The following is a 72,089-nucleotide window of genomic DNA, read 5'->3' as shown; positions in this document are numbered from 1 at the left end:
AATCCCTTTGTGTTAGAACCCAAATGCTATAGACTGAATTCTATCTCCCTAAAATTTACATGTTGAAGCCCTAACCGTCAATGTGACTGTTTTGGAACAAGGAAGTAATTAAGGTTAAATGAAGTCATAGGGTAAGTCCCTGATCTGATGGGATTAGTGTCCTTATAAGAACAGACATAAAAAAAAGAAAAAAGAGACACCAGAGAGTTCTCTCTCTCTTTCTCTCCCCACCATTAGAGGGCATAGAAATAAGGTGGCCTGTCAATAACCCCCGAAGAGGGCCATCACCAGAATTGAGTCTGCTGGACTTTGATCTTGGACTTCTAAACTCCTGAACTGTGAGAAAATGAATTTCTACTGTTTAAGCCAGCCAGTCTATATTATTTCGCTATGGCAGCTCAAACTGACTAAAACATTAAACTCTGGGTCCTTGATATACAAAACATAAATAGAGCCTATGACATTAAAATCCAACCCACAGGCAGCATAAGCCCACTACTGATGAATTTAAGAGCCTCAGAATAAGATCTTAAAGGGTTAGCCCTTCCACAAGAAGGTTCCTTTCTTGACCCTGAATAAAATTCAAAACAGGATAAAGAAGAACAGAATTTGGGCTCTCAACCCAAGTGCCACCTACCTATCCTTGGCCCTCCACATTTCAGTTAGAATCTCATGCACTAGGGCTCTGAGAACCATGTGAATCTTATCTGTCTTTATATTATAAAGTTTTGGCCTGAAGTTCTAGATAAGAACCAAACAAAGACAGCAAAATTGATTCCATCCACCAGCGCCAAAAAGACATAAAAACCCTGCATAATGATAGAATTCCTGATATTCAAACCCCTCTCTCAGTTGGCCTTGCCATGGGACCTATAGCGTGCTGTGCCCATTGCATCATTTTTGCGACAATAGAATGAATGCACTGTACTTACTGAGATCCACAGGGCCTTGGCTTGTTAAAAACAGCCATTGCTTTACAGACTCCGGTCACCACAGTGGCTTTAGGAGGCTGGATAACTTTATGTGGCATTTGTTCACAAAATCTTGTGGGCAAGTCAAACTTTCTAAGAACTACATAAAGTGTTTTCAATGTACTAGATAATCAAATCCCCCCCCCATTCTGATAATGAATTCTAAAGAAATAATTATAGATTTTTATAATAAAGAAAATTTGATAACAACTCAAATGTCTAACAAAATATAAGGACTATACATACTAATGTGTTAATAGTTATCACAGTATAGTGTATTTTTCTGTTGTCCTAGATTTGCTAAACTTTATGTACTAAACACTTACTAATTGAGCCTGTGCTTTTTGAATAAAGACTGTAAGATGCCTAGAAAAGGAATCATTAAAATTTTGGGTGCATTTTTTTTGGTCACATACTTCTTGTAGCCAAAACGGAGTTCAAACACTCTGCTTCCAATGATTCTGACAAACAGCTTGAAAAGCTCTTTCTTTGGCCTTAGGAAAACAATGGACCGTCTGTGTCTGGCCAGATGTATGGTTACAATTACAATGTCATCTTCTTTTAAAAGAATGGCTACTTAACCCAGATGAAAGGCCATTCACAAGCATGCCCTAAATAAGTGGACACAACTGTTTTGAAGCTGTTTTGGCAATTGATGCTAAATTGTATTCTGTCACATATTTTAGGCTCAGAAATATGTGAGAAAAAGAATATGCAGACCAGCTCCCCCCCAAAGGAAATGGAGGCTTAACAAAATTTCTAATTTTTTAAATTTATTGAGTCACTTGTCAATTATTTATGTAAGACTGAGGAAGAAAGATGACTAATGGTCTACGCATGTGCTCAAGTAACCTTCAACCTAATGAAGAGTACCAAGTACAAATGTAAACAATTGTACCCCAGGTGCTAGAATGGATTATGAAAATAAATACCAAGCGATACAGAAAGCAAAGTGAGAGAGTGACAAATTGTAAATGTAGGACAAACTGTGTATGGCTTTTCCTGTCTTTATTTGTGTCATTGGATAATAATGCAGTGGGCAGAGAGCTGTCTCACTACACAATTCTGGTCAGGATATAGAATACACTATGAATAGTGTTCCCTGCGGTTATGCAGCATGGCAGCCCTAGAAAAGGAAAACATTATGGCCTTCAGAGGATTACAAAGACCGGCAGGTGGCGGCTTCGAATCCAGCACTCCCTAGCCCTATCAGTAGTAATGCTTTTAGTTGCAAAAACCTAAGTTTATGATTTATGAAACAAAAACATCATTATCTCAAATTACATAAACTGAAGACAGACATGATTTCTTCTTGAGAAGCCAATTATCAATGCTCTGATTCTTTTTTGTGTATAGATGATCTGCTTTTTCTTCCTGAGAGCTGAAGAAGGTAACGGAGAAACCACACAGGTAATTTAGAGCTGAGTGTGCCAGGTCGAGAGAATTGGCAAGTGCAGAGTGCTCCAGCTTCAGCTCTGCATACAAACTAACCTGGGCTGCTGGATTTCTTCCTTCCTGTCAACGATCTTCTCAAATGTACTTTCTCACTTCACCTTCCCTGACCTCCATATAGAAAATAATGACCACTCCTCATGCAGCCCTGCCTGTTCTAGCCTCCCTTTACTTTTAATTCCATCACCTTCACTGTATGACATATATTTATTTTTGTATTTGTCTATCTCCTTCCATTAGAATGTAGCCCTTTGAAGGGCAGGGACTTAGTCTCTTTGTTTACTGCTGTATTCCCTATGCCTAGATTGTTCTGCATGTGATAGATGTTCAGTAAATATTTGCTCAGTGAATGAATGAGTGGAGGGCTGGTAGCTAGCAGAAATGCATGGCTACCATACTACTGTCATTATGTACAAGGCATGCATTTTTGGTGCAGTTCTGCTGTACTGAAGTGCAACTTTTCAAACTCCTGCTGTCTGATTCTCTCCCATAATAAGGTAATTGAATCCAGGAAAAACTGCAGTCCTCAGCATGCACTTTTATCTAGGCTTTTTCAACTTCCTCTGTTTCTGCTCAAAGTGGGGAATTAATTTCCCAGGATGCAGCGCACCATTGCAAATCTCTCCCTGTTGCATTTTGGGAGTTGTAGTCTCTGAATGAATACAAAAATATCAGGGTAGTTATACAAAAATTAGCAATTCCAAAGAAAAGGAATAGCTCCTCAGTTTCTTGGTTTGTAAAACAAACAAATAAAAACAATTGCTTTAGCTTGGAACCATGCCCTTGAGAAGAATTTAGTTTTTTTCCATCCTCTTTCAAAGGGGAAGAATTACTTGATTTCCTGAGACAAAGCGTAAGTATTGATTACCTTTCTCAATTAATGGAAATTTCACCCTGGTTCTAATGAAAAATTGCTAACACTTTCAATGTTGGTACATTTTCACTATTTCATCATTTATTTTTCAGTACTCACAGGTATGTTTTCTGAAAAATATGCTAAGCTATGTTATAATTCATTAACCAGATACTTTTTTAGCCCCACTGTCAGAAATTTTCAAGTAGAGGCTAGTAAACATCTGTTAGTGATGCTAAAGAAAAAAAAAAATCTCCATCTAATTCCTAGATTGAATTAGGTAACATGTACATTTTCTTCCAATTTTATATCCTGTTGACAGTAAATACATCTGAAATTGATTCAAAGAAAGCATGTTTTAAGAATTCCTCATATCAGTTAAAAAAAAAAAAAGAAGAAGAAGATAGCAGGAAGGGAAAAATGAAGGGAGAGAAATTGGAGGGGGAGACGAACCATGAGACTATGGACTCTGAGAAACAAACTGAGGGTTCTAGAGGGGTGGGAGTCGGGGGATGGGTTAGCCCGGTGATGGGTATTAAGGAGGGCACGTACTGAATGGAGCGCTGGGTGTTATACGCAAACAATGAATCATGGAACACTACATCAAAAACTAATGATGTAATGTATGGTGATTAACATAACATAATAATAAAAAAAACAAAGAAAGCATGTTTTACAAATATAAAAACATTGTCTTACATTTAATTCTTCCTTAGAGTTCACAAATTACCTGCACAAACAGTTGACAGAAACTGCTAATCGCTCACCCAAATATCAGAACTGTGATTTTGTTGGGGAAGGCAACGTGCCCAGCTTAAAAGGTATGTTATCCAGCCCCCCACACAGTTAGGCTTTTTGCCCTACTCTTGGATGGAGAAACCATACTGGTCATGACTGGGCTCACCCTTGTATAACAGTATGAGGTCTCTTGAGACCTGCTTGCTCTTCTGCCATGTCTGAGCTATCCTGGACAAGTGAAAGTTATTGACTTCTGTGATTCACAGACTGAGAAACTACAGTCTTATGCTCTCCCTGGTACACAAGGTTACCTATGCGCCTCAGTAACATGAGGGACTGGTGGTTGCTGAGGTGGTCTGAGACCCATTCCTTTAGACCCGTCTCATGCACACTTTTCCTGCTCCTGGGTTGACAATTGGAATGCTGAAATTTTAATACCTCTCTGAGCTTTGCAGGTACATTCTGCTCCCAGATCGCTAAACCATCTGAGTTTTTATTAACCTGCAACCTCATGAGTGTCAGTCCACATGTGAGGGGTCAGAGTTCAACCTCTTTTTTGAGATCTACCAATAAATAAGCTCACTTTGCTCTACTTCTAATTTTTTCTCTTCCTTCAATTTTTTCTTAACCTCCCTCTCTGGGTTTGCTAAGGGTGCCAAAGGTGGTAGGTAGAGAAGACAGGGAAAATGATAAGCTTTTTCTTACTCATTCTAAATTTCTTTTCTATACTAAGAACTGCCTTTTTGGTTCACTGCAATATATTTTATCTGTTCTCCAAATAAGTTAGGATATAATATATTGGCTATTTGGAATAAAAGAGTCATAAGATTATATAAATTACTAGAAATGAAAAAATGCATTATAATATCAAAATCCTATCTTATTCCAATTGTATTGGTCAGAGTTCTTAGGTGTAAGCAACAGAAACCATTTCTAGCTGATTTAAGCAGAAAAGGAACTTATTTAAGAAGCTGAAAACCAGGCTTGGGAAAAAAATAAAGATTTTATAACCAGAATCGCAGGCAAAATCATTCCAACTGAAATAACTTTTGTTGGATAATGAATCATTCCAAAATTTAGTGGCAACCATTTGTTTAGCTTACAATTTTGTGGTTCAACAATTTGAATTGGGTTCTTGCATGGGTCTGTGATCAGATGCCAATGAACTAGGTGGCTCTGTATCTGATGTTTGGCTGGATATTGGTGATGCAATAGGTCTATGTGATTCTCATCAACCAGTAGGCTAGCCCAGGCTCAACTACATAGCTGCTCAACAGGGTTCCAGAGAATGAGAAGTATGCCATTCTTTCCACCTTACAAAAGACGGATATAATTTTCACCCACCTTTACTCTTGTGGTGTATCAGATCCCACAATGCAAACTAGAATTTAATATGATGAATTTAAACAATTGGTTTCAATTAATTACGATCATTTTATCCTCCTAGGGTAGAGAAGTGCTGCTCAAATTCATAACTTTAAATGTAATCACTTTTAACTATAAAAGCTATTAACCAATTTTTGTGCAATAATTCTCATGTCCGTTTCTCTGTTCATTTGTTTTAAATTTTAAAGTACTCTGAGTGGCAGGACACCTGGGTGGCTCAATCAGTTAAGTGTTGGAGGCTTGGGTCCTGATCCCAGGGTCTTGGGATCAAGCCCCATGTGGGAGTCCCCGCTCGGGGCAGAGTCTGCTTGTCCCTCTCCTGCTGCTCCTCCCCCCACTCACGCATGTACATGCGTGGGCTCTCTCTCAAATAACCAGATAAATAAATAAAATCTTTTTCAAAAAGTATTCTGTCATTTGAAATAGATATGGCATAAATATATGTTTTTACTTGAAGTTAATAGACAAACTCGAAAAATAATTTCTAATTTTATAGAGTTCCTTTTACTCTTATATAAACTTCACTTGATAAACAAAGTGCTTCTAATTGAATGAATAAGGTATAGTTTGGTAAGTTGCTATGTCTTTGTAATATATTTTGATATAAGAAATTGAGAAAACAAGTGACTGTAATGTCTAATTAACAAATCGTTTTCAAGATAGGCAAAATTCTTTTCATATAAATTTTAGAATCAAATTGTCAAGTTCTTCTAAGAAATATTTTGGAATTTGTATTGGGACTTCCTTAAATTTACAGGTGGTTTCAGAGAGAATCAACAAGTTTGTAATATTGAGTGTCCCGCTCCATAAACATGGATAGCTCTTCATTTATTTAGGCCTTTAATTTTTCTCATTAAAATGTTTTAGCTTTTACTGTAGAGATTTTGCAAAACTTTTGATTAATTCCTATGAGACCTTGATAACTTTTTATTCCATTGTAAATTAATACAGCTATGTCAGTTTCTTCGGGCAAGTTTTTATATGGTGTATTATTTCACTTCTTTCCATTTTCAAATTTTCAAAATCTTCTGCAAATTGGACATAATTAATTTTTAAATCTGATGTATTGGTCCTCATGTTTTAACTAAATAGCAGTCAACCTGAAGGCCTGCAATTGTATCTAAATAATGATATAGTATATACATTATGCATTATGTATCATGTATTTACATCTTCCATTTTCCTATGTTCTTTTTATTTGTTCCACCCCATATACTCTTTTTCACCTGATACATTTTCCTTTCCTCTTTTCTTCCTCCTTCAATACAATGAAAGAACCTTAGAACACAATAGACCTATTTGACTCTTCCCTGGCTTTCATGTTTTTTCCATCCTTATGCTTTCATGAGGGTCTAATCAGTTGTTAGACCTATCTGTATAATGTTTCAATTATATAATTTTTAGAGAGGTCCTCTTCAAGTCTGTATACTTAAATCCCTTGAAAAAAATTAAGTTTGACTTTTATCTCTATAAACAGAATAAGTTTTTTTACCCTAGTGTGTGTCTGGTAAATCCAGTATCTGGAGTTCTTCTGAGTCATTCTATTGCTCCTGCTGATTCTGGCTCATGCAAACTTATCTTATTATATGCCTTGTAATAGTAAATTATTTGATGGTCAATTTTATTTGAAAAAATATCTTTCGGATAGAGTGTGTCACTTTGGGCGATATTATATTCTTCAGAAAGGATTTTATCTCCCGCTTTCAGTTCTCTGTGGACACTGGCAGTAGAGGCTCAATGTTTAAGGCATCTGAGCTGCCTAGGGAGTCCCCAGAGTAATCTTTACATCCTGCTTCCAGAATGCAGCTCTTTGAGGTGTTTGCTCGTAACAGGGATGGGTTATTGCCAACTTTGGCAGTTGCTGAGCTCAGGCTCAGTTCCCTGCCTTGGGAAACCTACCCCAAAGCACAGCTTGCCTCTCTGCTGTTTATGGGGTGTTCCCACTCAAGTCACCCCAATCCTCTTCACAGAAGTGTGAGTTGCCTCCTTCCCCTGGGCAAACACCTCTGGTGTCAACAACTCTAGTTCACCTCTCTGTGGTGTTCACCCTCACTAGTCCAAGATTGGTTATTTTTCACTAACTTGTTGAGTGTTCGATGTTATTAGGAAGATATTTTCCTGTGTTTTGTCTAGCTCTTTTATTTATTCTCAGCAAGTGTTAGTCAAATCCCCTAAATAACCACTACTGGAAGCATCTTTTTTCATTTATATTACTAGTGAATGAAGGTAGGTATCAAATCATAATGGCAGTTAGAGTCTACTGGACACACATTCTAAAATGATCTCACAGATTTATCTAATATTACCAATATTTACAACATGCCAAAATTATATCATTTTCACTAGTTTAAAAATATCTTAAAATTTAAGATACTAACACAAAATGGACAAGGAAAAGCTTTTTTCATATTATTTTAAGAGGCATATAAGAAAAATTTTGAAGGCTAGTGTCTGTTTTCTTTTTTTTTTTATTATGTTATGTTAATCACCATACAATACATCATTAGTTTTTGATGTAGTGTTCCATGATTCATTGCTTGCGTATAACACCCAGTGCTCCATGCAGTACGTGCCCTCCTTAATACCCATCACCAGGCTCACCCACCCCCCCACCCCCTCCCCTCTAGAACCCTCAGTTTGTTTCTCAGAGTCCATAGTCTCTCATGGTTCATCTTCCCCTCCGATTTCCCCCCCTTCATTTTCCCCTTCCTGCTATCTTCTTTTTTTTTTTTTAAACATATAATGTATTATTTGTTTCAGGGGTACAGGTCTGTGATTCATCAGTCTTACACAATTCACAGCACTCACCATAGCACATACATAGACACTAGTGTCTGTTTTCTAAGTATTTGATTTCACATAACTTCAGTTAGTATAGTATAAACTTGTTTAGAACAATAGAACTGACCTCGTTTATCTCTACACCTTTAGTATCTGGTATAGTACCTTGTATAGAATAGTCCCTCAATAAATATTTCTTGAATTATTAAATTTTTATTTTTTTCCCAAATTTTAAAATTGTATTGTGTATGATGTCAATGAGTAACTCACCAGCAATGGAAAACAACATTATTTTCATTAACTCTAGTCATTTTCTTTTCTAATCAATACAACACTTGGTTTCAGTATTCAAATGACATTAAGACCAAGGTTCCATCTGCTTTTTCTGAAATATTGGTTATTTTACTCTAATTTGCATGCCATTTTAAGTAACCTTGAAAAAACTCAGCACAGATTGAACAAATGAAAGATATTTGTATAATGTGGCTTTTGCCATTTTATGACATTTTAAGGTTTAAAATTTCCTCTGAAAGTATTTACAAAGGCAAATAGATATCTGAAATGTAAATATAATATTAAAATTTTCTCTATTGGATTTTATGGCATATTAGGGAATATTTTTAATTTCTGCCAAATATTTTGTGAAAAATAAACTATAGACTATTCTGTGTGTGTTATTTCTGTGTACCTGAAGTCATGTCATAAATTCGCAGGGCTCCATGAATTCACATCCATAGATGTAACATTAAAGAGTCAAGACCAGATATTGCAGTGGGGGAGAAGGTTGTTTACGAACTCTGCTCTGAGAGTGATTGGTGAGAAATGGTATATGCAGAAAAAGTCAGGGTCTATCCTGGAGACAGTAAGATCAACCACTTGGGCTCAGAGTAAACTCAGAGACTAAAATTGGAAATTAGTGAGAATTAGGAGAGATGGGGTGAAGGGAAATTCTGAAGGCTGTTTATATCAGGTGTCAACACAGTTTTCTATAAAGAAAGTGAGAGTAAATATTTTACATTTTGCGAGCTACATAATCTTTGTGCCAGCTACTTGACTCTGCCATTCTGCCACTGTAGTGTCAAAACAGGCATAGACAGCATGGAAAGGATGTGTGTGGTTGTGTTTCAGTAACATTTTTATAAAAGCAGGCTGGGTTTGACCTGTGAGCTGGTGACTCACCAACCCCTGCTGAAGAGGGGTTCCAGGACCCCAGGAGCTAACTTTTTGCTAGAAGGGTTCAGTCTACTTTCAATGGCCGAAGAGAGAATCAAAAGCCTTGCTTTTTCTGTGGCATCTTGGCTCCATTTGCTGCCAGACCCTGGTCCTCCATAATCCAATGGAAGTTAGTCCAAGGCTGCTGAGATTCTCTCAGTGACTTGGAACCCTGCAGAGTCTGCAGCATTGCCCATTTGGAACATTCATTGGTCTCAAAGCACAGCACCATGCCAGGGCCAAGTCCAGAGGGGCTTTCCAAACTTAGTTACATATCCCTCCAGAACTAGCTCTTCCTTAGCAACTCTTGGGTCCTATTATTTTAGATTTGGGTCATGAAACCAGAGATATTTTCCCTTCTCATGGGTTCCTCTTAGGAATCTTTATGACTCCTCCTACCTGAAGACCTCTTGTTTAGAGACACCACAGATCACCTTGAGAGTTGCCCTTATTTTTTTATTTTTTATTTTTTTTGCCCTTCATTTTTAAATTGGGGTCAGAGTCTGGTTCCTTTTCTTCCACCAAGACCTTAGCTTTTTATAAAGCTGATTCATCTATCAACATACCAAAGAAAATAGAAAAGTAGTCCCCTGGCAAAAGAAGTTGTATGATACCCTTCTCTAAGGACAGTGGGTTCTATTCAATTTACATTTGCCTATGTCAACCCTTCTCAAAGCAGAGATCTGCTCCAAGGTGACTTCTTTCTTTGCCTATAGAATGAATGTGCAGTTTGTCTTTATAAAAAGAAAATTTAGCCCTGTCTAAAAGAAGCTCTTATTCAGGTGTGAGGTCATTTTTTTGGGATGTAAGCAGCTCTTTCTGGAAGAGCTAGATTTTCTAAATTGAATAGAAGCTAAATTATCTAAAACGCAAATTAGACCAACACTACATATCTTGATTCTTTTAAATTGCCAGTGCACCACTTATCTTTATTCTGGCATCATCTCACATAGGCTGGCCCATCACACAATCTGCACAGTTCACCAACCAAAATCTGTCAACCTCAGTTAACCCCAGTGAGCTCCGTGCATGAACAAGATGTGTATGCCTGCAAGTAGTGAAGCTCCAGAACCAGTGCTTAGAAGGGGTTCATGGACACTTTTGTCATCACCCCTTTTTGCAGATTGTGGGTGGCAGCAAAAAATACAGTGGTAGACAACTTGCGTTGAGCTTTAATTTATAGTCTGTTGGGATACATTTCAGGATGATGGCATGGTAGGACTGTGGCTTGAAATCAATTAGATACCGCCTATTAACACCTCATACTTTATTTCCAGAGAAAAACTCTTACAATATCATTAGTATCAATCTTATAGAGTGTGTATTAACACAGTAGTTTTTGGTTTATAAGTGACAGGAACTCAAAGAAAAGTAACTTGGGCAAAAGTGGCTTGGAAAGAGGTGATTACTGACTCATGTAACTGAATCCCAGAGAAGCTTGTGTTGCAGCTGGCTTTGTGATAATTGAATCAAGAACTCAAAGCTCTCTTTTATATATTCTTCTCCCTTAACATCAGCTTTATTCTCTTCTACTACTATAAGACTTTGTTCATTTGGCAGAGGAAACAGGACCATGGGCAGCTTGGGACTTAAACTGGCAAGCCTTGCTACCTAAAGAGAGGGAAGGGCACACTTCCCTCTCCCTCTAATTAGGAAGCCCCTGCGAGGGTACTTTGATAGGTTCCTGTTGGTTTTATGACCATCTCTGGGCAAATCTCTATTGCCAGAAGGTAGGATATCATATATGATAGGTCTCACTTCAGTCATGTGCTCACTCTATGACCAATATGCTGAGTTCTGAGATAGTAAATGTCCCCATGCCTTGGGACCACATATTGGCTTGTATTTGGAGAAGAGGTCCTACCTCAGAAGAAAGGATGGATGTAAACCAAAACACTAGATGTTTCCAATGCCTGGAATCTATAAAAGATAAACAATTGATGAAATAATAGTTTACTAAATTATAAACCAGTGACATATAATTCAATGTAAAGGGTGAACCAAAGAATTCTAGCATTTAACTGGGCACCATTTCAATGGGCACCATCTCCACATTTGCAAAGATCTGTCATTTGTGACTCCATACCTATGTGAAATCAACTTTGTATTAATTTTGTACATCAAAATAAGGTCCAGCCTTAATATACCTATTTTTCAAATACCAATGAACAAATCTTTATCAAAGGTATAACAGAAGGGGTAAAAATTATTTTAAGTGTATAATTTTCATGTAGTTTATATATTACTGTGAAATTAAATTGTAATTCTATTTGTTTTATTTTAAAGTTATGTAATATCTTAATTTTAAGAACTCTTCTTGTTTTCGCTCTTTTCACAACTGTTTCCAGAACATACTGAAAGAACAAAAGTGGTGTGAGTGGCAGCAATGGTTAAGAACCACTGATTTATAGCACCTTACATTTCCTTCCATGTCTCTCAATAATTCCTTCTTAAAATCTTTTGGACTCTTGTGCTAATTTTTCTCATAATTTGTTATAAAACATAAGCACGGTGACTATAGTTAATAATACTGTATGGGATATTTGAAATATTGCACATTTGAAAGTTGCTAAGAGAGTAGATCTTAAAAGTACTTATCACGGGCGCCTGGGTGGCTCAGTTGGTTAAGCGACTGCCTTCGGCTCAGGTCATGATCCTGGAGTCCCGGGATCGAGTCCCGCATCGGGCTCCCTGCTTGGCAGGGAGTCTGCTTCTCCCTCTGACCCTCCTCCTTCTCATGCTCTGTGTCTCTCATTCTCTCTCTCTCTCAAATAAATAAATAAAATCTTTAAAAAAAAAATATTAAAAAAAAAAAAAAGTACTTATCACAAGAAAAAGAAATTTTAACTATGTATAGGGATGACTGTTAATTAGACTTATTATGGTGACTGTTTTGCAATACATACAAATATTGAATCATTACGTTGTATACCCAGAACTAATTGAATGTTAAACGTCAATTATACATCAATAAAAAAAAACATCATGGGTATGATCATGACATTCAAATTAAGAGGGAACATGGAGAAATTTTAGTTTAGTATGACAAATACAATATAATTCCCAGTCCACAGAGGAGTTCAACAGCCAAGGAGACCAGGATAGGTGAAAAGATATATGTAAGAGGCACCTAAATGCACAGGTGCTCAGAGGAAAAAGAGAACAGCTCACATTTGGATTCTAGAAAACATCTGGGGCTTTTAGAGACTGGAGATAAGGCTGGAAAACTTCACAGGGGAAGTGAGTCTTCAGTAGACTTTAAGATAATTTGAGATGCAGTATTTAAGAGAGTGCATGGTTAGCCACACACTAGGAAGAGAAGAGACAAAGATGCAGAGCTGCTTTAATGGAGCACAATTTTCTGCAGCTCCAGAGAGAGGATCAAAATTCTCATGTTGGACTAATTATTATAAAAACTCTATGCAATCAATGGGTAATTGCAGAAGGATCAAGAGAACTGGAGTCGCTTTGGACTAATTAAAATAGGTTCTTATTTGTGTGTCAGACGCCTTTCACACTTCTTGTGAAAATTGCCAATGTGCTCGAAGTGTTGAGAGAGAGAAGAGAAAGAAGAAAGAGAGTGCTAATCCCAGTAGGATCATAAATCATGAAACGCTAGGGCGCCTGGGTGGCTCAGTTGGTTAAGCCACTGCCTTCAGCTCAGGTCATGATCCTGGAGTCCCGGGATCAAGTCCCGCATCGGGCTCCCTGCTCAGCGGGGAGCCTGCTTCGCCCTCTGACCCTCCCCCCTCTCATGCTCTCTCTCTCTATCTCATTCTCTCTCTCAAATAAATAAATAAAATCTTTGAAAAAAAAAAATCATGAAACGCTAAATTAATCAAAGTATTTACTCAGAATCTTTATTGTTCCAGGGTTATACCAACCAGTGTAGGGGAGAATAGAAATTATAGAATTTAGTTATTCAATAAGTATTCACTGAACTCGGGGCGCCTGGGTGGCTCAGTCGTTAAGCGTCTGCCTTTGGCTCGGGTCATGATCCCAGGGTCCTGGGATCGAGCCCCGCATCGGGCTCCCTGCTCCGCGGGAAGCCTGCTTCTCCCTCTCCCACTCCCCCTGCTTGTGTTCCCTCTCTCGCTGTGTCTCTCTCTGTCAAATAAATAAATAAAACCTTTAAAAAAAAATAAAGTATTCACTGAACTCTTGAAATGTACGGAATACGATGCTAGGGGTTGTGTGTAAGGTCTATACAGGGGACAATGGGAAATGAGAAAGAAAGATTGGTGGAGGCCAGACCAAGGACCCTTAAATGCCAGGTAAGAGACTGGAGAACCATGGACTATTTTTTAGCAAATAAGTGACATGATCAGAATTGTGTTTTGGGGGAATTATCTTGCTGCAAAATTAAAGAACTGATCATAAAATGAAGTAATGAAGCCAGGGAAATTGACCCAGAGGCTATTGTAACATCATAGCGATAATGAACACTGGAACAAAATGGTGAGAGCAGAAATGTAACGGAAGGGATGGATAGCAGAGAAATGACATGTGTCATTCCCCCAATCCACTCCTACAGGTGGAAATACAAGGTTCAAATATACTAAATAAAACAAAATAATCAAGGTCATAATCAAGTGTTACATCGTGCAGTGCAAAATAAGGTCTACTGCTGTTCAGACGGAGGTCACTGGAAGCATGGAGTAGCATCAATAAAACTCAGAAATGTGAGGTGTGCGTGTGTTCCGGGATAGGTGAAGAGCATATGAGTGGGCTCAGAGGCAGAATGAGCATGATCCAAGTATGGCTCAAACAAGCGCATCACAGGAGAGGACACAGTCTGCAGAGAGGAAAATGAGGCTGTTTAACAGAGACAAGGGGTGTCCAGTGGAGCCCTTATTTAGAGGCGTGTTGTAGGGCAAAAAGAGCTTGGAGGACACAGCAAACTTTTGTAGGAAACCAGGTATTAATTGATGCCAGTGGAAATAGAGGAGACACAAATACGAAAGAACAAAATTTCACTGGAAATTCAAAAGGATTTGGAGACTAAATATAAGGGATGAAAGGCACGAATAAATCCAAGAGGATAGTGAGCGAGATTTTTAGACCAAGTGGTTGGGTCCATCTTACACTTTAATTAGTTGTTGCTTGTTACTTACTGGTAAGATAGTAGAGAACCATTTGCCCAGTGTGACACTGAAAGAAAAGGAAGCATCAATTTATATTCATGTATTTCTCAACCTTTTCACACACAAAATAGTGTATTCATACAGCACACTAAGGTAAAGTAAAAGAAAATTAAGGGCAGCTATATAAAACTTGGTGGGAAAAATTAATTATATTTTTACAGTATGTAAGCATGAAGACAGATCAAATGAGAAACTCGAGCTTACTGTCATAAATATGATTTTGTGGAATGGCTATATACAATTAAAAATTTTGATCTCTCTGACTTTGTGATAACTATCATTGAAAAATCTCTTCGTACAGTAGCTAATAAAAATCTAAAATCATTGCTTTACAATCATTGAAAATAGAACAACCCTTGAAATGACACTGAAAGAATCCAACAGCTCTGCTTTCATTGACCAAAGTTGTGTTTAAATTTCTTGTGATAATTGCATGATTTCAAATCCAATTAAAATTTTTATATCAAATGTCTCAAAACAAAAATTTTGCTCTTATTTCCAAAATGTGCATGTGTTTTTAGGGCATTCGCACCCCCATAAAAGAGACATTGGTCACCACAGACAAAATTAACAGATATAAGACAGAGAGGTATTAGTCACTGCTTTTATTTTATTTTTATTTTTTTAAAGATTTTATTTATTTCAGAAAGAGAAAGAGCAAGCACACAAGCATGAGCAGGGGGAGGGGCAGAGGGAGAAGCAGGCTCCTGCTGAGCAGAGAGCTCGATCCCTGGACCCTGGGATCATGACCTGAGCAGAAGTCAGACGCTTAACCGACTGAGCCACCCAGGTGCCCCGTAGTCACTGCTTTTATCTGTATCCATGAGGAAGCTGCTGGGTCTCCCCACTCTCTCACCACCCCCAACAGACCTGGGGTTGTGCCCAGTGCCCCTTGGGCAGTAACATGCTCTGCGGCTGATTGTCTGGGGGGTATGTCCAGTGGGTTTCCAGGTGGTGGGGCTCCTTCCTGGCTCTGTTCAGTGCACTGGGGTGGAGAAGCTGTTTCTGATGCTCCTCCTCTGTTCCTTTGGCTCTCAGCCCTTTGGGCTTGCTGTCATATGATGCTCTACCCAAAGCAGAATGCTTGCAAACAGAAGCAACCTGCCCTGAAGGTCCCGCACAGACCCTGCCACACTTCTGAACAGGTAAATATTTTGTGGGGCAACTGTAACCCATTCTCAACACATTAGTATATCAATGTACACCCACAGCAAAGCTCAGCAATGCAACTTTTTGTTTGGTTCCTTCTGTCACTGTATGGGATTTCTTAGGATAGCCGCTACTCTCAGAGCAAAGGCATGTTCCTGTAGAATGGGGCTCACTAGAACTGTGTAAGCCACATTTTACCATGCCCTCATGGGAAATCACAGGGGACCATCGTGGGCAAAAGTCACTGACAGTAGGAAAATGTAAAACTCAATTAAAAAGTACCTCCTGCCAGAGAATACTGTTAGGTGTCAGATTTTTTTTAAAAGGTCTTAAGTTAATCCTTTAGTGAATAAATGTCTTTGTATTCATTAGGGGTTTTTGGTTGCAGCCACCGAAGTGGACTCTGGCTAAATTTATGAGAGAAAGGGAGAGGGGAAGAGGGAGAGAGAGACAGAGACAGAGAGAGACAGAGACAAGAATTTATTTGAAAGGATATGGGAATTTGCAAAGGAACAAAAGAAAGAAGAAAACCAGACTTCTAAAAGGAAAGGAATAGGTCAGTTCTGAGAATTGAAAGACCAACATTAATTGCTGTTCTCTCTGCACCTGCCATGGATCAAAACCAAGAGTTTTCCATCTCCGTATCACTCCCTTCAAAATTCAAATTCCTGAGGAACTGATTACATTCGTTTGGCCCAGTTGGCCTAGAGAGGACTGAACACCTTCACTATAGCTTTGAAGGCAAGAGTAGACAGTTCATCATGAAAATTCAAGACACTGTCACAAGAAGGAACAATGGATCTTGGACCAACAAAAACAACAGACGTTCATTTTACCATTCTAACTCCATTTTTAGGTGAAGAAACTGAGTCCCTGAGGTAAAATGTTCTCCTCAGTCCATGATGAGACCAGAATTAGAACATCACTTTCCCATCTGCCAGGACTTTCCTCACTTTACTACTTTTTCTCCTTCACACATTCAGTCCTTTTAAACCTCTCTCTTTTAGGAAAATGAAATAAAATCTTACATTGCCTCCCCAAACTGCTGTGAAGTGGGCTGATGTCTGAGAAATACATTACTAAATTAAATACACTTTTTTTCAACCTTAAAGATAAATGCCAGACAAATACCCCAAGGATGCATGGTTGCCAAAAAACTGAGGAAGAGTTTGTATTTGGCTGTGAGCACCCAAAACCAACGCATAGGAAAACGACTTCTTTCTTATCTCAGGAGTCTGACAGTTTTAATGATCATGTCAAATGCATTTTCAGTCATGTTTTTTCCAGGTTATTTGTGCTGTGAAGTACTCTGTCTTGGGAAATGTCAGAGTGCTGTGCTTTCAGTGGGTGCTGTTTTTCATTTGAATGCACTGGAACAGGATTTCCACTGAAAAATATTCAAGTTCTGCGAGGCACATTAAATTGTTTTTAATGCCGCTATTATTATGAGAAGCTGCTACCAGCAAACCTGAAGCAACATTCAACATATAAGTTCTGCCCTTGGCGCAAACGCGGACGTACATGGTGAGTGTGGGGTGGAGCATTTTTAGTTCAGGAATGTCCTTTAGTAGCCTCAGTGCTGGAAGTGGCTCAGAGGTCAACCCTTCCCGAAGCCTTCCTTGGCCACCACACTTGAGAAGTTTCTCCATAGTAATTACAACTGCATCCTAATTGTTTCCTTAGTAGCGCACATCACAAGAGGTAATTATATGTTTGTTACGAGAGGCAGTGTGTGTAGTAGCCCCTAAGATCATAGAGCTTGGAGGGGTGCCTGGGTGGTTCAGTTGGTTGGGTATCCGATTCTTGATCTCAGCTCTGGTCTTGATCTCAGGGTCGTGAGTTCAAACCCTGTGTTGGGCTCCACACTGGACACGGAGCTTGCAAAAAAAAAAAAAAAAAATCACAGAGCTTGGAGTAATCTACTGGGTTCAAAATCTCAGCTAATTGCAGTTGTTGCCCTTACGTACAATAACTAACCTTTCTGAGTCCCAGGTCCTATAACTGAAAAATGTGACACAGTACTATGCAGTTCTTAAAGATGTTGTAAGATTGAAATGAGGTTAACTGGTGCAAAGCATTTCTAAAAGTGACTCATCTGCAGTGAGTATCATGTAAGTGCTTTCTATTGTTATGATTAATTTATTGTCGTGCGTCTCTCCCCTTCCACCTGCATTAGACTCTGATTTCTGTGAGGGCAGGAACCATATCTCTTATTTTATCCAATGGGTATCCAGTAAGAAAAGTGCCTCCCACATAGTAGGGGGTCAATCAATATTTGTAGGTCAAAAGGATGGATAGATGAATGGATGGACCAATCTGATAATGTCCCAAGTGCTTTCACATATATTGTCACATTCGAGCTCCCAAGTGGGGCTGTCATATGGCACCAATACGTCTTTCATTTTATGTATTAAGAAACTGAAATGTTGGGGCACCTGGGTGGCTCAATCGGTTAAGTGTCTGCTTTGGCTCAGGTCATGATACCAGGGTCCTGGGATCCAGCCCGTTTGAGGCTCCCTGCTTAGCAGGAAGCCTGCTTCTCCCTCTCCCTCTGCTCGTCCACCACCCCGCTCGTGCTCTCTCTCTCAAATAAATAAATAAAATCTTAAAAAAAAAAAAGAAAGAAACTGAAATGTGGAGTAACTTGCTTGAAAGCAGATTTCAAATATAAATCCTGGGCTTGAGCTCTGGTCTCTGACTCCAAATCTCATTCTCTTCTGGTTCAGTCTTTTATTTCTTCTTAATGTTTTCCACCTCTGAATCCCATCTACAAGATTATTCTATAAAAGAGGGAAATAATTTGCCCTGTTCATTGCGTTGTTTTGAACATCAAAAGTTAAAATAGGTAAAATACATCACACTGTTACCCCAATGTAAAATTATTATTGTGTTTAGTATTTGGGGGATTGCAAAAGGTAGCTGGATTGTTTTGTGAAATGACTTTAGAAGGAAAAGAAAATATTTTAAAACAGGTGAGAGAGAAGAAAAGAGACTCTGGTAAAGGGAGGGATAAAGGATTTAAGTAGGAATTGGCTTTGAATTTGAAGCATTTCCTGATCCCGGACCATGTGGTCAGGTCACGCTGGTCAGGCCACCTAGAGAGAAAAGGAAAGTACCTTTCTAATGTTTCAATAATTTCTTGAATTATTGAGGTGTGGTCAGCATGCATCTCTGACATTTTATCACAGGTTTTCAGCTCTTGCCTAATGACATTAGGGAGCTACAGTTTTAGGCTTCTGTTTCACCTCCCCTTCATATAGAAAAATTGAGTTTCCTGGATGATAAATTCAGAAATCTTCTTATTTTTTACCGCTACCGCAACAGAATCACAAATTCTGTTGAGCTACTAAGAGAGTTGAAAAAAGGAAACACCCACAAAAGAACTTTGGTAGTAATGAGAAGTATAATTGCTGATTAATAGCATGATGATTGATAAACAGAATCGACTAACAATTATTAAACAGTTAGTATGTGGAAGAAACTACGTTACATGGTTTTATATGCATTGCTTATTTCTTTCTACCCATACCCCCACCCACCTCCATCATTTAATTGATTCATTCATTTCTTCAACAAATATTTACTGAATGCCTATATGCCAGGCACAATTTCAGTTACTAGATAAGACTTACTGACCTTTTAGAGCTTATATTCTAATGGGACATAAAGTCAATAAAAGTCAATGAAAAATTGACCAATAAATACTGGATAAACTATCAGATAGTGACAAATTCTATGAAGAAGAACAAAATAATATGTAAGGATAAAGAGTAATGGAGGCCTGAGGTGATTAATGCTATTTAGGTGGAGTGAGTGGTCCTGAAGAGTTTAAATTTGGGCAAAGGTATGAATTAAGTAAGAGGTTAAGCCCTACAATGTTGACAGAAGCGCATTCCCGGAGAAAGAAACAATAAGTGCAAAGTCCCTGAGGCTGTGCAAAGCTAGACTGGGATTTCCAGATCATTAAGGCATACAGCAATAAATCAGGCAGAGCCCTGGGGTAGGGCTTTAAAGAAGATATGGGGAGGTTGGATTTTCTCTGAGTGTGATGGAGAGCTCTTGGAGGGTTTGGACAGAGGAGTGACACAATTGGATTTACTTTTCAGAAGACCATTCTGGCTCCTCCCGCATAAGAAATAGTTTGTAGGTTATAGGGCTAACACGAGTAGAAGCTGGTAGAACAGTCAGGAGGCTATTGTGCTTGTCCAGGAAAGAGACAGTGGTTGATGTGGAGGGTGAGGGATGGGGGCAAGTAGTCAGCTTTGGAAGGTAACATAGTTCTCTTCTGATTACTTCCACTCTCTGGGTGAAATGAGTTGATGTCATTAGCTGAGAATGACAAGATTCGAAGAAAAAAAAAAAAAAAGTGTGAGTTGGTCCCCAGAGAGTGAGAAAGTGAACAGACTCTGGAAAAATACTAGGATTGTGGGGTAGTGGGGCCTGTTTGAAGTTCATGGTCATCAGTCGAATGTGAGACACCACCACATGGTTGTGTGTTTTTCTCTACACACCTTCAGTTGTTCTGGCGAGGGTAGAGAATCTGGTTTAATTGGGGCCGCGATTTCGCTTGCTAGGAGTGGTGCATAGGGAGGTGGAAATGAAGGTTTGTACAGCTGGGCTCTGGAACCCAAGAAAATGAGGGCATAAGGTTGTACTGCCTGTGAAATGTGGACATTGGTGGATCAGATTGTGTCCCTGCTGCCAAAGATCTACTGGCGTGTGCTGTGGACTGAATTTCTGTGTCCCCTCAAAATTCTTAGACTGAACCCCTAACCCCCAATGTGATGGTATTTGGAGGCCGGGGCATTTGAGAGTTCATTGTTTAGATGAGGTCATGAGGGAATTGGAATTGGAGTCAGATGCTTGAAATGGAGACCTTGAAGAGATTGGGGCACGTGATCATGGAAGTGGGTTATCTTTATTAGTATAATACAGTGTGTACAGTGTTTTATATTTGCTGGATGTTTTTTTCCTTTGTATCACTTGACTCTTCTCGGTTGTCAGAATAATCACCAAGTTGAGACCAGCCAAGCTCACTGTCAACAAGGTGAAGGAAGAAGAGGTGCCTCCGATTACAGTGAAGACTGTGATGTTGGCTTTGTTCTGGAGGTGTGATGAGGCGGCTAGAACACGCCCTGGCCTTTGGGCTCAGTGAGGAAGCCCACACATCTGCCTCCCTTGGTGCAGGGAACCCTCACCATTCCCAGGCAGGTGATGGTGTTTATCAGCAGGAAGGTGTTGTAGGGAGCCAGGGAGTCTCCTAGAGGCCCTCATTCCTGGAGAGCTGCCAGCTCTCAATAAGTTCCCACCACGGCCTACTTTTCAGTATGGGATCCAAGTTTCAATTTCATGCAGGTAGAGGTCGGTGTGCATGCTGTGGGTCAGTGCGCAGGAGCTGGGCTTCTGCTCTCCAGCAATCCTTAAGTAAGAGCCTGGAGCGGCCCAGGAGGCTTTCCAGGGGGGCGTGGGTGTCTTAGCTCCTCAGCCTCGCTGCTGCAATATCCAGGGGTGCGTCCCCCCTTTTCCGATTCTTGACGTCAAGCTCAGACAGCGCGGAGCCCGGCAAGGGCGGTGGAGAGCCGAGGGAGGGTGGCAGGGAGGGGAAGCCATTGCAGCAACAGCTTGTAGGAGGGAGCTGGACGTCTCTCGGTGGAGCAAAACCGGGAGCGGGGGCCAGAGGAGGGGGGGGGAAGGGGACCTGCCCGTTTAGAGAGCCGCCGGGTTGCTGCAAAGAGGGGCGGGGAGAGGCGGGGGCGCTGCATGCAACGCGCTGGCTCCAGCGGCGCCCGCGGGGAATGTGACATCAGCGGCGCCGGGCGCTTGCGGCTGGAGAAGGCAGCTCGCCTCGGCTGCGCGGTGCACACCTCGCCCGGGGAAGGACGCGGACTCGGGCAGGCGGCCGGGATGTCGGCGAAGGAGAGGCCAAAGGGCAAAGTGATCAAGGACAGCGTGACCCTCTTGCCCTGCTTTTATTTCGTGGAGGTGAGTTGGTCCAGCTCCTTGGCATAATGCAGATCTTGCGGGCAGCTCCGGAGCGAATTCGGGTCCTGGACGGTGCTGGAGGCGCGGAGACTGTGCCGGGGCGCGCGCCGCTGCCCTAAATGCCCGACCCTCCCCCTTCCCCTAGGTTTCTCCGGAGCTCCCCCGAGTGTGCCTGTGAGTGTCTGCCAGCCAGGGGTGATTATCACTGGTGGTGTCGCTGCTGGGTGGCCTGCAGGGAAGAGATACCTGTGTGAGTGAGTGTGGGGCTAGTTCCCTGGCCCTCCTGCTCTGCCGGTGTGCACAGCGTCCGTGGCCCACTGGGGCCATGATGCCAATATTTCGGGATTTGTGTTTTCAGTCCACGAGTACGTATCTAGAACTCTGTGAGCTTTTGGTAAGAATTCAACTGCATACAGCCATGCTCAGGTTGTATGAGGTCTGGGGATGTTTATAGAGCACTAGAATTACTGACTGCTTTATTAAAACACACACACACACACACACACACAAGCGTTCCCCTATTATAATTACTATGGTGCTCATATCTGCTTCTAAAATTGGGTCTGCAGCTCTAGGCATCAATCTATTGGCCCTTTTCCATGGCTAACAAAAATTGTACATACCTGTATAATTACGTATGTATATATGTATGTATAATATTTTAAAAATATGTGACACAATCTGCTTTTGCATGATTTCTACATGTACATTTATTTTGTGCTGAGCAGTATTAAGGATAAGCAATTAACATGCAGATGTAATCATAATGAACCTCTAACTTACCAAAATGCAGTATTTAAGAAAGGAACAATTTATGGGAGGGTTATAAAGATTGACAGGTACAGTGATTCCATGCACCGTGGTCCATTGCATTAGGAAGACATTTTTGGGGCAAGAGGTTTATTAAGTCAGAGGTAGAAAAGAGATACAATGGATAGGGTTAGAGAAATTAAATGGTTTTAGTCATAAAATTATGTTCTGTAATTAAAACCTGGATTGCAATAGAGAATATTAGAGTGTTGCTGAATTATAAATATCTTTCATTGGCCGTCTTTTCAGCCAAATATGGAGGTTTAGCACTTCCAAGTACAGATAGTAGATTCTGTATTTGATGAGGGTGAGGCTTATCTATATTGAGGGATAGCCATTGCCTTGAAACTTGGGGGGAAGGGACATTGTCAGATGGTTCTTGTAGAGGACAGTATATTTGCAAATTTCTCTTAGGTGTCCCAAATTCTAAAAATGGTTTCAGTTTTAAGAAAGATGTATGTGACTTGCATAAGTCTCAGAAAAATGATGGGTGACTCCTTTATCCATGACCCGTAGGAAAAGAAAGAAAAAAAAAAAAAAAAAAGAGGTATCCTGTTTATTTAAAGTAATTAATTGATTCATTTATTTTTGCCCTTTCTCTCTCACAAGGGATTTTGAGGTCATGGTTTAGATAATTTTGTTGAAAGATAATAGTTTCTCCAGAAAAAATGTGGACAGCAGAAGATTCCATGATGAAAAGGGAAAATAAATAGAAAGAAAATGGGATACCTGACTTTAAGCTAAATCATGTCAGGCCACTTGTCGCATTGCTAAGCCACTGTGGTTTTATACTAAAGCACTTTCATCCATGTACGGACCCCTTATGTGTTCTAGGAGAAATCAGTTCATTTCTGGGTTCCACCTCCAGGATGGAGCACACCTGAGGTCAGCTAGAAGCTGACCACATATGGATTGCAGCTGTATGGCTTCAAGGAAAACACTTTTATGAAAGAGGATGCAAACCAGAGAATTAAGTATATGCCTTTGAAGAGTCTGTGTGTGCACTTTTGAAGTACCTTTCACAGGGGTACATACATATCACTTAATCTAAAATTTTATAAGCAAAAATGCCTCATAATGCATTTGAAATGTGTCTCTAGGAACAAACATCTCACAAATGTCACTTCTTTTCCATGAGTGGAAATAGCCCCAAATCATTACATTCCCTTTGACCCATTCAAATAACCCTCTACAAATTCCTTAGCAGGGCAAGCTATAGAATAATTACTTGAAGACTATGCATGGAGTTTGAATGAGCATTAATAACATTATATCCTGGGGGTAACAGATTTCAAAGTGAGAGCCACAAAAATTGGATTGCAAATTACCTCCTTGAAACTTCAACGCATGATGAACCACTAAAGAACCTCTAGAAAATTGGAGAAGACATTAGTACACCAATTATTTAAGGGGTTGACAGGATGCACTACCAAGCTTCTTCGGAATGACTCATTTAGAAGCCAGTGAGAATGAGCTTTGTATCTCCTTTGGAGGATGAATAAATAGCAGGAATTAACATGTCAGTAAAATGCTCTAGAATAATGACACTTTGTTTTACACATAGTTTCCCAAGACCTTAGTAATTAAAATGGAAAAGTGAAACATGAGCGAATCTTCCATCACAGACCGGCCCAAAGCACGTATCTCAAGCCTTTCTCTGTTACCTCAGACAATAACTTAAGCCCCTACCTCCTCCCCAAATTCTAGAGGTGGTTCGGGTTCCAGAGCATTCCTGAAATGGACCTATTTTAATGGACAGGAAAGGAGAGAGTAACCAACGGAGTGCTATTTACAGTTTGTATGGTAATAATGACAACCATTTAGGAAGCACTTAATAGATACTAGGAATAAAGCAAGCTAAATGCTTTACCTGCACCATCTCATTCCGTTTTCAAAGGTTCTCATTAAGAAAAACGCCATTATTATCTATGTTTCAGAGAAGAAGAAACAGAAACTCATGGAAATTGAACAACTTGCCTGGGGTTTACAAAGCCGGGTCAGAGGTAGAGCCAGGGGTTGATTCAGAGCATGTGCTCCTAACCACTGCACCAACTGTCTCTCTCCGCACACTGAAAGAGTATTCACAGGGGCAAAGTTACTGCCTGTGGTCTCCCACTGGTAAACATAGGAATATATAGTTTCAAAGAAAGGCACATCGACAAAGATGACAGTTTTTTCCATAGTTTTCTTCCTCAGCTGAGTTCCCCCTCCACAGGATCCCTCTAGACATAAAGCGTTGGTGGACAGTGTCCACTCCCCATACTGATTCACTAGTTAGCTGCTAGGGTCCCCTCAACAAGTCCCCATGACCAGGTACAGAGAAAGAGTGGAGACCCTGGCAGTCCATGTGCAGAAGGTAAGAGGGTGGAGATTACATCCTTGTGGCCACTGGGTTAAGTGGTTCAGCCCCTAAAATCAAGTATTCTTGTCCCAACTCACCACCAAACTCAATGTTAAGCAAACATTAAATTAATGGATAGAATTCATTTTTCTTACATCTTTAGTTTATGCTGCCAGTTGTCTGCTGACGAAGGGGTTTATGCTTGACAGTAACTAAATATATTAATATTACATGGTGATTTGAAAAACACATGATGATTTCCAGCGGGGTACCTCGCTTTATGAACAAGTTTGTTAATTTGGTTTGGCATTGTTCAACTTGAAAGAAACTCTCAAACAAGCATATCCAAGGCCTTATCAGGTTGAACAGAAAAGCAGGTTAAAAAGGAATGTTCCACTGAAGAAAAGGTTTCGTTTGCCTTTAAAGTTCCAAAGCACTCTCCAACTGATGGTCGTATCACTTACGGTGGCGATTGCAGCCGGCAGCACACCTAGAATTAGTAAAAGGTCTTTCAAGCTTAATCATCCAACATTACATGTGATAAGGCTGATTGTCTGTGTGCCTAATGCATTTCTTTTATACAAGGCATCATAATGGTTGTGCCCCTGCTCAGACTCACCATTTTGTTCTCATTAGTCATCCTATTCAAAGATACGAGTTCACATCAATTCAGTAGGTAATATAAACAAATGACAAATACCTTTTAAGCCAAAAAGGTATATATTTTTAATAAATAAATGGGAAAGAGCTTTTTTCATTTAAATGTTCTGTTTTATGACTTACACTTTTATTACTAGTCTAATGTTCTTTTTATGGAGGTCGAAGAGCTGTGTTTGACCAATATGCCAGGATATTTTTATAGGATCACAGAGACAGATCGTTTGAAATTCTTGTTTTTCTACACACACACACACACACACACACACACCTGCACACATAGGCAAGCACAAACCCAGGTTGAGTGAGAATATCGTCTCTATCCATTAAGCATCAAATAGCGGTATCTGAAACATTGCAGATTCAGAATATTTTAAACACAGCAAACTTGAAATTATACAGAAAGTTTTCACCAGTTTGAATGTTGTACTTAACAATGGCTATATTTCAGGATTTTGTTAAGGCAGGTTAATTACTGTAGGGTTGGTAACCAGACAGTGTGTTTGAGAGTAAAAGCCCTTGTTTCTCGGTTGCTGTCCTACCTGGAGAATTTCCAAAAGCCTTTATTTGAACACAGATACCCTGGTTAGGTGTCTGAACACCACGCCCAGACATTCTGGTGTCCTGATAAAACGTTAATCTGAATTTTGTTTTCTTCCCACTGGAAAGTGTCCACAGATTCTTAATTGTGGCAAACCTTAATTCACACAATTTCTGTTCTAGCTCATGATCTGTGTGAAAATTATATAACTCATTTGATCTTCTCACTGGGAAATATAGCTAGCTTATTTCCTTCCACATAAACTTTGGCACCAGTAAGAAGTACAAAATCACATTTCTGCATTGCACATACCAAAATAGTACCCGAAGGCTTTTCCCTTTTCTGGATGGCATGGCGAAATAGTCTGCTCAAAGTAGTCCTGCAAATCTGCCAACAGAGATGAGCTGACAAATTTTCCTCCTCTTTTAGAGTCACAGTGCACAAAGTCCTCTGATGAAAAACCAGAAGAAAATAAAGAATAGATTCCTAAGTTTTAGAGAGACTAAATGAGGACATTTCCACAAATACCAAGTATTGGTAAATATGCAGAACCTGCTACTAGGGAATTCTGTGCTGTTCTAGGTACCATCACCATCCAACTGTGTGTCCATGGCCAGGTCACTCATAATGTTCTGTGGTCTACTTTTCTCTAACAGAAAAAAAAAAAAAAAAAACACAACCCCAAAACATTTGGCTTCTACCAACCTCAGAGGAGATTAACAACAACAACAACAATAATGATAAATAGAAGAATCAATTTCAGTTCTTTATGTGACAGACCCTATCCATACATTATCTTTAATCCTGAGAACTACCCTAGAACTAGTATTAATATTGTGATGAGGTAGTACCAAGAAAAGATTATTATCCTTATGTTTTAAATCAGCAAACTGGAGCTCAGAGAGCTAAATGTTTGTGCGGACACACGGCAATGAAGTGAAGCAGCCAGGATCCGAATGCTGGTGCATCTCACTCTCACATTGCCATCACACTGCTCCCCATCACTCATGCTCTACTAAATGTAACAAAGCAGTGTGATGGGGATACCCACCTCTGCCATTCCCAGGCTAGCTTCATGGTGTCTGAAGGCAGGTCCTGGAAAGATGTCTGGTCAGGGCTCCTTCTGAGTTGTGGAATAAAGTTTTTCTCTTTTATTCGGCTACTGAATTTGGCTCCATTAGTGCTATCTCCTACTCACAGGAAGAGATTTAATCGTGACCCGAAGGTGTAGATGACATGGTATCTGTTCGCCTAAAAAGGCGGGAAGGCACAGGGCACCCATGAGTCTCCTGTGGAGACCAAAAGAGCAGCTAGGGATGGCGTGAGGAGGAGTTGGAACTGAAATAAAGCTTAGAAAAGGAGAATATGCAGGTCTGTGGAAGAAAGAATCCCAAAGAGACAACAGAAACAGAGAGAGGCCAGGCCATGGGGGGATTAGGAGAAGATGCGTGAGAAAATAGAAGGTAGGCGTGAAATGCGTGTGAGGGAATGGGGTTCCAGTCTGTGAACAAGCCATGGAGTTTCCTTTAGGCATTTGGCTTGTCTAAGCTCGCTTGTTAAATACAAAGCATTGAAGGCACAATTGTCAATGTTTATGTAAGGAATGTATTACAGATATTACGCACAGCAGATTTCCTACCAGCATACGTATACAGCCCAGGCTATGTTTCAGGCAAACTCTCTTTTTAAAAAAAGTGAGGAAATATTGTATTACAGAATTAAGTCTAATAAAATCATGCACTCCAAGAACGTCTGGTTTGGTTCCTCTATCACAGGTGAAGAAATTGTGCCTTGAAAAGGTTAACTGAGTTACCTAAAGACACACTCTGGTTAATATCAGATCGGGAATAGAACCGCCTCCTGTTCTAGTGCTCAGTCCTAATTATTACTATTTCTAGAATTCCTCATATTAGAAAATTTCCCCCTGGATTATAACACTAAAAATACAGGTCATTCTAATTGTACATTTGAGCAAATTGTGCTAGTTGTTTGAAAGTTACATCTCAAGACGTAGGGTGCACATTTCATGACATTGCATTACGTTAGTCAACATGTTAAAGCAATTGTGAATGGATCTTCTGCTTCTCCAAATTGTTAGGCTCTTTGAAAAACATGGTTGCTAAAGATTGTAAATTTGGAAGTGATATTTTTCTTTCTCATTGTCTAATTGCCCACTTATAATTTCACAATTGCTTCCTTTGACATGAGGTCTCTGACAGGAAAAGAAAGAGAAAACATTGAAGGAATAAGAATATAATTTACATTATCAGTAACAAAATAACTGAATTTTCTATTATAATGTAATGTAATTTTTCACATCATTGTCTTTTTTGATCCTTTAAATACAACTGAGCAGTAGATACTAACTCTGTTCTACAAATGAAGTAACTAAGACTCAAAGAGGTCCAAGTATATGCCTAAAACCCAAGTAGTACTATACTCCTATGTTGAGCACAAGAAAAAAAAGAAAGAAGTTTGTATTTAGACTGTGAAATGTCTATTTATGAGCATCTTAGCTTCTATGGTTTCCTCTAGAATTAATTAGCTGAGAAATGTAATTCCAATAATTTCCTCATGGTCAAGTGGATTTTGGAATATGGAAGCCAAGGACAGAAATGTTAATTTTGACACAATTAATGTGGAGGTGTTTTTCAGTAATTAGACACTGAATCAATTGCCCTGTAGTTCCATTATTCTTTGGTTGTTTTCAAATCACAGAACATTTATGTTAACTCAACATAAAGGAAGATAATTGCTTCCTTATTTGCTATAACAAGATGGCTTCTGTATATTTTTCTAGAACTGGCCTTAGACCATTGAGGTATAAATTAAAGAGAGGGAGAAATATAGGTAATTAAAATCAATGTATTTAGAGGAAAAGGTAAATGAGGTATCAGTTTGTTTAGCAGACTGTTGTTTGGGAGTGGGAACCATGAAACTATGTGTGAATGTGTTGTTTACAATTTAATGTCCTCACCAAAAGCCTGGGCTATGTAATTGTCTTAGTGGTAAAACTGCTATTTTATAAAGTCTTAATCATGCTTCAGAAACCAGGCCCACGTGGACAGAGCCCAAAAGAGACCAATCTTATATTAAGTAGTCTCCAGAAAAGGGGTGCTAAAATGAAGTACCCAGGTATAATCTGTTTGTACCTTCATGACAGTTCATTCATTCACTGAATAAATATTTATTGATGGCTTATTATGTGCCTTTTAGTTAAATTAGTGGAAATAATATGGAACCATTACTGGCATTCTTCCTAGGCCATAGTAGAGTTTCAATAAATTTTCACTGAATGGATGGAATAAAACAGCACTAATAGGCACATAAATTTGTCCTTAACTTTCTTTTTTTCAGCTAATGGAGACGTTTTTATTTATAAAGTAAGTGCTGATGAATGTCCCATCAAATATGTTGTTCTGTCTCATGAATTATTGAACAATGGAAGATTAAATCAATCTCCAAGGTCTATATGAGTCCTCAGTTCTTATACTCATTTTATGATCTAAGGCATACCTATGGAGTTTTTGAGATTTGAGACTTCAAATCGGTGTCATTTAAACAAAGAACTAATTGTTTTAATTTTCATAGATAATACTTTTAGTTACATAAGGCACACATTCTAGCAAACTCTGGGCAAGTAACTCACTTTCTCCAAGTCTCAATTTCCACATTTGTAAAAAAGGTGCAAAAACTGTGGGCACACTTGTTTTTGTGACTCTTTGTGTACAAATTATATAATGTGGCTAGCAATTTCTAATGGAAACTGAGTGCTTAGTAAATGAGTTTTCTCTTTCCCATTTGCCAACACCCACCCACCCACCCCTCATCTTGTCTAAAGTTAACTTTTTATGTGCCTTCAGGCTTTACTAGATTCCCCAGAAAGGAGTTTGTTTTCCTGATTTTTTTTTTTTGTATCACACATTTTGGTATGTTTTATAATGTGCATATAGTGATAAAGTAATCCGTTTCAATATATAAGTACATATAAACCAAAGCTTATTGGACTACATGCTCATTTTTTATTGATAGAAGCACACACACCACACACACACACACACACAACACACTCACAAAATGGAAACCACATTTACTGAACATCTTCTATATACCTTATACGAACTCAGCAGCAGTTATCCAGTGCAAATTACATATCTTCTCATGTTTCATTTCAGCCATCTATGAAATTAAAAAAAAAATTATGTTCTACAAGAAAAGATGAATCAAAGGGTAATCTAATCTTCTGGAATAAGTGACTTCACTTAGGCTATTAAGGTGAAATTCATTGGAATTTTTTTTTTTGAGACAGTTGGATACACCCCAAAGAATTAACAAATTTTTTGCCTCCTGTGTGATGATCTGGAGATGCTTGTATTGTAGCAACTGAGATCTGGGTGATTAAAACACAGCTCCCAACTGTAAAGGTTTGGGTTTAGATCATGAGTCTTCTCCATGGGAAAACATAAAAAGATGGGCAATAATCTGTTGCAGACTGTATACTAGAAAGAAATGAACTTTTGAAACTTTTCTACCCTGGGTTTCTACTTCCACTTGAATGTTATACATACATGAAGAAATTTATTCAATGATGCTAGATTCTTTGATATTTAAGTTTCATGCATATATAGTTATTTCATGGACAATATTGGTTCTAGTGACTTTTAGATAATTAGACCAGGAGATAATTAAGATAATTAATTTTTTTCATTTTTTTACAACTCCAACCTCTAGAGCGATAGAAATAGCAGGGAAAAGATAATAGGCTCTCATAAATTTGTGTTGCATTAAAGTCACATTGGTCAAGAAATCTGTCAGTTAATGGAGATAGGGAGATAGAGACAGTACTGAGCCTCAGCTTTAGTTGTAGCCTTGGCCTCAGTCTTCTCTGCCTGATTCCAAAGGCTAGTGGTCCTTTTAGTCCAGTTCAGAAACAAGGGAAGAAATCGCTAAGACTTCATCACCCAGATAAGTGTTCCAACATGTCCAAGAAGGGCCAAGTGCAGCACCTCCCAGAAGATGCTTGCTCTCTGGGGCTATAAAATAATTTTACAGACTGTTCATTCCAAAACTCCCAGCCCACCTGTCCCTTCCTCCATCACTACTCTTGCATTTTAAGATTGCAGAGGTCAACACAACAGAGGAGAGGAGAGATGGGTAATACGAGATGACCGCAAGAAGCACAAATACCTCAGTGAGCTGTGTTTCAGTCTCACATCCTCTCCTGTGTTGTTTCTTCATTTTCCAGGCCATATTAAAAACCATAATGAGGACAACAACTTCTAATCTAGACAGAGGCAGTTAAGCATAACAAAGGGGCAGACACTGAGCTTGGGCAGTGAGGCAGGGACCTCCCCTTCTTCAACAGCAAAATAGGGCTGCTTAGCTACACAGACCAGATGGTTGGGTTGCCAAAATCAGAGGCTGCTCAAATCTTGGCATATGTGCAGAGGCTAACCAAATCTCTGATGGATGGTTACTTCTTGAAATGGGTAGAGAGGTTGCTTAAAAATGTCATCAGCCACAACACTGCTTAATGGTCCCTCCAGCTCAGAGACATCCATCCTACTGGGCCACCTTCCAAAGATATGTGCATGGCACCAGGTAAAACTCTAATTAAAGTCTGCCGAATGGCGCATGCACGCGCGCGCGCGCACACAAACACACACACACACACACATGATCTCATTTACTCTTTTGACTTTTGGTTCAAACTACTTACTTTCCCAGGTTTTTGTGTTGGTCAAGCAATCCAGCAGTAATTAGATTTATTCATTTAAAACTTGAGTAATAAAATGTGCCTCTTTGCCAGATGTACTTGTATGCCACGTTACATTGTATTTGGTGTGTATATTTATTCATCTGACTTTTTGATGCATGTCAAAATGAAACACATGATACAATTATACTTAATTTAATCACAGCCTTAGAATGTTGGAAAGTAAAAGTTATTAATGTCCTGTCCCACATTAATATTCCACCTTCAGTATTCCTTTTATATTCATTGATGTCTTTCACAGATACATTCAAGTAAATAAAATCCTTAGCAGCCTTGGAAAATCTTTAATCTTGAAGGTGGGCTCATAATATGCATTTAAGTATGCATCTAAGTACGTAGGAGACAAGCTTGAAGGAGAGAGTGGTTCTTGAGACATTGTTAAGTTCTTATCTAAAAAAATAGATTAAAAATCCCTTTGTTGGATAATTGATAGGTCAAATAAAATATATCAGCCACAAAGTATACACTCAATAAATGTTATGATTTAAATCAATTAATTATTACATAATAAAAAATATAAACTTTTATAGTGCTTACATAAAATAGTTTAATGATAAATTTGGTACCTGAATTTAGTGAACAACTCAAAAATTTTTCAAAAGATTGATCTCTAATTCAATAATTTCTGTGTTTATAACATAAAATTATATGTCACTTTAGATCTCAAAATCATAATTTTGGTTTTGTTATTCTATATTTCAAAATTTTAGTAATTTTCAGTTACATTTCATTTCCCTGACATTGCCTGACAGTATTTATTTATTTTTCTTTTACTTCTATGTTGTTTCATATTAGGATATATGTATTGGACCCCAAAGGTACTATGTATTTCCTTTGTAAGACCATTCAGGTGAAAATATATATGTTTTCTCTACATGAATAAAATAATCCAAGTAATAGTGAAAATAATCCAACTAATAGTAAAATCCATTTAATCTAAGTATATTAAAATTTTAAATTTTTAGGAGATATCAGAAATACATGCATAATACCAATCATAGCAGCAATTGTAGGGAGGCATCCATGGTATATAAAGATAAAATGTACTTTATATTAGTTTACTTCTGCTATTTCTCAATGTCTTTGTGAAGGCAAAGGTCAGAGGTGGAAGTTTTAGCAAAAGGCAGTAAGTATAATGATCACGAACGTGAACTCAGGCGTTGGGCTTCTTAGAGTTTATAATCGAGCTACCCAGCTGTATAATCTTGCACAGATCATGTCATATGTCTATGCCTCAGTTCTCTCATCTGTGGGGATAATAATAGTACCTAATAATAGCAAGAGGTTTTGCAAAGATTGCATGAGTTCAGAAATGTAAACTTCTTTAAATGGCACCTGGAAAATATTAGCAGCATTAAATTGCTACTTGTACCCATATTTTTAAAAGTCGGGTATATGTTCTAAGGGAAAAGAAATTACAACTCTAGAAAGATTTAAAAGCAATTACTTTTAACAATTGAGGTACAGGTCCCCAGCCTCAGGTCTTAGTGTCTAATTTGGTTTAAAGAACAAAATGCTTTCCAAGACAATGCATATACCTCATTGTCTAATTATGTAAGAGGAGCAAATCTTCAAAACCTGAGGTTAAAACTGGTGATTACAAAGCTTACTACCCCAAGCCTAATGCTGGGTCAATATTCAGATAATAAAGGACATGTATTATTATTTTAAACTTTACTGTTTGATCATTGAATGATTCTAATTAATGTTTTTAGAGCTATGAAGGTGTACTTTATATTTGGATATAAAGACATAGAACAGAGCTTTCTCATTAAACCTAACATATATGTTAGGTCTGGTTGCTCATCCCTATTAACTACCATTGCTATTTGAGGGACTTAGTTTGAGTTTCTTGTGTTCTTCAATGCTTAAAAAAAATCGTTATTCGAATTCTAGAAATTTACAATAGGAGCATGTTCTGTGAGAGAAGTAGGCAAGGATCTTTTAACATGGGTATTTTTCTTTTATCATATTAACCACACGGCAAGAATTGTGTAAACCACTTAACATCTCTGCTAGAGCCATCCATCCATGTATGTATTTATTCAACACTGAGGCTACTGAGTATGTCCTTCTCTATACTAGGCCCTGGGGACAGAGAAGTGAGTAAGACCATTTCTCTGTTCTCAAGGGTCGTATCACTGGGTAAAAGAGAAAAGTGGAGGAACAACTGCCATCCCATATGACAATCCCTATGACAGAGGCATTCCTCGGTCTGTCTCTGTGCAGTTAGAGAAAGCAGTGCAGAGGAAACAATGAGAACAGGAAAGCATCTGGAGCTTTAAAGGTGCCCAATCCCTGGTATTTTATACTAGAAGTTATTTATGAGGGAAAACAAAAGTGAAGATAAGAGCAGAAAACATCCAAGATATAATTAAGGGTTCTTAAGATATTACCAAAAAACCATTAAAATTCCATTGGAGAAACCGCGCGGGGAAGAGCTTTAAGACCTTGGACTATCAGATGATCAAGAGTGTGATTTGAAAGTGCCTAGCACTTTTCACTCTTGGTGCCGCTGTTGAAACCCCATTGCACACATGGCCATCTCTCGCCTCTGTCCTTATGCGGCATTTCCACGGAAGGCTGGGGTTCTTCTTTCCTGAAAAGCACCGGACTAATGCCAGATGGTGGCATGTGCCAGAGCGGCAGCAGGGTGGAATGAGGCTCGTGCTTCTGGGAGTTGAACGGATACAGCTCCCCACTCTGGCTTGGTACTTAGAAGCCAGGCAAGCTGTTTAACGTATCTGGAGCAGGGTGTTTTCTCAAAATTTATCTTACAGTTCCCAAAGAGGTCATGATGCTTACATAAAAACCCAATAAAAGCGCTTTTCTTTTTAGATATGAATTGCTGCTCGATAAATTCTACTTTCTTTTGTTTTTATTTTTGTTTATTTTATTTATTTATTTATTTATTTATTTATTTGACAGAGAGAGAGGGAACACAAGCAGGGGGGAGTGGGAGAGGGAGAAGCAGGCTTCCCACGGAGCAGGGAACCCTACGGGGGGATCGATCCCAGGACCCTTGGACCATGACCTGAGCCAAAGGCAGACGCTTAACAACTGAGCCACCCAGGCGCCCCAATAAATTCTACTTTCAGTAACTGAAAGTTAACTGAGCTGTAGAAAAGATAGGTAGTAGATTTGAGCACAAGAAGCAATTTTCATGGAGCACCTGGGTGGCTCAGTTGTTAAGCGTCTGCCTTTGGCTCAGGTCATGATCCCGGAGTCCCAGGATCGAGCCCCACATCGAGCTCTCTGCTCGGCGGGGAGCCTGCTTCTCCCTCTGCCTGCCGCTCCCCCTGCTTGTACTCTCCGTCTGTCAAATAAATAAATAATTTTTTTTTTTTTAAAAAGAACCAATGTTCATGTTTGGGAGCTAAAGAGGTAGAGAAACTTTAAGAGTGAAAAAGTGGGTGACTTTTTTTAAATGGCACACATTTCCGGCAACACCCTCTTTCCCTGTGGCAATCAGCCTTTGTAACAATGTTGAGGGGACAGTAGGTTGAGAGCCATGAGCAAAGAAGTTGACAGCATGTTTCCTGAACTTAGGCACCTGGGTAGGAATCTGGGTGCTCCCACTCATCAGCTTTGTGACCCCTGGACAATTTATGTAACCGACATCTGCCTCAGTTTTCTCATCTGTAAATTGGGAATACCAGTAGATACTTTATAAGGTATGGACTGAATGCAGCAATCTGTTATAGAACTTAACACAGTATCTGGCACCCACATCCCCAAAACATATGCTATGGGATTGTTAAGAAATCGTTCATGTTTTCTGTTTATTTAATAGTAATGTCCTATTTTCTTTTGATTGAATTTGGTGAACATTTACTGAACACCTGAAACATTCAGAGCACTGTGTGAAATACACAGGTCTCAATTTTAAGTACTTAATCTTAAGACTAAGGTTGATAATATGCAAAAAACTATCGTCCAAAGCAAACAGGTCCTACAATAAAATATATATGGAGTACAGGAGTCAGAGTCTTCTGTTCTGAATGAAAAGCATGGAGAAGTTTTCAGGGAGAAAAAATCATGTCATCTTGACCTTTATGAGGACAATTTTTATGGGACACAAATGTGAAAATGTAATGTCAAACAGAGACTAGAACATGTCTTTTGAGACGTAAGTGTAATGGCTGTTTGTGAGTTGGGACAGTGGAAAGTAGGTATGGAACAAAATTAAACAGCAGACTAGGCTATAATATAAAAGGTCATGAGTGTCATTCTAAAAAATTGGCACTTTATTCAGTTATTGGTGGGACATTCTTAAAGAAAACTCAGCCTAGAAGTAATGTGGAGGATGAAATGAATCACGCAGAGGACAGAGGTGGAAGACCTAATACATTATAGAGGGTAGTGACCGTGTAAAAGAAATGAGTGGAATGTCTCTGAAATCATGCCAGCACATGGAGAATTCTAGAACTACATGGCAATGTAAGCAGCCCCCCATTTCACTGAGAACAGACGAGGCCCAGAAAGGTTAAGCGACTTGCCCCAAATTCTAGAAGCTAGTGGAATAAAGGAAGGGAGAAAGTGGCTTCTCCTGGCTCTGAGGCTGACATTAGTTTCCTTCTATCACACTGTCCCGTTTGAATTTGTATCTCTGCATGCCATTTAAACCACAGCCAGTTTATTTGTGAAAACTAATTTAGATACCTAGACCTTGAATGGTCTTACATACAGACTCATTCTTGACCTTTTCCTTCCCTTAACAACACTACACATGTCAGTGCGTTTTTTATAACCCGTATTTTTGAGATTCATTGTAGTTCATCTAAATATGCTGCAATTAAGATAGTGTTATAAACTATAAAGCCCTATACTATATTATAGTATATATTTTTAGTTATTATAATTGCCAATATTTTAAGGAAACATTACTAGAAATATCATTAAATATTGCACTGTAGGAAGTGGAAAATTCTATCATCGCTGTGTTCACCTATGACAACCTCCTTTGTGGCACAAGTTTTAGTAAAATTACTTTTTTTTTTTTTAAAGATTTTATTTATTTATTTGACAGAGAGAGACACAGCGAGAGAGGGAACACAAGCAGGGGGAGTGGGAGAGGGAGAAGCAGGCTTCCCGCGGAGCAGGGAGCCCGATGTGGGACTCGATCCCAGGACCCTGGGATCATGACCTGAGCCGAAGGCAGACTCTTAACGACTGAGCCACCCAGGCGCCCCAGTAAAATTACTTTGATCTGCTAATATTTCTTCCAGTTTCAACTTGATTTCAATATATTGTATTAATGTTTTAAATTTCACATTTTATATGATTTGGGGATACTTTATCAGAATTGGTTCCCAGCCTCCCATTTAAACTTTGTTATTCACAAAAAAAATTAAATTAAATTAAATTTGTTATTACATTTAAAAATGTTTCTTTTCTTATAGATTACCTCTTGCATATGAGTGGTAAGAATCTACACAATTACATTCTTTGACTTCTTGTGCCATTATTTGTAGTAAAAGCAAAGTAATTTCGTTCTGAAATTTCTTGTGCAAGCGTTCAAAAGCCAGTGTGATGTTGTTTAAATCATCCTGTATCAATCATGTGCAGCTTTTCACTAGCAGCCTTGGTCCAGATTGGCATCTTACTCTTCTGACAGCTACATTTTGATACCTAAGAGGCATCTCAACTTTCCTATTTCCAGAACAGAACCTTAGATTTCTCCTACTCAAGCTTCTCCCAACCTTCCCTCTTCCAATAAATGATGTCTCTGACCTGATTGCTCGAGCCGCGGATCCTCGAAATCAGCCTTGATTCTTTTTCCTTCAGGGACCAGACTATCAATAAGTCCTGTCATTTCTGTCTCCAAAATCGCATCTGGATCTGGCAACTTCTCTACATCTCCAGTACTGCACCTGTGATCGTCTTGCTGCCATGGATGCCGCACATCCACTAGTATGGAAGCTCCTTGGATGCGGAGAGTTTTCTGTTGTTGACCAGGGTCTTCCTCACTCACAGAGAAGTGTCAGGTGCACACTACGTAGTAGTCAGTAAGTTTTTGCTGAGTTTTGAAGAGCCTTCTAAATTTTCACTCTGCTTCTACTTTTGACTCCCCACAATTCATCCGCAACCCAACAGCCAGAGTGATGTCTGTAAAATATATTTCAAGTCATATTATACCCCTGCTTAAATTCTCCAAAGCGTTTCCAAACGTACTTTGCATAAAATATTAACTCCGGCCACAGCCTTCAATTCTCTGCAAAGCTTGGCCCCAAATCCACCTTTCTGACTTCTTCTGTCACTTCTCCCTTTTGAGTCTGCCTTTTACCTGGTTTTTAGATGGTTAGTTCTTTCTTGCCCCGTGAAGTTTTTGCTTGAATGACACCTACTTAGGTAGGCCTTTCCTGATCTAAAAGAACAATCCAGGCGCTCAGTTACCACACCTTCTCTTTTATCTTCTTTAGAGTCTATGTTCTTTCTCATATTATAATTTTTAAATTGTTATCTGCCTTCCTCAGCGAGAACGAAATCTTCATGAGAACAAGGACTTTGGTTTATTCCATCTGTATTCCCAGGCCTAACGCTAGCAGGCTCTCAGGAGATATTTGTTGAATAAATAAATAAAGGAGTATTAATATTATATACATTAAATGGCTCTTTGCGACTATGTTCCCACCAGTTTAAGAGGATTTCATAAGACTCTACATTCATGATGGCCATGAAAAAGGAAAAGAATGGAACTGACCTGTATTACTCTAGGCCAAGAGCAAAGTAGACGCTCCCAAATGAGAAGGAAAGCTTGTTCTCATTATCAACATGCTAAAAGCAAGTAAGTTATCTGACCTAGATAAAATGTCATGATAGATTCCATAAAATGTTTTGCAAAAATTGATACATACCGTCGATTTGTTTTTTTTAAATAGGCCTCAAAAAATCAATATTATCTAGCAAATGTAATCTTTTGAATCGCATTTCTTTTGTTTGCCTTGTCCTCTAAAACTGTTGTAATCGTCTCTTAAAGATTGCTTCTGTTATTTTTACTCACAAGTTCCTTAGCAGATGGTAATTATAAGAATCAATCTCTTTTTTTAAAAAAGAAAAAAAATTTTCCTAATCTTCAGGTAATTTCCCTCCTCTGTATCGTTGCATAAAAATAGCAAGTTCATACTTTTTTCTTGGCTACAAAATAACTAGAGAATAAATTTCCTAATGCCTGCCTATATGGATCTTTTAAAATCTCTTTTAAAATCTCATTTTAAATGCAATCGAAAGATGTCTGTGCGATTTTATTTTGTATATATATCAATTCTATATTTGTACCCAAATTAGTACATACCATCTGTTAAAATTCTTCCATTTGTTGATGAGTATTTCAAAAGATGAAAGATACCTCTGAGGATAAGTGTGTTAGAAGGAAGCATTGTAATTTAATTTATTATGTTATCTGGTAGTAAAATACAATATAGGACAACAATGTATAAAATTACTTTTTCCTCAAATATTATAAATATTTTGTTCAAATCACTATTTCTTTTTTTTTTAAGATATTTATTTATTGGGGCGCCTGGGTGGCTCAGATGGTTAGGCGTCTGCTTTCGGCTCGGGTCATGATCCCGGGGTCCTGGGATCGAGCCCCACATCGGGCTTCTGGCTCAGCGGGGAGCCTGCTTCTCCCTCTCCCTCTGCCTCTTTCCCTGCTCATGCTTTCTCTCTCTCTCTCTGTATCTCTGTGTCTCAAATGAATAAATAATAAAAAAAAAATCTTAAAAAAAAAAAGATATTTATTTATTTGTCAGAGAGAGAGAGAGAGAGAGCACAAGCAGGGGGAGCAGTGGGAGAGAGAAAAGCAGGCTCCCCGCCGAGCAAGGAGCTGGATTCAGGACTTGATCCCAGGACCCTAGGATCATGACCCGAGCCAAAGGCAGATGCTTAACCGAATGATCCACCCAGGCATCCCCAAATCACTATTTCTTAAAAACAAACTGAAGTAGAATGCAAAGGATAAAAGATTTTTAAAAAATCCAGAGAAACCAACACCAAAAGGAAGAAAAATATGGCCATTATTTTGAAAACAGATGAGGGTCTTAAAACATGTTTCTATAGAACTGTAAAAGCTATTAATACATGGGTAGAAAGCTGGGAAGATCTTGAAAGCAGGCTGATGTCTGAAATGATTAAGGTGCATAACATTACTGAAGGGAATTATTTTCACTCAAAAAATTAATTTATTATATTCATATATATGCATATATTTTGGAAGTCATTCTGATGTATAATATTAGTGGAAGTGTAGAAATGAGTAAGATTAGGCCCCCACTTCAAGGAGATTTTCATTTGGGAAGCAGAGCAAAGGCTCCAGCTAACTTATAGCAGATAACTATAATAAAGAACAGCATATAAAAATTTCCTAAAAAGAGGGGCCCAGGGGTGGCTCAGTCTGTTAAGCGTCTGCCTTCAGCTCAGGTCATGATCTCAGGGTCCTGGGATCGAGCCCTGCGTCGTTGGGCTCCCTGCTCAGCAGGGAGCTTGCTTCTCCCTCCCCCTCTGCACATCCCCACTTGGTTGTACTCTATCTTTCTCTCACTTGCACATGCTCTCTCTCTCAAATAAAAAAAAAAAAAATTCCTAAAAAGAAGTACTAGGGAATTAAGAGTGAGGAAATTACTCTCAAAAAGGATTACCATATAAAGAATTATGAAAAAGGGGACATTTGACAAGTATAGTATTATTAATAGTTACAACAACAACAATAATAATAATAATACTAACATTTATAAGCTATTCTTCATTGTAGGTATTGTTGGAAATTACTTGCAATAGTTCATTTCATCCTTTCAACTGCCTGTGATGATAGCTACGTACTGTCAATGTACCTATTTCATAGATAAGAAGACAAGATTTAAGGAAAACATTTCCAAGGTCACACTGGTGGTAGTGAGTGGAAGAGCTGATATTAGGACCTCCCTTGAAAACTATATGACCCCACTGGTTTGACTACAGTATGTTGAATTCAGAGTGTCCCTCCCTGTTTACACATACACATGTACCTACATGTAAACACATAGACACACGTACAATATAGGAATAGAACTTTCATTTCACAGCTGCATCTTCATTGGTACAGTTAAGCAGATTCTAAAGTAATCATCCACAAAATTCAATGGCAAATAATGTCTTTACTAAGGAAGATTTGTTTAATTTTCAGATTGGTCATGTTGATTAAATTTTGTTCACCTTTCTGCAGAAGACATCAAACTCACTTTACTGGAGCATTAGTATCTTAAACTGAGATGATCCAATGTCATTTCCGTGGGTATCAAGGGTCTCGGATATGACTCCCATTTACAAAATATCTTTCTAAGACCTAAAATATGAACTAAAGGCATGGGAAAGAGGAAAGAAGATGGGTCATCAAATCTGGTTTAAAAGTGAAATACTTACCAAAAACTAATGATGTAATGTATGGTGATTAACGTAACATAATAAAAAAAAGTGAAATACTTAACATTCACATTAATGGAGGGAAAACTTTTACTGACTTTATGGAGACAGTACTTTTAAGATAATGTCTATTTATGCTAAAGTGATACATTATTTTTATCTAAAGATTTGCAAATAGAAACCCTTAGTTAAACAGAACTTTAAGCTAAACAGCACCCCCCCATTAATTGATGCTAGTTGTATTTCATTACCCTAAAACTCTAATCCCATTTTTGAAGGAAAAAAAAAAGGCATAGAATAGTGGTTAATAAATAAGACTTTGGAGCTACAATTCATGGGCTCAAAATCTACCTCTGCCACTTACTAGAGGAGACTGGGCTTATCCACCTGCAAAACAAGGATAATAATAGCACCTATGTTATATCATAATAAAAAGTCTTAAGTTAAATGAGTTAAAAATGAATTAATAAAATTATTTAAGGTTTCTAAGATAGAAAACTGATGGCACATAATAAGGGCTATATGCATTATTTGTTAAATTAAAAGTAAAATATATTTAAGTGGATTTGAGTGAAAAATCTCAAACACGCACATGCAGCATGAAGTGGTGCTTTACTGGTTGAGACCGAAAGCTCCTAGTTGTGTATTACAGGAGAGAGGGGTGGTGGGGAGAAATGATCAGATATTTGGAGTGATCAAATGATCATGGGTTCTAATAAGAGAAATGTGAGTGTTTTGATGTACTTTTTGTTCTATTGAAAAACATCAATCTGAAAAACAGGAGGACAATGCCAGATTAATCTCTATACATAATTAGTTTTTCTAATAAACCTAATTCTCACCTCATTATAAAAAGACCCTTGGGGGGGCACCTGGGTGGCTCAGTTGGTTAAGCAACTGCCTTCGGCTCAGGTCATGATCCTGGAGTCCCGGGATCGAGTCCCACATCGGGCTCCCAGCTCGGCAGGAAGCCTGCTTCTCCCTTTCCCACTCCCCCTGCTTGTGTTCCCTCTCTCGCTGTCTCTCTCTCTGTCAAATGGATAAATAAAATCTTTAAAAAAAAAAAAAAAAAAGGCCCTTGGGAAAAGAAGGCATAATGCTGTTTTGTAAATTTATTTTTTTAACTGAACAACCAGATATCACGGATGGTCAATAATGTCTTCATCAAAAATCTGCTCTGTTTAGTCAACTAAATCTTGTATCCTCTAAAAGTAACAAAGCCTTAAGCTAAACAATTCTTAATATATGTGTGATTTAATCTGAATTTTCAAATTCTGAAAGGTCTACCATCAATGTACATGCAGTATTTTCTCTTAAGTTGAGAGCAAGTGTCTCATTATCTTATGATCCTTGCTGGCCAAGCCCATGTCCTGTTCAACCATATTATAGCTAGCATCCACATGGTACCTGACATATTGTAGGTTGAGTGAATAAATAATTGAATCCATAATACAAAGTCTCAAAGGTAAATGTGTAATTTAGGTTTAACCAGACAAACTAAAGGACGTCCAGTGAAATTACAATTTCAGATAAACCATAAATAATTTTTAGCATAAGTATCCTCCAAATAACTGCATGGGACATACTTATACTAATAATTGCTCATTGCTTATCTGAAATTATAATCTCACTGGGTGACCTGTATTTTCATTGCTAAATCTGATAACTCTAGTCTAGTTATTAACTTATTCAATTAGTCATTTATCAACAAGTATTTATTGCAGTATTAAATTATTAAAAGATGTACTACATGCCCACCATGTGCCAGGAACAATTCTATGCCCTGACTCAGCAATAAATAAATATTAGTGGCAGACTCTCACTTCATGGAGCATGTATTTCAGTGGGAGACGGAGAGAGGGTGATGAAAAATAAACAGGTGAAGTATTAAACTGACAAGGTAATTTTGGTTAATGATCGATGCCATGAAGAAAATCAAGCAAGATGATAAGGGCAGAGAGGGAAGGATGGATCAAGGGCTACCTTTGTGTGTGTGTGTGTGAGGGGAAAAAAAGCCTTTATTGATAAATAGTTTACAATGAACTAAATAGAGTAACGGTTTATTGGGGAATAAAAGCTCTGGCAGGATCTCCATGTCTCCACCCCAGCTCTAGCTTTCAGCCTCTGCCTTCCTACTGGCCAGTTTGGATGATGAGGCATTGGTGGGCATGCCCAGCCTCCTCGAGCCCTTGGGGGCCTCTGTCTTCCTGACCAGGGGTTCACGCACCATCTTAGACTCGCCACCCCTAAGAGGAACAGCGGCCTTGGCTTTGGGCCTCTCCTTGGCCACATGGTCAACGACTTCTTTAGGGCAACTGTCTTCTTTGTTTTGGCTGGAAAAGCAGCACCATTCTTGCCCTTGGGGACCGTGGATTTTGAACTCTGACTCCCAGCTTTTGTTTTCCTGTGGGCCTCACCATCTTGTCTAGTCCTTCTGCCTTTGACCTTTGACTTCCCACTAGGCCCGGTGGCACTGGGAAGGGCCCGTGTTGCCTTGTCTGGCTGTTGGGAGACCTGATGACAGGAAGTCATCATTAAATGACGAAAAGAAGCCAGTTTATACAAAGAGCCAGAGGAGGAGCACAAAAAGAAGAAGAAACGGCAAATGCAAAGGACACTAAGAAATGAATGTGACTGTTTAGGAAAAGTGTGAAAACCAATTAGATTATAGTGGGCAGGAGGCTGGGGAGTTGTATAAACACTGTACAAGAAGATGTAAGAAACTGAAACAAGAGCCAGTTCATGCAGAAATTTATACTCCATGATGTGACATTTGGATATTATTCAGGTAGAATGGAAAGCACTATAGTGGTTAAGATAGGGAGGGATATGATCAAAAATATTTTCCAAAGACCCCTTGGTTTGCTGGGTGGAAAAAGGATAGGTGGGGTGGGGAGAGAAGACTTGAAAATACAACACCAGTTAGGAGGTGATCTGAGAGCAAAGGTGAGGGACAAGACATGGGCTCATAGCAGGCTGGTGACAGAGGTAGGTGAATTAGATGTTCTGAAAGCAGAAACCATAGCATTTATGAAAGGTTTTAAGTCTGAGATTGGAAGAGAGTGGTGAGGGAAGGGGAAATAGCCATTTGTTTCCTCTTAAAGATGCACTGGTCCTATGTGTGAGCCGTGCACCATAATGAATTGCTCTTCTATGTCCTTCCTTCCCAGTTGCCTATATTGGCATCGTCGGTGGTTAGCCTGTATTTCCTTGAACTCACGGATGTCTTCAAACCTGTGCACTCTGGATTCAGCTGCTATGACCGGAGTCTTAGCATGCCGTATATTGAGCCAACCCAGGAGGCAATTCCATTCCTCATGTTGCTGAGCTTGGCTTTTGCTGGACCTGCAATTACGGTAAGAATTAACCCCAAATTATGTTTGCCAGTCCCCAAAAAACTAAGAATGACCACAAGTGCGTAACAAATGGGTTAAAAACAAACAAAAAGTGAACTCGCCATCTTGGAACAGAAAGATCATGTCTTTGAGATATTTTGAAAATGTCATGTGACTTAATAGTTGAAAATTACTGGCATTAAAAGTTAAGATTGTATAATTGCAAAATTGATGGGTCTCTAATGTTCAGTTTTACAAATCATTCTAAAAAAATGTTTGTAACTGCATAATTCCCCTTGAATAGCTAATATGACATTTCTGATATACTTCCTAATTAATGTGTTGATATGGTATCTGAAGTCTGGAAAGCTGGAAGGGAAAAACAAATTAATTATATAGCCAAGAACTTTCTTCTCAAAAAGCATGTTGATATCATTTACAGTTTCATTTTGTACTGGATTAGCACTTTTTATTGATTATGAGCACTGAGCACCAACAATTATAAGGTAAAAAGGGCACAACTCACATTCCTGGCACGTTGGTTCACGCATGCGTGCACACACAAAAATAAAATAGATGCAAAACAGGCATTTGTATTTTTAAATATATACTATAAAGAAATGCCCTAACCTACTGGAGTTGAATTTAAAACATAGTTATTTTTAGTTTGCTAACTTACACATTATGAATAAACACATTTTCATTAATCCATTAATAGTAAGACTGGACAAGCCTTTCCACCATCTCTTCTGCACCCAGAATCCCACATAAGGGACAAGAAACATATTTCAAGTTTAATAATATTTATTTCTACCAGTAGGAGCTCTTAGTTCACTTTCATCATGCTCATGAATGTCAGAGGGAGTGGTTATTAAATGAAAAGCTGTATTTGAATGGAGCTTTTACAAGATTCCCTAATGAATCAGGCAATTCTGGTTCAGCACATCAGCAATTTTAGAAAAGTCTATACATAAGCCTTCCAAAGTTTATACTTTTATGTAGCTATGAATTTGTTTTTTCAAAATTTCCCCTGCATTAAATAATTACAGCGTATGTTTACACTCTAAATAAATTATACAAAACATTTTCAGGAGGTAAAATAGAACTTAATATTCCATACAACTTTATCATACTTAAAAGGTCTCAAAATCCTTTGTAAATTAATGAGTTATTTGAACTCCAGTTAACTCCAGGGTGATTGGAACTATTAATGATGTGCTTGGAAATAGCTGAGACTCCAATAAAAGATATTTAAAGTGCAGTGTTGCTCAGAATAACAGCATTTTCCTGTCATTTCTCTAATGACTTATTAAAAAACCCATATCATCAGTCATTTGACAAGAGCAAAAAGAATGTATGCTTTAAACTGTTACACCAGAAAGCATTTCTCCTAGTTGGGGTGTAACCCCCAAATTGATTGTAATAGAATACTTGCAATAAAATAAATAAAATTCTGTACAAATGTTCACGTTGAACATGTGTTATTTAACACAAGACTATGTTTGATATTTAATCATTTAAATAATTGGTTTTTTATATGTCCAGAAGCCTTTCTTCCCTAGGGTATTTTATTAAGTTGTTAGGAAAGCAAGTCTAATTGTGGCACTTGTTGCTGACACCGTTTACCTCACATCAATCCCTTTGCTGACACAGTTACACATCCTGGGGACAATGACCTTGGTCTCATCGCTGTGTTCCGGCATCTGTGAATCTTTCATTTCCTTAATAAATTCTCAATATGCCAGTTAGGGATGTTTCCGGGGCTTCCAGGCCAAAGCTTGCTTTCTTGAGCCTTGAGAAATGACAGGGCAAATCTGCCATGGCTACCTCTCACCAAGTTGGACCTCGGGAGCTCAGTGCCAGTTCCTCCTACAAAGGGCCCACGAAATCTCGGGGTCTCCACAGGGCCCCCATAGTGGCTGCATGCCTCTTAATAGAACAAGAGGCAAACTAGGGAAATATTTATATTCTGGGGTCCCTAAGTTCCTCCATATCACTTAGAGTTCCACAATACTCCAGGAAGTCAGTGGTTCTTCTCTTCCACAATGGGTTCGTAGCTCTGGATAACCAACTCAGTGGTAAAACAAATCTTGCTCACATCAAATACTGCTTTCACACCTTTCTCTCCAAACATATATCATACTTCTTCTAGATTTCTTTCCAATTTCATTTTCTCCCCTATCTTTAAGGACTTCTCCCAAAACATTCATTTTCTCAACATTGGTCTTATGGGGTCTATAGTCTTCTTGTTCCAGATCCATAATTCTGTCTCTAATTTTACTACATAGTTACTACTCTAATCTCCTTCTCCTCTGTTCCTGAAGGTGAAAAATAACAAGTAGACTCTAATTGCCAACTTTCAAGGTTGCTGTTTTCTTTTTATCTATATGGTAGCATAAACCTGTTACAAAATGGGGTGGTGACGGAGGGGAAACAAGAGGAATCCTTCCTTTGGAAAGGGTTTTTAAAGCCCAGTTCTGATGGACATTAACGAGGGCACTTGATGTAATGAGCACTGGGTGTTATATGCAACTGACGAATCACTAAATTCTACCCCTGAAACTAATGATATACTGTATGTTAAGTAAATTATATTTAAATAAAAATTTAAAAAAAAATAAAGGCCACTTCTGTGAGGAGAAGCACTGTATTCACCCACTCATCTGAGAGAAGAGCAAGTAAAACAAAAGGCCTCATGTCAGCAATATTTTTTAAAAGAATCTTTACATGAACAAAAGAAGATCAACTGATTTTTGATACAGGCCTTTAAATATAAATCACTTAGTGTTTGCTTTTCAGATTTTTAAAAATGCTTTGAGAGACATTTTAAAAATATAATCCGTCTTCGTGATGTTGTACCAGAAACTGTAAAAATTCCTTTCATGTCTGTGAAATACATTTTCTTATCTCTGAAATTGCCCTTAAATTGGAAAATTTCATCCTTAATACTCACTTTTCCTTTACTTTAAAGTAATAATGAAACAAGCATTTTGTTCAGTCCTTTGGAGATTGTGTCTCAGGGAAAACAACACAGGATATCATAAATCTTCATGGAATCTATATGAACAGAAATAATGTATACTTTCTCTTTGCTGGGAGTAAACTTTTATTACATTTTATTAAAGAATAAGTATATCTAACTTTATAGGAGGATTCTATTGGAATTTGATTATAGTTCCTAGACAGTAACCTTATCTTTAGGACAATCAAAATGTACAACATTAAATGTATTAGGGTTTCCAAAAGACATTCACTGCAAATTTAAACACTGAAGATACTATGATAAATATTATACTTTTTGTCATTCTCTTTTGCTGTTTTCAAAACAAACACTTTTTTTAAGATTTTATTTATTTATTTGAAAGAGTGAGAGAGAGAGCAAAAGAGAGCATGAGCTGAGGGGAGGGGCAGATGGAGGGGAGGGGTAGACTCCCACTGATCAGGGAGCCCGATGCAGAGCTCCATTCTAGGACTCCAGGATCATGACTTGAGCCAAAGGCAGACACTTAATGGACTGAGTCATCCAGGCGCCCCAACAAAGACTTTTTGATTGTGACTTCTCCCTGTGGTGGCTATTCCTAGGGCAGTGCCCATATGATTAATAAAAGGAAATATATTTGTCACTGTGTCTCCCCTGAACGCGAGCCACTTCAGAATCTCTTCCAAAAACCTGCCCATGATATTCAACAAGCAAAAAAAAAAAAAATTCTTTTTTGGCCTGTATACAGATTAAACAGAATATTGTGAAAAGATCCTTTTCAGAAATTGTTTTCTATTTACAAATGACAAAAGCAACAAATAATTTTATTGTCAAAGCCTAAACTCTGAAACCGTATTTTAGCACACCCAGCATGCCATTCAGAATGAGGAAACGAGCAGGCACATTTAGAAATACCTCAGGAAACATCTCCCCTCCCCCTGAGGAGAATTCCATCTTTGGACAAAATTGAACCACTTTGAAAATTCATGCAGTGACATGTAGATCAAGGTTAAATGAATAGAAGTGTGAGGAGAAAATTGATGTGTTTCTTAGAGAGGACAGTTGGGTGATGTCAAAATAATGACAAGAAACCTCTATCTATAATCAAGCCAAATAGTATTAAAGCACTCTCTTGACATATGAGTTTTGAGCATATTAAAAAACTAAAATAAAACTCCTGAAATCTCAAGGTCATTTGAGATCATGACTATTGTGTTGTATGATAAGACACATTTCCCTAATGGCACTACACAAATAAATTCTTATAGAATTTAGCATTCATGGACAAAATGTGAATCATTACATATATAATTGAAAAGAGGAGAAAAAATTATTCACAGAATTATTTTTGAGGAAGTGAAGATGAAATCAATATCTTTAACCATACAGCAGTGCATTTCAAGGATGAGTGGTTAATTTTCTTGAAATGATGAATTTGAGATAACCATTATCTTATTCTATGTGGGTGGTATATCATGTCACATCTATCTATGCAGAATATAGGACCTATTGTGTTTCTGTGTCTAGCTTAAAGTGATAATGTAGGATGATATTTTTCAAGAAGTATAAATAATTAACTCACTGTTCAATGATTTGGAAAAAAAAAACCCACCTTTTGATGATTTCTATACAATTGATCTTCAGGATATTTATCATATATGCCACACGATTTTCACACATGTGTGGTTATTGGTAGAATTCCATTAAGAAAATTATTTTTTTATACAAATTAAGATTCTTTATAATTATACACATACCATAATACCTACAGAATTAAATATAGCAGATTGAACACTCAAAACAGAAGGTCGTAGGCTTACTGTCATTAGTTTAAAAAAAAAAAACTATAATTTTAAATACTTCATAAAACAAATGTTAAGCTAGTGAGAACTGGGAAGTTTCCCTTGGGAAATTTGTTTGAGCCCCTTATCATGACCATGACCTTTAAAGCGGCATCATCACTTGTATCTAAGAAACTGCCAGTATCTCCTGTAATTTGACTCTTCTCAGCTCCACACATTTCTAGAAGTCAATGTCGCATTTCACAATAATCTCTTAAACATGATAATCTTAAATATTTGAAATTTTTTTGCATAAATAAAACTCATAATTTCAAATCCTGCTTCTCTTGTACAGCATAACTAACGGCCTGAATGCCCAGGGTAATTAGCCAATAAGCATCCCACAGTGAAGGTAACAAATGCAAATCCCACAATGCCAACCATTGTGCTAGACAGTGAGAATAAAAGGTAAATAAGAAATGGCTCTTCCCTCAGGGGGTTATAGTCTAGTGAGGGACAAACAAATGAGCAATTGAAGTGTCTTTTAACCAAGCTATGCTAAAAAGGAAGGATGAGGTGCTAAGGAAGCCACAAAGAAGGAGACATAATTCAATTTAGGGTGATGTAGAGTGTTTCAAAGAAAACTTCTTGAAGGAAATGATGCCTAAATGTATTGGGTCCATTTCTTGATGTCCTATGTCTTAGAATCCTACAGCAAATACACTTTTCTTTATCTTAACATCTTCATCTAACATGTTAATCCTTCTGATACTACAGTATGGCTCTCTGTCCATTGTAAACCCTTTTTTTTTTTTTTTGAGAGAGAGAGAGAGAGAGAAGGCGTGGGGTGAGGAGGGTCAGAGAGAGAGGGAGAATCTCCATGCCTAGCGCAGAGCCCCACGTGGAGCCCAGTCTCACGATCCTGAAATCATGACCTGAGCCAAAATCAAGAGTCAGACACTCAACCGAATGAGCCACCTAGACCCCTGTAAATACACTTTCTAATCTTATACGTAAGAAATAGTACCCAGCATTCTTCAACAAAATCGCTACCAGCCACATGTGGCTCTTTCTGTGTTAAGTCTAAATTGATTTAAATTTTAAATACTTAATTAAATACAGTGAAATGAAATAAAAAATTCAGCTCCTCAGTTGTAGTAGCTAAACTTCAAGGCTCAATAGCCACATGTGGGTAGTGGTGACCCTATTGGGCAGGATGGGAAATATTTTTATCATCATAGAAATTTTTATTGGACAGCTTGGCTTTAGATCACACCTTTCTAACCTCATGCATACTCTCCATGGATTGAACTTTCTGTTCAATTCCGAATTGGTTTATTGGGATAATATGCTAGTAAAATTTTCTAATCCTAGCTCTGGTGCTTTCTTTATTCCTCCCCAACCCCCCAGCCATCTTGTTTTTGTGCTTTAAGAGATGAAATGCCAAGACTCTAAGAGTTAGGGCAGAATCAGTCACCGCGCAATTAATCAATAAGGCATCATCCTTGGATGTTATTGAGCAAAGGTCCAAAGACTGAGTGCTGCAACAGCAAGAAAATGTCAGGACGATATCACACCCTTGACCAGTACATAGGCACACAGAAGATTCAACTAGTGCTCTCCACAGTGCTCTGATTGCTTCTTCTCACTGCTCCCTCAACTACTCAAAAGAAATTGCTCACATCTCTAACGCTTTTAAGAAAAATATATCTTTATCTTGTTGAATTGATGATGTGTTAAGAGATAACTTAGAATTCATTTGTACCCATCGAGTCCATTCTGAACAGCATCCTGTCTTTGCAGATTATGGTAGGGGAAGGAATTCTCTACTGTTGCCTGTCCAAAAGAAGAAATGGGGTTGGACTGGAGCCCAACATTAATGCTGGAGGCTGCAATTTCAACTCCTTCCTTAGAAGAGCCGTCAGATTCGTTGGTGGGTGTGGGGAACCACAAAGAAAGGAAATGTTTTTTTTTTTCAAAATAGAAATGTTATATTTAATTACAGATATTAAGTCTTTAAAGCTATAATTTAGATGTATAATTTTGGGTACATGATGAGTTTTACATTATACAAAAAAACTATTAAAACACTAAGACTGGAGCTTTGTATCTGTAATGTGTTATTTACAGTTATAGTCCTTGTTTTGAGAGCTAACATGCCATGCATTTCAGTATATTTTTGTCTTAGCTGTGGTGGAAGCATAAATTTACTTTAAAATGGTTTCTCCGGATGTGTGTTCATTTTTTAAAATGGAGAATAAATGTCAGCAGGCCATTATGAATGGATAACTCTTCAGAAATTAGTTTAGCCACATCAATGATTCCATTTCAGTTCTCCTGGAGTGTTTTCATCCAGAAGTTACTGCACATGGAAATGTCACCATAGAGAACTGAATCATGGCTTTTTCCTTGGTTCTGTCTTCTAACTTTACCTCCTATTTTTTATCTAAACCCTCATCTCTTCTTATTAGCCTGGGACCATCTTAATGTTTGAGTCACAGGCCTCTTTGTTTTTTTAACCGAGCTGAGAAGTCAAAACACAGTATACCACACCAGTATGAATGTTTTACATTCATTCCCAGTAAATCAGTAAAATTACTTCACCTGTAACCTCTCAGCTCTAAAGAATAGGTAATTTTATCTAATATCTAGACAATAATTAAATACAACCTTCTCTCCCACTAGAGGAAAAGTCTGGTCTAAATCATGCCCTAGACTCTGCTCCACTAATCAAGGTACTTGGAGATAGTAAGCCAAGAATAGGCCCCTTAGTGGGGTCACAAATTGAAGCAAAGAAAGAAATCTTCAGGACATATAACAGATCTGAGAGAAAAATTTCGCTAATGTAACAAATGCTTTGGACAAAGGGGCATATAACCTCTGTGAAAAGCTTTGTGCCTGTGAGGATGGTCCATCCTACCCTAGAGAACAGTGTCCCAGAGTCAGCAACCCCATCCTCTGAGGGACTGGAGATTCTCATTTTCCAAAGGTAAAAATGGATGGGCTTCCCCACTGAAGCATACTCTTCTCCAAGACCTTGCATGCTGCTAGGAATTAGAATGTAGAAAGAAAGGTCCTATGTCTTGAATCCCAGGTGATCAGGTGGAGAAGGAATTGGGAGAATCGTTGCTAGGTGGGGATAAGCAGAAAAGGAAAGTGGAAAGCAGGGTAACAGGCAGGCCGGCGACCATGGTCTGGAGGAGTTTATTGAAGAATTATCCAGCTGCCTCTTGTATTGATTTCTATGAGCACATCATGAATCAAAATCCAGACTATCAAGTCAGAGTGAATCCAGGGTGTCGAGACAATGTAGAGGAAGCTGGCGAGTTCAGATCATGTGTATGTGAGCAGAGCTAGATTCCCACGCAAGGGACTTGGAGCAGGAATGGAGTTCCAGTGAACAAGTCTGAATCAGTTTGTGAGTTTCTGGTTTGAGGCTGGCCCCAGAAGACAAAAGAAAGAATTTGGACAGGGAAATACAAGAACATCATCTCTGAATTCCAAATATGCAGGAAGTCTCCCACAGCCCTGTACCCAAGATATGATTATTATTTCCTTGACAGGGCCCGCCTGCCTTCTTCTCTGTTTTAATTAGCATTCCCTGTATGACTACAGCTTGTGGGGAGTTGGAACCAGTTCCGTAGAGCTTGGCAACTGTGGCTGGAGTTAAGGAGTACTGGGGAGAGGGAACCCTGGAAGCTCAAACATGCTAAGCAATTTTAAATTATTTTGAATTTTGCTTCATTGCGCATATTTAATCCTCCTCAAATCACACAGTTGGTCATCTTCACATGTCTCAGGTGTCTGACAAGTGACCTATGGTAATAATATTAAGAATGGGTCCTATTTAACCAAACTGACAAAAAATACCCCAAATGACTACCTTGGATATACTCGTTGCCCTTATTTTGGAATTAAGTATCTGGTTTAAAGGTTTAGGAATTTTCTATCCTTATTTTCTCTAAATAAACTCAGAGAAAACAATCACGACAGATTTGCAGGTCATCACATTAACGTGTAATAAACATGGTTGATGATGGCACAATGTCGACATTAAGAACTAACTTGATAACAATTTCTTTCCCTTTGCGTATAGGTGTTCATGTGTTTGGACTGTGCTCCACAGCTCTCATTACAGATATCATACAGCTCTCCACAGGGTATCAGGCACCATACTTTCTGACCGTGTGCAAGCCAAACTACACCTCTCTGAATGTGTCTTGCAAAGAAAATTCCTACATTGTAGAAGATATTTGCTCAGGATCTGACCTTACGGTTATCAACAGTGGCAGGTCAGAAATTGAGATTTTAAACCTTCCCCTGTCAGTGTTTTCATTGTTCATGAATAGCATGGGGTATCATTTTAGACATACATTTTTTGGTCGTAATGATTTTGGTTTTATTTTTCTTTTCTTTATTTTCAATCCAGTGATTTCTTTAGTGGTTACACCATAGAAACTCTTTGGTGGCTCATTCCAAATCCTTCTGTCTCACAAATTTCAGCCTCACATTCTTGCCACTAATCTTCATATCACCAAATCCTATTCATGTTTTGCGATCTACCTTAGACCTCATTATGGTTTTAGGTTATCACAATTGGTTCGATTTAGGAAGTTTATAAATAATCATGAATTACAGTCAATATGTGTCCTGTATTGCTTAAGTGGAAGATTAAATATTTATATTTACATCTCCATTGTATGTTGTATTTTTAAAAAATCATGTGAATCTTCCTTTTGGTAGAGTTTTATACGTGCATCTTCTTTGTATAAACCCAGTAGATCAGTATAGCTTCTAACCTTGCATTTTAGAAAATAAAAGACAGAAAAACTCAAGAAAATACCAATACATTAAGTTTTTTTCAATCAATAAAGTAAAAATGAAATTTTTTGGTAAGAGATAATGTTTTGGAAATTCAAAAGAAATAAATTATAAAGGACAAAGGGCAATAAGTGATTGCTATAAGAATTGCATTTATCATCCAGTGAATTCTCAAGATCAATTTAAGAGTTGAAAATACGTTAATAAGTGCCCTTGAAGAAGCAGAACCTGATATTATGTAATTATACACATTCAAGTTCTCATGGTCCATTCAATAATTTTGATGCTACATTTAAGACCTATGTCCTCTATTCTTTCTCAATCTTTTTACATATCTTGTCTGTGTTAAATGGTAATCCTTTTTATTGGGTGCCAAATAATCAGGAGGACATTAATATAACTGAATTTTATCTTTTTAAGTTTTTTTATCCATTAAAAGAAATCTCTATTTTTCTTCCTTCACCTGTCCTTTTCAGTGTTTCTCCCATGTCCTGTGTTCCACCTCTCTCCCAGCTTTCTTCTTAAATTATTTAACTAAATAAGATGCTCTGTGATTCTCAAGACGATAATTACATTAAAGTGGAATATACAGAGAAACATTTTGTTAAAATTGGACTTCTTATGTTTTCTAAAGTGTAAAAATTACATTGAGACTCATGCTGTGAGAAAATAATTTTGTCTTTTCAAGTTTTATATAAATGCAACCATATATTTAGGAGCATAGGAAAAGTTTCAAGGCTTTAAAATCCTAGGTTTTATGGACTTTGACTTTAAGCTGACATAATTTGAATACCAAAGAACAATTACAATGTTTTCCAATCCACTTCTATTTTCAACCATCATTCCAATGGTGTAACAAAGTGATCCCCTCCAAAGCCAGCACTTTCTATTGGAAAGCTCATTACTACTATTCTTTAATTCTAATAGTGATTAGCAGTATTTATTTTATCACTCCAGATCTTTCCCCAGAAAACTAAAGAGAAATTAAAGTTATCACTTATTACCTCGAGGCTTTTAAGTTGAACATTTTAACCACCCAGCGTTCTTGAGATGATTGTTAGCAGTGGATCTGAAATAGAAGGCATCATTTGACTGTCTTCTTTTGGCAGAAAATCATTTCCTTCTCAACATGCGACCCTGGCTGCCTTCGCGGCTGTGTACGTTTCGGTAAGTCTCTGACTCTTTTTCATCAGTCTGTGTCCTAGAAAACGAGTGTCATCTCCAAGTGACTAATTAGATGATATAGCCGTGTAATAACAGAACAGTGAACTTGAGCACAGCAGTCCTTCAACACAATTGCATCAAAAGCAGAAATTCGATCATACTGTACACAACAGTACAGTAAAAGAAATTTTCTACACAGTCAGAATATTTATTCAGCCTGGTATCCCTTCAGTGTAATATATCTCATGGCAAGGTCTTGTGAACTATGTGAACGTTATAAATTCTCAAACTGAAAGAATTGCGTTAAGCACACACATACACACACACACACATATGTGCTTTACTTTCAGCATTTATGTAACAGTGAGTTCAAAGTCAGTGTAAACTTGATGAGTGATATACAGTGAATCCTCATAGTATCTGATTAATACAATAGTCTATCAGGTCTTATGTGAGAAAAGCTGACAGCAATTATGTGACAAGTAACATGGAAACTGAATAGTTATCTGGCCAATTCTACTGCTTCAATTTATCTTTCAAGATTTCATGTAATTAAATGAGATCTTTTTTTTATTTGATGAGTTTTGCTATGTACTTCTTCTTTTTCAGGTATAGAATATAGCCATAGCAGGGGGAATGGAGCATTAAAGTTGATGTCAAGTGTACGAATTAGACTTTGAGTCTAACTTTTTATATGATTATAATTGAATAGTAAAATGACCTTTCTAACATACTTACCAGATTGCTTTCACTTTTCAGATGTACTTCAATTCCACATTAACAGATTCCTCTAAGCTTCTCAAACCTCTCTTGGTCTTCACCTTTATCATCTGTGGGATCATCTGTGGGCTCACGCGGATAACTCAGTATAAGAACCACCCAGTTGATGTCTACTGTGGCTTTTTAATAGGAGGAGGAATTGCTCTGTACTTGGTAAATAATTTACTATTCTCATTTGATAAACCACAGTTTAAATGGAAAATGTGCATAGAACATTTTTGCACTGTAATAATTTACTTGCAATGTAGCTTATATTCGTGAGAAAATCTCTGAGTGCATCTCCATCCTAAGCCAAAACACATTTCCCACTTTTAGCAAAATAATATTTTAAACCCTTACCATGGACCAGCAACTGCAACTTTAAGATTATTGCATTTTATCCTCATACACACACACACACACACACACACACACCAGAAAGAGTCGGGGACTATTTTTGCTAGTATAATTTTACAGATGAGGAAAGTGAGTATTAGTGAAAGTAAGGTTCATGACAGTAAAGGTTTGGTGGAAGTTTATAGAATATGCCCAGCAACACAAATGTAGCACCTGGATATATTAGCACCAACTAATACTGAATTCTTTAACAGTACTCTATTTTCAAGCCCAGTCTTCCTTCAGTGAATATATTCTCCGCAGAAGGAAATTGAGATTGTCCATTTCATGCATTCATTCATTCACTCATTCAATATCTGATCTGTGCCAGGTACTAGACTGAGCATCCATACAGTGAGAAATAAGACCCAGCCTTAAAGAGTTTTCAGTGTAAAGACTAATAAGAATATAGATAGTTGCAGGATGTTAAATGGTATATTAGGGTGTGAACAAAATGCTTTGGGAATAGCACACTGAAGAAGGAAGTTAGAGAAGGCTTCACAGAAGTGATGTGGTTTTTAAGAAATCAGAAATTTTTTTCTTAGGGTAAGGAAAGGAGGAAGGACATCCAAGCAAAGAAATCGCACAGGCACAAAAATGGATGTATGAAAGAGCAAGTATAAGTGGAAGGTGAGGGAACAGAAGGAATGAGAGGTAACGGCCAGGTTTCTAGCTTGGAAGGCAGGGCAGATGGTGACTTCATTAGCAGACCAGGAACAGGATGGAGGAAGCAAGTTGGTGGAGGAAAAGGGTTTGATGAGCTCAATTTAAGGATCAATAGGCAGTTGAAGAGTTGCATCTGGAGCTCAAAAGGGCAATCTGTAGTGGAGAAATAGATTTGGAAGTCATGGACAGTATTGGTGGAAGTACCATTATGGTTACGGAGTTATATGAAATTGCCAGGTCATAAGAATGAAAGGAACCCAGGCCACACCCACATACCAGCAGCATGCAGAGAAACAGGCAGTCACCAAGGAAACTGAGAGAAACTGACAGAGAAATGAAAATCATCTATCACAGCAGTTCAATCATGGGATCTTGATGCCCTTGTTTGTGGAAGGTGTTACAAGACAATGATGACAAAAAGTTGTAAAAGCCCTGAAGCAAGCGGTGATTTATTTTTCACTTTTATAAACTAGCATGGTCAGGACTGTCACTTTAAATCTCCTGCTTACGCGTGTGCTTTCTTCAGTGGAGGAGAAAGTGATCAAAGTACAGTTAGCAGGCCAGGAACTGGGCATAAGCTTGGGTTTCCCATGAGAGTGTTGACTGGCAATGTGTCTTACAGAATAGGCAAGGAAGACTGAGAACTGCCTCTCTCAAGTTCATGCATTGTCTTTGTGTGGGTGTGATTTCATGGTGTCCTGAAATTAGCCTGGGCTCCATAGTCCGAAGGATTTGGGCTTGAATCTCAAGTATCTTACATTTGGCCAAGTTACATAATCTCTCAGAAGCCTGTTTCTTCACTTATTACATGAGAATAATAACTGGCTATTTCATATCACACCAAGGATGAAGCAACTATATTTATTGAGCACAGTGTTGGGCACTGCATGTTGAACAATATGGCAGAGTTTACTTACAGTCTAATGGACGATTTTCCCAAACTTACACCTTTAAATACAATCATTAATAGAGCATTAGGTAGGGACTGCTCATCCTGAGAACTCTGGCAGTGAGAGCAGAGATAGATACTATTTAGAAGAAAATTTGAACCAAGAATTAAAATAGTCAGAGAGGCAGAAGCTGGACTTATTTCATTTCTGTTTGCACTCTATGCCTGAAATTGGAAATTCATCAGTTCTAAGCCAATGCTATTGTAAATTGTTAAGCACTCTATAAAATGTTAAATCCATGGGATTCTTTTGGTTTGATTTGAAAAGTGGCTACCATCTATGGAAATTAGCTCCCAAATAGGTATCTGTTGCTTTCTCTTATCTCTAAACTAAGCATCTCAGAAGATGAAAATCCAACAGGGATTTGGTCATCCATGTGTAAAAATTGTAAAAATTCTGAATCCAAACTTTACCTTATCCAAATTTTTATCCCCCAAATCTAAAATAACAAAAAATTGGTAGGTTGAGTATAAAGACAAGATTAAATAAAATTTAGCTCAAATTTAGTGTACTAGCACTGAATTGATCAAATATTACTTCCAAACTTAAGACCAAGTTAAAGGAAAGAATGTGGGTGCTCCAAACTAGTGATGATGGTCAACCTCTCTTTTGAGAATTCTCTGTACAATGCTGAACACACAGGGCTGTGCTCGATCTGAGTTGTAACAACATTCGTCTCTGACCTCACTGCAAAACCTGATAGCATGCTTTATGAATGATTCGTTGTTTTATATTTTTCACACCTCCCCTGCTTTCCATCAGAAGGTGTGATTAAAAATGGAAGGTAAAATAAATCAGTTAAGCTATTCAAGGTGTCATTCAACAAGAGGTTCCTAAATCCAGGAAAATGAATTGCTTTGAAAAGCAGAAGAATGACCTTATTTCTCTCATTGTCTGTCTTTTCTTCTCAAAACATACAGAGGATAAGATTCACAAAAACACTCAGTAGGATGGAGAAAGGAGAGAAAATCCAACGAACAAAAAATGACGGGCTCCTGATTTCTAAACAGATAGTTTGGTGATTTATGATATAACTCATAAATGATTTCCTGAGTAGTTATAGTTTGGGTTTTTTATTATTTGTATTAGTCAATGGTGTATAGAGAGCACATACCTTATTTATTATATGCTTCAGTGGGTCCTCTAGGACAAATTCTTAGTAACCGTGTCTTCCAGTGCATGCTGTTCATTGTTTCTCTTCAATACTAGGGCCTGTATGCTGTGGGGAATTTCCTGCCTAGCGAAGAGAGTATGTTTCAGCACAGAGATGCCCTCAGATCTCTGACAGACCTCAACCAAGACCCCAGCCGAGTTTTAGCCGCTAAAAATGGCAGCAGCAGCGATGGAATTGCTCACACAGAAGGCATCCTCAACCGAAACCACAGAGATGCTAGCTCATTGACAAACCTCAAAAGGGCAAATGCCGACGTAGAAATCATCACTCCACGGAGCCCCATGGGGAAGGAGAACATGGTTACCTTTAGCAATACCCTGCCTAGAGCCAACACCCCATCTGTAGAAGACCCTGTCAGAAGAAATGCCTCCATTCATGCCTCTATGGATTCTGCTCGATCAAAGCAGCTTCTCACCCAGTGGAAGAATAAAAATGAAAGTCGGAAGTTGTCCCTGCAAGTTATAGAGACTGAGCCTGGACAGTCCCCACCTAGATCCATAGAAATGAGGTCAAGTTCAGAGCCCTCCAGGGTGGGGGTGAATGGAGACCACCATGCTCCCAGCAATCAGTACCTCAAGGTCCAGCCTGGCACTGTTCCCGGGTGTAACAATAGCATGCCTGGGGGACCCAGAGTGTCCATTCAGTCACGCCCTGGATCCTCACAGTTAGTGCACATCCCTGAGGAGACCCAGGAAAACATAAGCACCTCCCCCAAAAGCAGCTCTGCTCGAGCCAAGTGGTTGAAAGCTGCCGAGAAGACTGTGGCCTGTAATAGAAGCAACAGTCAGCCCCGAATCATGCAAGTAATCGCTATGTCCAAGCAGCAGGGCGTCCTCCAAAGCAGCCCCAAGAACACCGAAGGCAGCACGGTCTCCTGCACTGGCTCCATCCGCTACAAAACCTTGACAGACCACGAACCCAGTGGGATCGTAAGGGTTGAGGCTCACCCAGAGAACAACAGGCCCATCATTCAGATCCCGTCCACCGAGGGTGAAGGTAGTGGCTCCTGGAAATGGAAAGCCCCTGAAAAGGGCAGCCTTCGCCAAACTTATGAGCTCAATGATCTCAACAGGGACTCAGAAAGCTGTGAGTCCCTGAAAGACAGTTTTGGCTCTGGAGACCGCAAGAGAAGCAACATAGATAACAATGAGCATCACCACCATGGAATCACCACCATCCGGGTCACCCCAGTAGAGGGCAGCGAAATTGGTTCAGAGACGCTGTCCATTTCTTCCTCCCGCGACTCTACCCTGCGGAGAAAGGGCAACATCATCTTAATCCCTGAAAGAAGTAACAGCCCTGAGAACACTAGAAATATCTTCTACAAGGGAACCTCCCCAACACGGGCTTACAAAGATTGAGTGATGGAATTCAGTCACTTGAGTGAACCCCAGAAGACCGCGTGTTGATTCTATCTGTGCTCTGTTCCAGCGGATTGAGAAGCCTTCTCATCAAACTGGGTCATCTACCATCAGCCCGGAGCTCAATGACTCTTGAGAACTACTACACTCAAGCTTGTAGATTTCACATCAAGGGGAGGGAAAAGCACAATGAAAGAACCTAATTAATGTGATAATGTGAAGAATCTTAAGACCTATCTTCAAACTCAAAAGGTTTGCAGAAGGCAGTATCAGAAGAAAGTGGTTTCCTTCTGTGTATACTATTTTACTTCCTGAATGTGCCAACTTTAGGGATTTTTCTTTATAATTAGCTGTGGGAATCCAGAACCCATGTTTCCCTACAGCAGAGGCCATGCAGTATTATATATTCATTTTGCAGAATCTGCACCTAAAGCTCAGTAAGGGTGGTGCTGATTATTATAGTACATATACCATGTAAACTCTCAAATTCTATTTAGCTGTGAAATAGTGGTGTGCAATTCCTTGTCAAAGAAATGCTACTGTATTAAGAAGATGCTGGCTGCTTTGTGTTAGAATAGGACACCCCGCAGCTTCTCTGTAGTGGCTCTGTCACAGTCAAAAAAAAACGAAAAGGTTTTGTGCATTTCTTCAAAATTATGCTTTCTTCGACAACAAAAATTGTGTAGGAATATTTTCAGTGAGAGGGAGTAACTAGTACTTTTCTACATAGGTTTTTTTTTTTTTTTTTGCTGCTTACTTTTTAAGTATAGGTACTATTACTGATTCTGTTTTTTAGTGAGTAAATTTGCATAATTTTAAAAATACATCTTTTTAGAGTCTTTTGAAATTGTTGTGATCATATTTTGCATTTTATGGCTCCTCCTTTATTTATGAATTAAAATATTTTTTTGATGTTATGGATATGTTTTTCTATTTTTAAAGCAAGAATAACAGCTGACATTCCTTGAGCAAAATATATCGCTGTGAATTTATAAACAACTAATCTGAACCAACACTTGACATTGTGGGTTACATTGCCAGCAATATTGGTTGAGTCTACCCTTGGATGTCTCCAACCAGCTGGCTTTGGTTGCTATCTTAACAAGTAATCCAAAAACTTCATTTTGTTCCAGATTATTAATTTTTGATATCCTAACAACCAGTAAATTAGAGCAATAGGAGTTGGGTTTTACCTTCTTCCCTCAGATATTTTTGTTAACTGGACATCAACAGGAAGAATCTGGAAAAAAAATGCAAATTGATAAGTGAAAATATCTCACAGTATAAATTAAGAATGTATTTCTTCAAAATCTCTAAATAGGCACCATTTTGTGCTTAATATGCAAACAACAGTTTTGCTACCTATCCTGAATAAAGCCTTCAGCCTAAATCAAAGGAAACCAATACTATCAATGAGAAGAAGATAAAACCAGAACATTTGGAGGTGTTTTTCAACTTAAAAATTTAAGTATGGAGAAATAACTTCGTTCTTAGAACTTAGTATCAAACCTTTTTTACACCATTTCTTAAAGAATTCTAATATACACTCAATGATTGCCAAGGGGATAGAAGGTAACAACAAAGCTGGTTGATCTGATCTGTTTCGTTTTCCATGAGAACAGAAGGAGTTGTTTAGAGATAAAGACTATCATATCATTATCAACTTCTACAGGAAAAGGGCAAAGCTTTCTAGAGTCACCAACCTCCTAAAAGCATAAAAGCATTAGGGATTTAGCTGAAACCAGCAGAATTGAAAACTCTGGCAATAAAATATGATTCAACTATATCCCTTCTGGCAATTTCCTTCTCAGAGAGGGGAGTGGGAGTAAAACATTGCCTTCCCCACCTCTCGCCACTACCACCATCACCACACTCCTACTGGCTTCTGCCATTTCATAGCGAGAAAGGTGGACTGGTTTTAGAACTCTGAAGAAAAAAAAAAGCTGCAGCATTTCAGGTGCAGTAAGATGTTTCCTAATCTTTCCTATTTCTTAACAAAAGATTTTAAAGTACTTCTCTAGTCATTGAGGGTTTTTTTTTTTCTTTACATAAATATTGATATATTCTTTTTCTACTCAAAGTGCCAAAGGCTACAGTTTTTAATGACTGAACCAATTGTACCACATTGTTAAGGAAATATAATGATAGTCGCTAAAACTCAGACCTCTGCATGTATATTTGATAATACATCTTTTGTAAAAAAAAAAATTACAAAAAAATATTTGTTTACATTCCACTGGTACCTTAATTTAAAATAAATGAGACTAACAGGTGGTATCTCTTCTTAGTGTTCTATTTATCTGATTTGCTAATGAGAGCACTTCTTCCTTTGTTAGGCTGTGCTTTACTGAGAAAACCAAGTATTGAATAAAGAGAGTAATTATCTTTTTAAAGTAAATAAAATTATGAAAATATATATAATATATATAAAGTATTGTGTTTAATAAAATGTTATGCAATGTTTTCCAAACTGATAAAGTTTGTAAAGTGCTATAATGTATTTTGTTAAGTACAGATTAAAGCTATTGTGTGAGTATATTGTGCTAACATCATAGAAATAAAGATTAGATTTCTTCATCAAAACTGGAACATCTTGGTTTTTTACTTCAGAGTACGAATGGATAATAACTTGGCTTATAGGAAAACAGCTGAAGAAACAAGAAGGAATCAGAGCTGATTATATTCATAACTGTTTAGAAGAAAGAGTGTTGCACTCACAAAGAAAAGTTTGTCAAACTATGCCATAATGTTCCCACGTCACTTAGAATTCTGATTTTATGCTTATCACAGGAGCTCTTTTAGATCTACTTAGACATAGATTTCTCATGTATCAATGTTATAAAGTGTAAAAATGAAAATATGTCAGGTCCAATTGCTCTGAATCCATTTTTGACTAAAAGTAGTTGATGGGCCTCTTTTCCCCAATATTATTGCCCTCTGTGGCAGCCTGTCTTTAAAAGAATGCTCTACTATTAACTCCAAGGATTGTTTTCCAAGCCATTAGCATCTGTTATATGAATTTTGCGGCTGATACTCTGTATGTCTCACTAGAAGGTACTAACACAAGTTTTTAGACCTCGACCAGGAATTATGCTTTACTCTAATGATCCTGAAGTGGCGCACTTACTGAAACATGAAGTTACAGTTATCCAGGAATGCCATCAAGTTCATGCATACCAGGCAACTATATCAAGATTGCCACCTGGCCAACAACCACGGTACAATGCTGCTCATTATAGAAAACACGTTGATTTTAGAGATGTTAACATATGAATAATGATGTGTATCTTATCATGGCTGAAATACAATATTAAGACTCTCTAGGTCTTGATTTTTCATCTCTAAAATGGGGATGTTCAGCTCTATTATCCTTTCTAAAAGATATCCTAAAGTCTTTTCTAAATTTCTATAGATAATTATTAAGTATTTTATCCGGAGAGCAAAAACTAATGTCAGGAGAATAGGAAATAGCTTGCTGGCCTAACATGACTAACTAATGAGTAATTGTCATCTTTGATCATACAGCGGATATAAGCAAGACAATGGGGTTACGAAGAGTCTACATCAACCATATCATTACATGATATGTCAAAATAGGTGATTGGTATGCAAGTAACCCTGATCCTAGTAGCTTTCTCATCAGGTATCAGGTGAGTGCATTCTGGATCATATACACAAGAAGCTATCATTAGAGGATCATATCATTTCTGTCTTTTACAGGTCAAGTCTTTACTGAATACCTGCGGGTCATTTCTACTATAGCTCAAAGGGAATTGAAAATTTAAGCGTGGTTCAGAGAGTAATTTAATTAAAATAATATAACTGAAGGAAATCAAAAGGAATTGAAGTGGTTTCCTCTAAAAGGAAAATGGATAAAAGTCTGTTTGTGACTGGACATTTCATTTCCTCTGTTTATTGAATGTGTCTCCTGCCTTTAATCTGTAGAAAACTTCTAAAATGTCCTAAGATCAAATGTTCCAGTTTGAAGAAAATATAGTTTTAAGTAATAGTATATGATATTACAGGTAAGATCCAATTATGGGAAATCCCCAGTGACCACACTTTCTAAGTGCAAAAGAATATCTAGATGAGTCCTCTGATACAGAAATGACTTTTATTTCACTGTCCCTACCATTGTTAGTCAATGAAAGCTCCTAATTGTTTGTGATTGTGTGCTGTAGTCGATAATAATGAGGGTTGCTGGAGTTGAGGGGGTGGGAGGGAGGGGGTGGCTGGGTGATAGACATTGGGGAGAGTATATGCTACAGCGAGTGCTGTGAATTGTTTAAGACTGATGAATCACAGACCTGTGCTCCTGAAACAAATAATACATTATATGTTGATTAATAATAATAATAATAATAATAATGAGAGCAAACTGAGCACATCTATTGTTCTACCACTAATTCTATTTTATGAATTTGTTTAATGCCCATTTTATCTCCTTGACTCCCCCTACCTTAAGATTCTCAGTCATTGCCTTTGAGGAAAATCCATCTAAACTTTAATGTTAACTTTACAAAATAGTACAACTGACAAGTGGGAAATGGGTTTGAAAAAAAGTATGAGAATGGTATTCCCTTAAAATCTCTTTTTTTTCCTTAATCGCTTCAGGACACTTTGTAACCAGGTACCGCCTTTTAGAAAAAAAGCTAGATATTCTCTATACTAGAAACTCTTTCTTCCCCCCATGTTATGGTTTATACCTTCCAACCTGAGATGTCCTTCTGAGAAAAGGTACATTATCTTTGTGTACTAGGAAAATCTAATTCACTCCACTCCCAGCTCAATCTTTCCCATTCTACATCTAATTTAAATAATGACAGATATTTCCAGAGGCATAAAAAGAAGTATTTTAGAAAACTAACTCAAAGTGGGTTAAAGACTTAAATGTGAATATAAAACCATAAAACTTCTGATAAAAAAAATACAGGAGGAAATCTTCAGAACCTAGGACTAGGACGAGCTACTAGTCCTTGGTTAGGTATGTGGTTTGCAAATATTTCTTCCAGCCTGTAGTCTATCCTCTCATCCTTTTAACAAGGTCTTTCAAAGAGCAAATGTTTTACATTTTAATGAGGTCCAATGTGTCCTCTCCCTTTGGCCATGTTTTTAAAGTCAAATCTGAGATATAGAAAAAAATCCTCAGAACTCAACAATAAAATGACAATAAATGCAATAAATATTAAACAACAGTAAAATAACAATAACACAGTAAATATTAAGACTAAAAGAGTAAAACAGTAAAATAAGAAATGAACAAAGGTATGAAGGGACATTTTACCAAAGAGGATATAGAGAGAGCAAATAAGAACATGATTAGGTGTTCAACATCATTAGCCATTTAGGAAATAGAAATTAAAACTGCAATGAGATATTGTTATACACATATAAGAATGACTAAAATAAAAAATGGTAATAATACCAAATGCTGACAAGAATGTGGAGGAATTGGATCATTTATCCATTACTAGTGAGAATGCAAAATGGTATAACCACTCTGGAAACAATTTGTCAATTTCTTTTTTTTTTTTTAAGATTTTATTTATTTATTTGACAGAGAGATACACAGCGAGAAAGGGAACACAAGCAGGGGGAGTGGGAGAGGGAGAAGCAGGCTTCCTGCTGAGCAAGAAGCCCAATGCGGGGCTCGATCCCAGGGCCCCGGGATCATGATTAATGACTGAGCCATCCAGGCGCCCCAACAATTTGTCAATTTCTTTAAAAAAACAAAACTAAATATACCCTTATATGACCTAGGAACTACATTTGGGGGCATTTTCCCACAGAAATAAAAACTTATGTCCACACCCAAAATATGGTACTTACATATTCATCTCAGTTTTATGACTGATAGCCCCAATCCCAGATGTTCTTCCATGAGTGAATGGCTAACAAACCATGGAATACTACTCAGCAATAAAAATAAATGAACTATTGATAGCGCACTAGTTGAATAAATCCCCACGGAATTATGCTGAAGGAAAAAACCACTACCAAAAGTTTACACGCTGTTTGATTCCACCTTATGAGACAGTCCAGATATGGGCAGCCCACATATGGAGAAGCGGTTTTGTCATCTTTACCACACAACTTCCATAGTTTTCCAGTTGGAGTGGGGTGAGGAATTCAAAGATATGCACTTTGTCTTTAAAAAGAAGACATAGAAGTTTTATATGTCATGTGTAATCTACCCAAATGGCACAAACCAGATCACCTTACTACAGGAAAGGCCGGGGACGTAGTCTCTAGCTGAGGTGCCCTGGGCCCAGCTTAAAATTTGTGTCTTTTCTAATTAGATGAAAAAGGATGAGAATGGCTCCCAGAGGTTGATGATCATTTTCTGTCATACCAGCTTCAAGACCCTTCACAATAGGACTATAGAGCCTTATATTTCACTGCTTCTCCATACAAAGCTATTTGCTGCAACAGGTCAGGTTCTTCATTTGTGTGTGGGGGGAGGGGAGGTGGGTGGGGGGAGGGGAGGTGGGTGGGGGACGGAGAGTGGTTTATTTTTAACTCTCTGGAAAGTCTTTGTTCCCGTTTTTCCCCATTGTCCTTCAAGACTAAATGTCAATATTCCTTTATTTTCAATTTTTCCTTTATTCTAATTTTAGGGCTAGAAGGGACTTGAGATATCACTCATCCTTTTAGGTATAATTACTATAATTACCTACGTTTCACATATGAGAAAAGTAGAACACGTGAGAAGTGATTTACTCAAAACCACACAGGTGGTAGATGCAAGAAGGACACTGAGGGCAGGGAAAAATAACTCCTGTTCATTTTGTAATCCCTAATGTTTAGCACATCACCCACTGCATAGGTTGGACACTCAGTAAACATTTGAAATGAATGAATGAATGAATGAATGAATGAAATATTTATATTTATAAATCTTTGTTCTGCATGACCAATGTAGTCACTTACTCAGTTTGTATTATTAATCAATTTGATTAATGAGGCATTGAATATTTACTACACATTAAATTATAAGCTTTTATAGGCAGCTCCTAGCACAATAGGTTCTCAATAAATATAAGAATTGAATGAGTACAGTATGCTCCATTTACTATAAGTGAAAAAATTGTAGAAATGAGTAAGAGAATTCATCACATAAAGGAAAATATGAAAGGATTTGGAAGGGAAAGAAATGGTAATCCATTTGATTGTGCCCCAAAATCCTACAGTTCTCAGAAATCACCTCCACGACTCTGAAGCCAAGTAAGTGTTATTTATATTTTTCTCCTTTTTCTTATTTGAAGCATCTTTTTCAAATGTTGACATTGTGTAAGCCAGATTTCTTGGAACAAACTGTCTCCTCACAATAGATATGTTTTTGCAACAGTTGTTTGTTCAAATGTTCCCACCTACACAGTAATCTTAGTGGAGGAAGGTGTCAATAAAGAGTGCTTACTTATTCTATCATTAAAAAAAAAAGAAAGAAAGCAAGCCCTCTTTATAGTCAGTATTCAAGCTTATTTTTCAAATTCAAAATCAGGTATCAGAGTCCAGGGATTATAGCAATTTCTTTATATCTGGCGTATCCACTGGACTCTTATTCCCACCCAATCTACCATTTAGGATACCACAACTATTTTCACAATTACGGAGTAATGTCTTTGGGGTCAGGCTGACAAGTATTCTCAAGTATTCAAATTCTAGCTCCAATTACCGTGTTCCTCAGTTTTCTTGCCTGTATATTAAGGATAATAGTTTAGGGTTGTTATGGACATTAAATGAATCAATATAGGCAAAACAGGGGCACCTGGGTGGCTCAGTCACGTAAGCGTCTGCCTTCGGCTCAGGTCACGATCCTGGGGTCCTGGGATCGAGCCCCATGTTGGGCTCCCTGCTCAGCAAGGAGTCTGCTTCTCCCTCTGCCTCTGCACCCCCCTTCAAATAAATAAATAAATCTTGAAAAAATATAGGTGAAACATTTGAAATACTGTGCGGCAGTATACAAGTATTGGTTCCTATTCTTGGGCAAAGCTGTGTGACTTCTTTATCTCCAGTCTTTACCTCTCTCTAGAAATATACAACTGCCTGCTTGATTGGTATCTATACTTAAATATCTATAATTATCTCAAATTTAACATTGTCAAAATACTTTTCCTGATTTCTATTCCCAAATGTATTCTTCCATTTTAGGAATAGTAAACTGTTGACCCCCACTACAGTTGCAAAAGCAGAAAATCTAAACTATATACTTAATCCATTCCTTCCCCTTACCATTCACTTCTGAACTAAGTCCTATCAGGTCTCCCTCCAAAATAAATCCTATGATCTCTTTCCCCCAGTCTCATTGTCTTTAGCCTTGTCCAGACCACCATGGACCCTTGATACTCCTCTCTAGGCTTAAGGCTTCCATTTTTGCTGCCCTATAGTCCATTCTTCACATGGCAGCCAGAGTAAACATCTTAAAAACACAAGTCAGATAAGATGTCCTCCTAAAATTACCCAAATGGTTTATAGAAATTCAAGTTCTAAAAACAATGAAAACTTTACACATGGGTATCCAGTCCCCTTCACTGGTGAAGAGAAGTTTCTTGATGAAGGAACCCCAATCTTCAGAGATGGTACTGCTCCTCCCCCAACTTGCCCTCTCTCTAAAATAAATAAATAAATCTTTAAAAAAATAAATATATATGTGCTTGAGCAAAAGGGTTATAAATCATTTCATATAAATCAGTGATCATTTCATAAGAAAGCCATAATGCGATCTACATTTTAACAATTCCATCTTTTAGTAAATACCTCAGGTGATGATTATTCTCATTAACATGTGGAACCATCTGGAAACCATTGCAATAGGCCATACTCACCAAGTGGACAGGGACTGTGTTTTACTTGCCATTGTATTTCTAGTGTTTACTATAGTGCCTCAGCATTGAAGAAACTCAAACTCATCTATATGACTTTATTAAATCCTCCTAACTCTTCAAATCTGAAAAATGACAGGCAAAAACTCCAAGAAGTTAAAGAACTTTGTCAAGCTCACTAACTAGCTCTTGACAGACCTGATTTTAAAATCCAGGGCTCTGGGATTGCAGCTATGTCTGTGATGGTGAGCCACAAAATATTTGGAATTTTTCCCCTTTTTGGTGAATATCAGGCTCAAAAATATCCACTCATTCAGCCTGGAGGAGGCATCCAGATTTGTCCATCTAGAAGGTGGAACAACGCATTTAATTCACCAAAATCCCATCAAGGGAATTTAGCCTCGAAAATTCCTTATCAATAGCAAAAAATATATACTTTCATTTTTTTTTAAAGTAGGCTCCCTACCCAGCGTGGAACCCAGCATGGGGTTTGAACTCACCACCCTGAGATCAAAACTTGAACTGAGATCAAGAATTGTATGCTTAACTGACTGAGCCACCCAGGCACCCCTTTATTTTTTTTTATAACACACATTTGATCAGAAGCCTTGTTCTAATATGAGTTTACTTTATCTTTTAAGATAAAGGTAAATCAAACTACTAATTCTGTCTTTTTTAAATTATTTTTTTAAGAAACACTATAGCTTGGGTGCGTGGGTGGCTCAGTCGGTTAAGTGTCTGCCTTTGGCTCAGGTCATGATCCCAGGGTCCTGGGATCCAGCCCCATGTCAGGTTCCCTGCTCAGCAGGGAGTCCGCTTCTCCCTCTACCCTTCCCCCCACCCCTGCTTGTGATTTCTCTCTTTCACACACTCTGTCTCTCTCTCTCAAATAAATAAATAAAATATTTGTTAATAAAAGAAACACTATAACTTATTTTAGAAACCTTTAGATATATGTTAGAGAAAAAAATAAGGGCCTCTTCCAAAATCCATGATGAACCAGGTCATGATTACTCTCTCTAAACTGAGCTTTTAATCTAGTCTAATGTTTTTGTTAATCAGTAGACGCCGGGTGTGTGGCAGGAGCCTACACACTCATATTGTCTCAAAACTAAAAGGTTCAGCTCAGTTAAACTTGCTCTGTCCACTTCACACATGCCTTATAAGACCTTGGAGCATCATCATTAAGTTGCCTCATTACCAAGTCAGAGAGATTCTTTCTGTTCCCATGTCCTAGGTTGTTAGATATATATAAATAGGTGGCATGTGGGTTTGTGTACACAGCCTATAAAAGCAAATATACACCTTTATGTTAGTCAAAACTTCTAAGTAGTGACTGTATGAATATTTCATGTTTCCTCCTGGCCATTGCTTCTGTAACCTCTTTTTAAGTGATAAAAAGAGAAGAGTGCAAGAGAGGTCCGTTTCCATAGGAACAAATGTAACAACAGAAAAACCTGTTAGAGCTAGAGCTTTGCCTCCTGGTAAGCAGAACTCACACCACCAGTGTTTTATGAGCAGCACATTGCCCTCATTTTATTGCATTTTCCAAAGTCATCCCTAAAAACCTTCCATAAGTAATAAGTATTTACAACTTTTCTTTTCATTAGGCATTTTACTTTATTTTTTACAAACTGGTCTTTTGAATGTCTTCAGCCAGGAAGTGAAATAGATTAACCAAAGCCTGAATCCTGTCTTACGTCTATACTGACAACTTTTTTAGAGAGTAAACCCAGGACACAGCGTTACCGGTAAAACAACCACCACCAAAAAATACTCCCCCAAATCATAATACATAACAAATAATTATACACACGAGCATTATTAGTTTAACATAAAATATGTAAAGTAGGTGTTATAAACATGGACTCTCTGGCCTCTGAAATAAAAATATTTTAAATCAGAAAATTAGCTATATTTTTATTTGGATTGGTATTATTTGAATATAAGAGGAAAAAAGCCAGCTAAAGCATAAATATTCTATAAAGCATAAAAATTTCTATGAGAAAATTAAGGCAATACAAAATAATTACTTTTTCTTAAATACTAACTGTAGTACATCTATTTTTTTTTTTTTTTAGATTTTATTTATTTACTTGACAGAGAGAGAGAGTACAAGCAGGGGGAGTGGCAGGCAGAGGGAGAGGGAGAAGCAGGCTCCCCCCTGAGCAGGGAGCCGGATGCAGGACTTGATCCCAGGACCCTGGGATCATGACCTGAGCCGAAGGCAGATGCTTAACCAACTGAGCCACTCAGGCGCCCATTAACTGTAGTACATCTGTTAAAACATACTAGCTACTTGACAGAGGACATGAAGAATCAAAAAAATAATAAAGTAACAAGTAACTTATAGAACTTTTCTAAATTTACAAGGTGAATTAATATGAAATAATTCAACTTTGAAAAAAATTGGTAACAAATAACCTCTCATTACCAACATAACATAAGAAAGGGCTATTCTGCACTGTATTTTAAGGGCCCAGAGGAAATATTCCATTTTAGAAAAATCCATAATTATCATGTAACTCTAAGACTTCTGTTTATAGCTTTTGAAAAGGGGTTTAAGAATTAAAATACTTACAACAGGTAAGTTCTAGAAATCTCAGGATTATCTTTGAATTCTTATTTCCTCTCTCTCCATCCAACTTGTCATAAAACTCTGTGTTCTGTCCCTTCTCGACTTTTCCT

General features: G+C 38.1%; 1 protein-coding gene across 1 annotated transcript; it reads left to right on the top strand.

Annotated features, from left to right (window-relative positions):
- Window positions 1–21,439: 21,439 nt before the first annotated feature.
- On the top strand, window positions 21,440–63,162 carry PLPPR4 (phospholipid phosphatase related 4). Its single transcript, XM_036069554.2, has 7 exons — window positions 21,440–21,668; window positions 44,363–44,548; window positions 51,092–51,221; window positions 53,385–53,580; window positions 55,219–55,276; window positions 56,033–56,206; window positions 59,254–63,162. Exons 1-7 carry the CDS (start codon window positions 21,447–21,449, stop codon window positions 60,577–60,579), a joined length of 2,292 nt encoding a protein of 763 aa, XP_035925447.1. The 5' UTR covers window positions 21,440–21,446; the 3' UTR covers window positions 60,580–63,162.
- The last annotated feature ends 8,927 nt before the right edge of the window (window positions 63,163–72,089 follow it).

The sequence above is a fragment of the Halichoerus grypus genome, chromosome 5 (genome assembly GCF_964656455.1).
Source record: "Halichoerus grypus chromosome 5, mHalGry1.hap1.1, whole genome shotgun sequence".
Classification (NCBI taxonomy): domain Eukaryota; kingdom Metazoa; phylum Chordata; class Mammalia; order Carnivora; family Phocidae; genus Halichoerus; species Halichoerus grypus.
The sequence above is the reverse complement of the archived record's forward strand: the minus strand, read 5'-3'. Positions and strand labels throughout refer to the sequence as shown.

What these genes read in the sequence shown, in the direction of transcription:
- PLPPR4 (XM_036069554.2), top strand. Translation starts at nt 21,447, where the DNA reads ATGCAACGCGCTGGCTCCAGCGGCGCCCGCGGGGAATGTGACATCAGC. An exon ending in AAGAGCCGTCAGATTCGTTG is followed by an intron (nt 51,222 to 53,384) that starts GTGGGTGTGGGG and finishes CTTTGCGTATAG; the next exon opens with GTGTTCATGTGTTTGGACTG. An exon ending in TCGCGGCTGTGTACGTTTCG is followed by an intron (nt 55,277 to 56,032) that starts GTAAGTCTCTGA and finishes TTCACTTTTCAG; the next exon opens with ATGTACTTCAATTCCACATT.